The 72,089-nt window shown below is 40.2% G+C and overlaps 1 protein-coding gene and 1 long non-coding RNA gene across 3 annotated transcripts; both read left to right on the top strand.

Moving 5' to 3' along the window:
• The first annotated feature begins 16,565 nt into the window (after positions 1-16,565).
• On the top strand, positions 16,566-52,502 carry SP3 (Sp3 transcription factor). 2 transcript variants are annotated; one of them, XM_057423630.1, is made up of 8 exons: positions 16,566-16,739; positions 17,064-17,188; positions 17,372-17,485; positions 27,593-27,704; positions 27,789-28,955; positions 40,943-41,135; positions 47,959-48,155; positions 50,734-52,502. In XM_057423630.1, exons 1-8 carry the CDS (start codon positions 16,733-16,735, stop codon positions 51,048-51,050), a joined length of 2,232 nt encoding a protein of 743 aa, XP_057279613.1. In that variant the 5' UTR covers positions 16,566-16,732; the 3' UTR covers positions 51,051-52,502. The 2 variants fall into 2 exon arrangements, with proteins under 2 accessions (XP_057279613.1, XP_057279612.1); XM_057423629.1 differs by having other exon boundaries at positions 27,593-28,955.
• Positions 52,503-60,757: 8,255 nt separating this feature from the next.
• Positions 60,758-65,390, top strand: LOC130607051 (uncharacterized). The gene is made up of 3 exons (XR_008974148.1): positions 60,758-60,927; positions 64,393-64,483; positions 65,190-65,390. It is a non-coding gene; the product is annotated as an uncharacterized LOC130607051 (long non-coding RNA).
• The last annotated feature ends 6,699 nt before the right edge of the window (positions 65,391-72,089 follow it).

Here is a 72,089-nt window from a genome sequence, read left to right as displayed (position 1 = left end):
CTCACATGGTTGCGCTGCTTGTTCCAAATGTTCATGTTGATAGGAGAGAACAAGCCGTGTGGCTTCAGGTGGAAATACTGAGAACAAGAATAATACAGACTGAAAAAAAGCTGAAGGTAAATTAAACTTCTATAAATACAAAATGTAGCTAGGGATGAAGGGAAGAGAAAGAAGGTACTAGGTCAGGAAAGTGAAACAGTAACTTTGGGGTGGGCTATAGGAAAGCATAAAACATCACAGTATGATCCACTGTGGGTCCACCTTACCAGGATGGTAATGCACAGCCTTGTTGAGGTGCCCTTCCCTGCAGGACCCGTTGGACAGGGCTCTGGTAGCCCTGCCGTTGCTGCTCGCCTGGGTTCGAACAGAATGGAACGCTTTCCTTTGCAGTCCCTAGTGGCTAATCCAGCATAGCAGTTACAGCAACACCAGAAGACACAATTCACTCAGGAGATACTTGCTCTGCATTGAAAAGGAAAGACCTGTACGGGCTTCTGCTAGAATCCCAAATTTGGTCTGATTGTAATAATGAAACAGATTGATTCTACCTTCAGCTCATCTGTTAGCACTGCATCAGCATTAAATCCTCTTTGACCTTGAGCCAGATACTGGCTTTCTTTCCGCCACTCTAGTTGAGAAGAGTAGTTCATGCTCAGAGACTTCCAACTTAGAGCAGCTAAAACCAGTCATCAGCTAGAAAGAGTTCATTAATAAGAGTCTAGATAGTGTGATATGTCGTTTCATTGCCTTAAATTCTTTGAATCCAAGCTGGGAGAAGCCTGCTGCTGGATGGCCAGCAGGAGCTGTAGTGTCTCTCGTATGGTTGAGACCTGATACTTAAACCTGATGTTTGCTGCTAAATGGTGTATGTGAACAATGAGGAAACCAATGCATTCCTGCTATTCACAGCTGGGGAAATACTGCAAGACCACTTTGTCTGTAAGAGGTCTGGTTACCAGAATCATGTTTTGCATTTTGGCACACCCCTGGGTTAGACAGAAAACTGTAAATATTTTGGGCATTTTAACAGCTTTACTACAAACTGCACAGTATTCTAATAGCTGCTTGCAAAGTTCTCATTTATTTGGGAGCGACTTGCAAGTGTCACATCTGTATAACTTTTAATGTTTAATATTAAAACATCTTGAGAGGATTTTAAAGGGTTGTTTTTTTGTTTTTTTTTTTCCCCCTGTTGCTTTTTGTGATGAGTCAGAAAATAGTTTTGGTGCTCCTTCTGCCTCTGATTTTCTTGACCCCCAGCTGTTGTCCTGCAGCTGTAACAGATGCACACTGCACCTCTTGGGGTCTCACTGGCAGCACGAGGGGAAAATAGCCCTCAGCAAAATTCCATGTGTAGAGCTGGTGGATCAAAGTTGTAAACTAGGAGTATGTGCTGGGTTTTTTTTCCCCCTCAGTTTCTGCAGGGGCTGAGGCTTGCCTTGATGAGATTTGCCTTCTAGAAAAGCAGTGTCAGTGAGGAATGTTGTGTCTTCCCACTTCCTCAATGTCCACAATGCTTGTGTAGCCTTCAGTTCTGGCGAGAATAGTGGCTTATATATGGTTAGTCTTTACATATGAGGGAAAGAAACACTGAGGCAAACGTCTGCGAGTGAGAAAGCTGTTGGATTTAGCTCAGACTGCTGAATATTCAAGCAAATGTGCATCAAAACACAGGGTACTTTAACTCAGCAGTATTTATGAACTTGCTTTTCACACCTTGTGTTGCACAGCAGGGGGCATATGCTCAAGGGTCACTGTTTCCTGGTGAATGTTGTGCCTTAATGTGATTCAGGACAGCACCGAAGGACGGGTGAGAAGCAGCAAAGGAGCCCAGCTGGAACTGCCAGCTCTGAAGGTTTGGGCCCCAACCACAAAGCCTAGATCAGCCCAAAACACCTAGCTCCTCTCCTGGAGGAGACTCTCTCTGCAGGAGACTGGAGGAAGAGCTAGAGAAGGAGAAGCTGTGTCCCTACCTGAAGAGCAGGGAAGGACACTGAGGACACACCTGAAAAGAAAGAAGCCCAAGCAGGGCTGGAAACAAAGGTAAGTGACCACAACTTCAGGCTGGTTTGTGCTACATGACAGAGCTCACTCAGGACTTCAGCATGGAAGTAAATGAGTGTGGAAAATGAACATCTGTCAGATGCACGGGTGGTGGATGGAACAGTAATCTCACAAGATATGTGAGAAGAACATGGAAATGAGATCAGTCACAAGAGAATTAGACCAGAGACTGGGCAAAAGTGAAAAAGAAACAAAGGAAGGGAGAGTTATCCCTCCTCTTCTTTAATCATAGAACCTTTTAGGTTGGACAAGACCTTTAAGATTGAGTCCAGCCATTAACACAGCACTCCAAGTTTACCACTAAATCACGTCTCTAATTGCCACATGTACGTGTCTTGTAAATACTTCCAGGGACAATGACTTGACCCTGGGCAGCCTGTTCCAATACCTGACAACCCTTTCCATGAAGATGTTTTTTGTAATATCAAACCTAAACCTCCTCTGGTGCAAATTGAGGCCACTTCTTCTTGTCCTATTGATTGTTATTTGGGGGAAAAGACCAACACCCACCTTGCTACAACCTCCTTTCAGGTAGTTGTCTCCCTTGAGCCTCCTTTTCTCCAGACTAACTGTTCCCTCAGCTACTCCTCATTGTGCTCAAGGGGGATGATCGCTTCCTTAGTCCTGCTGGACAGTTTTGGGGACTAAACTATTCAGTGTAAGCACTGAATCAGAAATGTTTTTTCTGTGTGAAATAAACTAGAAAGTGTTTAGATCAAGGCCTGCCACTAAAATACAGGCCTGCTTCCTAGAATGGAAAGGGAAATTTAAACAGCAAGAAGGAGGTTAAAAAGTAGCAGGAGGAAGGACTTTACCTTCCCTGATGGAAGGATACAGCATGTAACCCATGCAAATAATTTTCTTAATATCATGATTTCAGACATAAACCCACAGCTCTAGGCTCTTTCTGGGCTTCCTGGGCAAGGGTGTGTGCCTAAGGCATGCACTGGCTTTACCCACCACCATGCGATGCTCAGCATTGCAAGAGCAGCCAGAGAGTGACAAGCACAAAGGCAAAGGGGCTGCGGGGGCACTGGGTGCCTGGAGCCCTGGTGGGAGGGGAGCTGGTAATGTTATTTTCCATGTGGCAGAGGCGAAACACTTGGACAGACCATTTCTGTGACAGCCAGATATGAGGAGGCGAGTGCAGCAACTGTGAGTCCCACGGCACACCTGGAGAAGGGAATATTATGTCTTTGTTTTGGTTACATTGTTAACAACGTTATTGTTGTGTTATTAACAATGATCCTGCTGAATGTTCCTTCCTATGTACAAACAGGCTGCTTGACCACAGACATGCCAGTGTAGTCCCTCACATAGCCGGCGGTGTGCATGGAGCCTGGCCCATGGCCATGTGTGTGAATACCTCCATGCTCCTGAGGAGTCTGGTTGTACCTGATACCTGCCTACCAGGGTGAGTAAAGTGAAGGTCTGGATGGCCACCAGGTCAGGCTGTGGGGGCATTTTGATTTAATCACATCTCTCATATGGCAAGAGGTATCATTGTGCTTTTCAGCTTTGCTTTTTCCAACAGTTTGAGGTACCTCATGTGGGGAAAGTAGTCTCTTTGAAAGAATACATTCTATATTTGGTAGTGATTTGAGGCACAAACGTGTCTGAAGGAGAAAGGCTTTTCAAGTGGCATGCTGCTGGCTCAAAGGTTCCTCAGCAGATTCTGCTGGGCTCTGCCTCTGAGCCATGCTGCCCTCTCACCAGCCTGAGCCTTGAGGGATCAATTCGGGAACTGCTTGAGACTGCATGATATTCTTCAATGGCCCCTTTTTTCTCTGGAAGAAAGATACAGAGAAATGTCAGAGAGAATTAACAACTTAGATGGGCAGGTGGCAGGGCTTGAAAACCGTACAGAGGTGACTGAGAGAGGAGCACTGTCCCACACGGAAACACTCACCAATACTGCACGGGCAGACTTGGGAAAAAAGATTGATTTAAAGTACAGCATAACCTTAAAAAAAGAAGCATAAAACCAGATTTAACAAATCCCTAGCCAGTATCCCAGCAATAGCACTAATTGACAAAATGTTGGGAATGGCTTCCTTTAACATCCAGGCAGAAATGTTCAAGCTGGCTGTAACGCCCAGGGGCTGTAATGATATGCTTCCTATGCACAAGCGTGCGTGAAATGGTCCAAGGCAGAGACGCTGGGCCTGGTTGGGCTTTGCAGGATTCCCTGCTTGGATGCTAAAGCACCCAAGAGGACACGGAGCTGCTGCTGAATTCAGAGCCACTCCCACCATTAACGCCTTGAGCTGGTGCTGCTTGGAAGCAGTCTGTAGCTGGTTTATTGCTTCCCAGGGATGTTAACTGATGCTGTGTGGCTGCAATTTGCAAATTGCGAAGGCATGTGTATGTGGAAAATCCACAACAGAAAGGAAAAAAAGTTTTCCAAAGAACAGAATGGAGTAGTCAAATAATTAGGTTCTTAATTCAAAGCAGAGGACAAGGAAGAATGTTGCTCCGTTTTTCTTCTTCGAGGTGGAAAGACGGTGGAAGGGAGGATGGATTTGGATTAAAAAATTAGGAGTTTATTTCTCAGTTGTGTGATCTCTGGCAAGGCTCTCGATACTCCTGCACATCTCACTTGTGACTGTGAGAAAGGGATAATCTCTTCCACAACCAGAGATTTTATGAAAGCATCCTCAATAGACCGAGTCCTCAGACAGGGAGGTAGAGCAGTATCGGAGGGAGTTCTCCGATTTCCTTCTATAATGGGCACGGCTTAATTAGATAAGCAACAAGCAAGGATTTCAAACAATTTTGGAGTTTAACAGTGTTGGTATCCAACAAAGAGCAAATGTTTTATATTGTGAGATAAGGATATTTTGTTTCTCACACTGTAAACATGAAAATATTTGGCTTTGTAGATTAGCTGCAGCAGTGAAAATAGTTTGCATAGCCACTAGTTGGTAACTTAGTACTCTGTTAATACGTCCCTAACAGTCTTGTACAGACTGGGGAGTTGAATTGAACACCAAATACTGGGCAGGTTGAGGCCTCCTTGCTCTGGGTACAGCAGATTATGTTCTCTGTGAAGTCTCTTCTCTGCCTGTAATCATCATACTGACGTCCTGTGTATCAAATGTGGACAAATGGTAGATGAACTGATGAGGAAATGGGAGAAAGGAGGGTCTCCAAGTGTTGGATGCCACTTGTTTCTGATGTGCCACTTGTTTTTGATGTGGCTGCCTCTCTGCCCCCATGGGAAACCATTAACATACTTTAATCCCCATTGGTTTCTATTTGCAAAAGTAATGTCTGATTCCTGCTTCTATGGAAGCCAAATTGGGGCTCTTTATACTGACTTTGAACAGTAAGTTCCTTCTGCCCATGGAAACAGGCAGTTTACAAAGTTTCACAGATCATTTGGACACCTATTTATTTCCTGCCCCCTGTGGCCTTTAGAAACCTGCTTACCATCCTGCCTCCTTCACTGCCTGAAAACCATGGGAGTAAGGAAACGTTTTCGGACTATAGCACTTCCAACTAGGAGCACGGGCATTACAGTCTGTGAATCACAGATCTGCGAGGGTCTTGGTCCAGAAACTCAGAAATCAAGAGTGTATTGAACTCCACGCAGAGTCCTACTGCCCTGGGGTCTTGACTCCCTAGGAAACTGTAAATAAGAATAAAGCAGCTTTCTCCTTCTGGCCTAGAATTAACTTGCAGATTTAAACCGACCTGTTTTATTGCCGATGTTTATATTGAATTGTCCCACTACAGGAGTTATCACTCATCCAGAACATAAAATGGCTCCAATGACTAACTTGAGTGCCACATAAAAGAAGATAAGAATACTGCCGAATGTGTAAAGTTTATGATACTGTTCCCTTAGACTGTTAAAATAAAAGTCAATTTGTTAAATATTTACTTACTTGACAAACATGCTGTTCTAACTTCCTCTCTATATCCTTAAGTAATGAATGTCAGAGCACAAAAAGGAAGGCTACTTGTCTAATTTATTTCATATTAGTGCAGGAAAATCAGGGACTGACAGGTACAGCGTCCTGAAGAGAATGGCTATTTATTTTCCCATAAAATTGCAAAATGTAGCTAGTTTATAAGACTGTAAATTGATTTTATTGCTCCAAGCCTTGGAGATTCTCATTCCTGTGCCAGGTCATTATTATTCCCTTAGCAACAAAAGATCAGAAAAAAGTTAATTAAAAATATCTCAGGCTAACCTCACACACGTGTAGCAGCAAGAAGAACAATAACAATACCGCCACACACATCCGTTTGTCACCCTGAGACAAGAATGGGCACTTCTGTTTTTCCTGGAGTTAACATTTTGGGGAAGAAGAGGGGAATAGCAGGATTTAGCTGCTGAATTCTGTCATTATCTCTTCTTCCTTTGTGTGGGGTATGAAGGACTGTGAATCAGAGCACTGCTAGATATGGCTACAGGCATCCAAGGCAGCCTAGGTGCACTGATTGCCTCAGCACCTAGGAGCAAGATTGCTGAGCTCGGGAGCCAAGTTCCCTTGCTATGCAACATGAAGAATAAAAATTTCTTGGATTATATTTTTAGATGTGAACGTGCCTGGCAAAGGAGGCTCTGAAGTGCTGAGTGCAGGAGAGAGGTAGAATTGAAGGATGAATTACTGTGACTAGGGACATGAACAGGCAGGCAGTCATCCAGAGGGGACTGTGAATGTTGGAGTACCAGAGTTTGTCCCTGGATGTGTAAAAAGCCTGGGGTAAAGTAAACAAAACTTCAGATGCACCCCAGCTATGAACACGGAGGAAATCTGACCTAGACAAGCACTGGAGTGGGTAAGTATCTTAAAGACGGTGTGTTTACTGGTATATCATGCAGCACCGGTTTGGACCCCCTCTTGATTTCAATTTTCATTTGGCATCAGACTGAGATGCCAAAGACACATGGCACTTGCATGTGTTGTTTTCAACAGACCAGCAGGGCTGGGGACCCTGCGCTGCACCGACAAGGGACAATAGTGTCAAGAAGTTTTGACTTCTTCCTCCAGCTGTCTTCTGCATGGGTACCACACCAGGTACAGAAAATGGGGTGAAAGGTTAGAAAGTGGTGTGAAAGGCTTTTTAACAGCACTGGCTCTTGCTAACTTAAACAAGACCAAAGTCCAGACTATCAGGGCATGAAGTTTTCCTCCAGTCTCCAGGGCCTGAGAGGATGCAGTTTTGTCTTTGTCTAGTGTGCTGCACATGAGGACTGGTGAAAATATCCCATGGGGTCCTTAAGAACAAATTCTGGTCTCTCATCTTGGGTTTCAGTTCTTTGTGATTATGAAAATAGGAGGGGGTGGTGGTGGAGGTAAGACAGAAAAAAAAGAAGCCTTTTTTTCCCCCCAAAGTCAAAGGGCAAAGATTGAGTATGTCATCTTCAGAGCTGGACAGCGAGGGATTAGAAATCCATTACAGAACAATAGTCCCGTGAACTACAGATCTGATAGAGCTTGGTTTCCCTTGGGCAATCTCGTTTGGATCTCCTAGGTCTACATAGCTGGAAACTCCGACTACAGCTTCTCCTGTGGGTGGGTATTCATAACATCTTTTATCTTTGCAGCTTTCCTGGTATTTAATAAGGGTTTAACTCAAGCTGCAGTAGTGGGTCTCTCTTTTTACTTAGCAGCCTGTTTTCATGAAATGTATAGGAATGTGACATTTTTAGCCTTTTATCGCTGTCAGATGTGGTTAAAGTTGGCTACCGTTCATTCTTGTTTCTGCTGTCTTGCACAACGTGCAAGTATGTTCATGCACGTATATGTGTACACATGCACACACACACACAGATTTATTATGCATGTGAAGAGATAATGATCTCAAAACCCTTTTAATTTCTGTAGGAATCCAGGCTAGGAAAAGAAGTTTGTAATGCTGTTTCTTTGGGAGAGAAAAGGAAGGATGAACTGATTCATTTTTTTCCTATGCAGCAGAGAGAGTATTTGGTTACTATTCTGTTTAAACATAACATGTGTTGCTGAAAATCTGGCACTGCTATTGTAAAGTAAAAGATGTAGTGGGATTCTTGTCCCAGGACCGCATACTTGTGCTTATGCACGGCAAGCATGCTTTGCCTCCAGTGCTCAAGTGATCCTGCTGAGACGGGAGGAATGCCTGGGGAAGGTAGGCTTGCCTTGTCTCCATTACATCTCTTGGAGTTTTGCCATGGAAAGGAAGGCATTTTACCCTTCATTTGTAAGTAATTAAGATGACAGTGGAGTTTCTGAGTTTTCCAACTTTGTGAAAACAAACTAATAGCAATGATCCACTTCAATAATTCAGATATTGACACCAGAGAGAGAAACAATACATTAAAAAATAATTAACTTTCGTTAATTGATTTTTAGAAATAGGAAGGACACCTGCAGCCGAGTGCAGACGTTTGCAAGTGTCATTAGATTGGGAAGGCTGTGCTGTAATTCGGAAAGGAAACAGGTCAAAAGGACCAAGACCGATCTGCAGCCTGGTCTGAGAAGCAGCATGAATGGCGATTGATAGCGAACTGCAACAAAGGTGATGAAGATGTGCATTTTTTAAAGAGGTCTGTAAGAGCCGGAGGTTAATCGGCAATTCAAAAAAGTTTATTAGTGGTTTGTCAGCACCATCAGTGTGCTACTGTCATTTTCAAGCCTCAAATATGCCTCTGAAATAGACTGGTGATTCCTTCATGAAGGCATTTCTTTAAAAAAAACCCAAAATGAATTAAAAAGTTCTTTTCTGCCTTCCCTTCCACCTCTTCCCCAAAACCACGTTTGGTTTTTTTTTTTCTATGACCAGAACTGGAACTTCAGACCTCACTCAGCTTTTCTTCCTTGGTATCTGTGATGCACCACTTGTCTGGGGTGTTGTGGGAAAGTGAACACATCTGCTACCATGCTCTTGTCCAAATTTTAAATTTTGGCTTCTCTGCAATGTAGACACAGAAAAACCTGAAACGAACCTAGGACTTTCCACCTCCTCTTTCAAAGTTAATGAGTGGAAAGGTACAAACCCAATTTGTTCTGTTGTTCTCAATGCTTTTGTCTACTTTAATGAAATCATGCTTGTAGGAAAAGCCACAAAAGCTTTCTATGCCAATGTGGACATGCCAGAACTCTATTCAACAACTGGGGTTCCTCACACAGGGCAGTGAGAGTGGACCAGGCACCCTGGGAGCATCCAAGTTAGCCAGTCTAGAGATGGCATGGGCTGCATGCACTCCCGAGTGCCAGCCAAAACAAAATGCTGAGACTTGCTGTGGGGTCGGGTCGTTCCTGCATCAGACACCTCCTGGGGAAAGTTCTCCTGCCTCTTCTCAAAGTCCCTGCCCAGAAATCTTTTAAAGATCCTTTCAAGGATTTATTAAGAATGAAAAAAACCTCCCTCACCTAAATGTATGTACGGATTTAGAGCTATTGTCCACGTTTATGGATCTCCCTCAATGGACATACACTTGATATCTCACTTTTCAGACCACCTTAACCCTGTGGCCTTCCGGCTGCTAGACAGGGACTTGCCAGAGAGCACAGGATGCGGTTTGAACTGTAGCCCCAGACTCCCGTCTCCTAGAGGGAGCCACAGGGTCCTGCTTGCTCTTGCTCTGGGAATTCAGACTGAGATTCCTAAAAATACAGTCACTTCACCCCTCTAAAAATGCTTCCTTTCAGAACAGGTAACTCCTGCTATTAAGTTTTCAATTTTGCAGTAAACACATGCGCATGTGTATAATTTGCCAGTCTCTTTCATTTCCACAGTGGCCCACTTTTATGTTAGTACTATTAAAAGTAAAATGCCAAACTGGGAGAAAGACAGAATTATGCTAGACAAGAAGTACCTAACAAGACACTTGTTTTTTTTTCTTCCAAGTTAATTTATTTATGTATCTATTTATTTATTTCCATTCCAATTTTGTGACAGGCTATGGAGAAAGATTCTTAGATGCTGTATTACTGATTCTACAAGCCATGGTAATGGACACCTTCCTCTGAACAATTTTTCTAACCTTACCTAAAGGATCTATGATTTTTCCAATTATTTCTGTAATTAAATTGCATCTGTTGTGATGACCTTGAAGGGTAGGAATTAAGCATAAACAAACAGGATAATGATGGGGCCCAAAGGCAGTAACTTTGAGGAAGCTTGAAAAAAGAGATTTGTATTTCTCATTTAAGTGAGGTAAAATGAAAGAGCTGTCTACAGTGATCTTCCTGCTAAAGGCTAAGCTTTCAGCTGTGTATGTATCTGCTTTTTCCTGCCACCTCTCTCCAACTGGGACAGAGATTAGATGAATTGTCTTCCTCTGTGTAAAAAACAAATTTTGTTAATGAAAAAAGTTCTTAGTTAGATGGGATAAGCTGCCAATTGAATAAAAACCACTCAGATTTTACAGGGAAGATACACTAATACACTCTTTATTTGCAAACATAACTGAAAACAAGAGAATACAATTAATGGGGACAAAAAACCCTTGTACAAATACGCTGAAATTCTTCCTGTTTTGGTCACACAGTTTAACACAAGAAAGAAAAACCCAGTACAATTAACTTTCTCCAACATGTTATTAAGGACAGAGCCTGTTGACCAGTCACATATTATATGTCCCATGGAATGTGACAATTTGCAAAATATACAAGAACATTATCACCAGAGAGAGTTGCAGCTGTGACAAACAAGGAAGAACTTCTGACTAAAAAGGAACATGACTTATTTTGTTCCAATTGCTAAAAAAAATTCATAAATACAATGACTAGGCTAGAAACAATGTTCCAGAGGACTATCCTCACATACTGGCATGTGTAGAGCTTGGACAGACCTTCTGTTGGCCTCATTCCTTGAAGATCTGTCATCTGTGCTGGTGAAGAGTCACAGCCTTCCGATTTGTGTGCAGACTGGGTTGTTAAGCTACTTACTCACAGGTTCTTCCTCTTACTGTGGCTAGGTTGCGTGTCTCAGGCCACATGCAGAAAGAGTCTGGAGCTACCTTGTTCCTACTGTGCTGTCCATTACTTTTTTAGGGCTTTCTTTATCCCATCAACAGTTTCCACTGGACGTGAGTAGATGAGTGGAATCAAATGTCTCCCCTGCTAACAGCTGGATTCAGGTACCACAGACTTCTCTTTGACCTTTTTTTAATGGAGTTGTTTCAGGCATAAAACTAGTGTTTTCAGAATTGCTTTCCCATTTAAAACAGATAATTACTCTTCTAAAATTCAGTTTCACTTTTAACAAATGTTATTTGTCTTTTGTATGGTTACACTTGGGATACCATCACACTTGTGCAGTGGACCATGCAAATAGATTGATATTTCAGATGCTCTCGAGCACTGTTTGTGCCCCTCTAGAGGCTAGAAATCCTGGCCTACTGACAGGCACTTTACACAAACATAACCAAAACCAAGTTCCTGGGCTGTCTAGCAAGCTTGACACCCTCAATTATCTACTTGCTGCTGCTGAAGGTAGTCTTACCTCTCCTCATCTGCTCCCACCCATGGAGCCCTGTCCCCCACGGGGTCTAGTTTGATTCAGTTTAGCTAGGAATGTGGTGAGCAGTACTTTTGCAGGGTTTGTTTTCTGACAGTTGCGTAAGTTGATTAAATTATGGTGAGGTCAATGAGCTATTAGGTTGGCCCAGCTTCTTCTGGTCAAACCACACCTACTGCTCAAGCCTGCTCCCGCCTTGCAAAATTCGTGCTGTTGTAGCCACTCATCTTGGAACAGGGAGGTGCTTTCTGGGAGATGACAACACGATGACAGCCAACACCTTTCTCTGACCACTGCTGCTTCCTTGCTGACCGTACAGCCAGGCAAAGACTCTTTTCTCTGTTGATGTCTAAAGAGACGACCTCAAGTCGTGCAACTATCTCCAACTACAACGTGCTGACTCAAGAATCCTCACAAGGGAAACTCCTGTCAGCCCTGACCGTGGCTCTGTGTAAAGATCTCCCAATATTCTTAAGCAAACAGTCCCATACGTGACACAGACGTTAACAGTGCAATGTCTAGACTAGTAGTTAGATTCTTTTTCCTGTCTGCTAACACTTATACAAATTGGAAAGGAAGGCCAAAATTCAGAACGAAGTTGAACTCTAGTAAGCTTAATAGGTTTGAATTTACCTTGTAATTATCCTGTTTTTTTGTAGTACAAAGTAAATGTTTGGCACTTAGAAACCAAAACATATGGCCCTCCAGATTCTACTGAAATTTTAAACATATGACTAAAGGAAAAGAGGTATCTCAAATTCAAAATGATACCTCCTCTGAATTGTTGATTTTTGTGTCCTAGTTACTTTTTCAGACATGAGATTTACAGATAATTCTGCTTGTTGTCCCTCTAGTAAAGACTGTGTTTTAAGGTAGCTTGTTGAATCGAATCGCTACTGATTCCTTGATGTCATTTTAAATCCAACCTTTCAAACTATAAAGCAACCCCAGCCTGAGTTTTTCCAGTGGTACACAACACACCATAGGAAAACATGTTCCCGCCCAGCTTGTCCAATTGCATTCAAGAGTTCAGCATGGCAAAATCGCCATTTTACAGAGGAACAGAGTACCACAGATGTGAAAACTGAACTGGACCACATACCAACAACCTTTAAATACTATTTGCCTTTAAATAAATGCAGGGTCGCCAATAGAAGGGACTGTTAAAGACAGAAATATGTCATAACTCAGAAGTTTCAAAGGAGTATACAGTCAGAAAAGACATTTCCTAGTATAGCAGGCACTGTACTGGATGGAAATTGCATTAGGTGGTGCACTTCATTCTGAATTTCCACTGAACTGATATCCCCCCAGACTGAGCTCCAAAACTTAAAACCAATAAGCTGTTAAGTTACAGTGGCCAAATGCAGTGTTGAGCTTACAACCAAACTAAAGGGTAGGTGGTACGCTTTAGTGTTCTTTCCAATTTGCATCTTATGTGATCTTTCAAAGCCTTCCCTGAAGTTTCATCAGAAGCTGGTAGGCATCACTTCCTCTCCTGAAGTGTATTGCTGCTTGCCTCAAAGGCTGCATCTCAGTTCTGAAATAGCTGCATTTTGGTATCTGGTGGAGATATTTTCATTATGTACAGAGCAGTGTTGCTTTCTCTCTATGTACATAGCTGGAATTACAACGCACCATTTTCAACACATGGACTGAGAACTCATCCCACGACCTGCAGTTTACTACAAGCAGCCTAGAAGCAGCAGGCAAAGGCTTAAAGAGGCAAAGCTCTTCAATAAGAAAATGGTCATGGCTAGTTTATTCAGATCACATACTGATACAGTACATCTGGTGGGTAATCTCAAGAAAGAGGAAACAATGGCTCCTCTAATTGGCCATGTAGCTCAATCTGTGTGGGGATATGGGCAGAGTGCTAACTCAGCAGGAAGACCACCACCTACCAGAACTTCCATCCAGTACGGATACAATGATCTCCCTGATGCACTCAGGATTTTTCTAGTGAATGTCTTGATGCTAGTATATTGATAAGCAAAAAGCTAAATATAATGTCTTTTCTCATTTCCTTTTTTCTTGCTTTTCATGTGTTCTTAACCTCCACTGGGAAGCAGTAAATACACTTTATTTTTATTACCCCCCAGTTTTCTATTTAACTTTTCTGTCCCTCTTCTTTACACCTCTTTTTCATAATAGCATACCCTTTTTAAAACTTTCCTGTAATTTATCTCATTTTAATTGTCTGTTAATATTCTGTTACTGTTTTGTTGCTTCTCTATCTGAATTTAGTATTACTATCACAGTGCCCCTCTAATTTGTGTGGAAAAACTTGTTCCTCAACTAGTGCTGTAAAACCTATTTACATCCAAGTTTTACTGCTCTGAAAAACTCTATACATAAACCCCCAAACCCCTTATTATTTATATTTGAAATCCTTCTGTCCTAAAGCATTGCAGTTATACCTGCAATCAGATCCATGCAGGTAAACTACCCTACTGATAACATCTCATTGAAGTCACAGAGCTCTCAGTGTACATCCAATTGTAGAAGAAAGACCAACTTTCATATTTAGTTTCAGTCCCAGACCACATAACCTTCCTAACACAAAACATCATAATGTTCAGCAACACCCTGCTAATAAGGGGCAGCTTTATAATATTATTCCCATCTTTCCAGCATATGAACAGAAATTATGTCCCTTACCAATCAAACTCCAAATGAACTACTTCCTAGGTTATCAGAAATCCAAAGTCATCTCTAGTAGTTCTGGTTCCAGGATGACAGGCTATCATGCATTTCATTAACAACTTCTGATATTGCAAAACTAACTGCGTTTTTTTACACCAGCCATATTTTTAAATACTAGTCTTGTGGATCACGTAATCTCACATTTTAATATTTCCCCTAAAATTTGCTGATGTGTATATACTGACTCATTTTAAAGGTTGTGTATCTTAGCTTTTATTGGCTTAACGTTATTTCTGATTTATATTATTATATTATGCCAAAATAAATGCAGCATCTGTTCCTAGTTACAACTGCTACTTCTCAGAGTGTTCTGTTATTAAAGTAAAAAAAATGAATTGCAAGAAAAAGGTTCTTTTCCTTTATGGCTATGTTATTCAACTTGCCAAAACCTGATTCTAAAGTAGAATCACAAAAACCTATGTAAAGAAACACAGATGTTTGAAAAACAGAAGCTGGGGTTAGCTTTTCTAACTACCCTGGAAAAAATGAACTGTGACAAACAGCTTTTGGATTAATTTACAACTTACTATTACGTCACACTCTAAACATACCAGTAAAAGTAAAGAGGCTTAAAATAAGACTACACATCACACAGTAAGAGCAATCTTCCAGTGACAGGGAAGATTCTGCAGTGTTCCCCTATCGTAACTTCCTGATACTAAATGTACATTTTCTCAGTGTGTTTCTTCCTGTTCTGCAATAGTTTCTAGGCTAAGCCTGGGCAGTTACTGCAAGGTCATAGTGCTGGACTGATTCAAAAGCACTGTTTATTCTCTGCTTGGAGAGGCTGTTGAAAATACGGACCATATTTTTAGGTTTCCTAGTTACCAGCTTCTCTATGGGTTTTTCTGTGTAGCTTGTGACTTCAAATACTCTACACAGCTATGGACAGATGACTGTGTTCACTGTACCTCTTAGGTAATTCCCTGTGATACCTACACTTAGGTTTGAGTTCTTCAGTCCAGTGCTTTTCAGCCTTACTCACACAGTCCCTGGAACACCACATGAAAGGTAACTACGAAAAATTCATTCATTCAGGGAAGTTTACAAGCCAAGGGTCAAACTCACTGCCTAAGTTTACGCACTGCCTAAGTTTACGCACTGTCCTACCACCCTGCATGTGCACCTGGACGTGAGGGAAGGCCAAGGTGAAGTTATTTCCGTTTACAGGAATCCTTCATATGGTGTAACACAGAAACAGGCCCCACCAGTAATCATTTCTGTATCATCATATACTTATACAATGCTTTAAACATATTTCCTGCCTTAGTTCAGCATTCCGAGTGCTCCCAGTTTCCTTTGTGTTACACGTGAGGGACAGCACCCCAAGCTGGCACTGAGGGGCATCTGTTAATTCTCCTTAACGTGACTAAAGCAAAACCTGCTGGTATAAACGCTCACTCTGCGCTTAGGCTTGGCTCCTCAGCTCAGAGAACAGCACCCTGCTACTGCCGACGCTCCTGTCACGTTAAAATCTTAACTCGTGGCCTTATCCTCGATGGGTTTCATTATAAGGAAGAGGCAGAGGACATTTTAGTTCCAGGCTGACCGGGTCAGCCAGGTGCGAGCCCCTCACGGCCACAAAGCTTATGCAACGGCCCGCGGGTCAGCCATTGAGGTGTGGCTGCCGGGCCGCGCCTCCAGGGGCCACAGGCCGGCGCTAACCCGGCACCCCGTCCCACAGCAGCAGGCTGCCGGTCCTGCGGGCTCCGGCACCGGGCACAGCGCGGGGCCGCCGCCAGGGAGGGCCTGCCCGGGCGGGAAGGCTCCCCTGGGACGGCGCCGACATCTTAGCGCCGGCGGGGACAAAGCGTCGCGAGGCACAGCTCAGCCGGCTTCCCGGAGCCGCTGCCGCCGCCAGCCCTCAGTGACAGCCCCGCCAGATTTCAAAGGAGCGCGGCTCCAGCCCGGCGCCTCCCGGACACACGCTCACCGCGCCGCCTGCGCGCCGGGAGAACGGGGCGCGGGGGGAGGGGGGCTGCGGTGGGGGGAGAGCAGCGCCGCCGCCGCGCAGCTGTGCCTCTGCGCTGACCCCTACGGAGCGGGCTGACGGCCAGGCCCCGCGGGCCGCGTTCCCCCGGCGCGGCGCCAGAGTGGAGCGCGGCGCCGGTGGCTGGGCTGCCTCCCCGCAGCGCGGGGCCGGCGCAGGCCCGCGGCCCGAGCAGGCCGCTAACTCTCGGCGGGTCCCGCTCATTGTTCCTCGCACAAGCCCTGGCAAACAGGAAGCCGCCTCGGCATGGGGCTCCCCCCCCCCCGCTCCACCGCCCCTGGCGGGTGACTGGCAGGCCGGGCAGCCATTGCGAGCGGCGACGGCGGCGATGCGCAACCAATGAGCGGAGTAGGCTCGGGCCGCCGCCGCCGCTTCAGCCCGCCGTGAGCACAATAAGCATGTCCCCGGCGGCAGCCGCCTAGCCCCAGCCAGCAGGGCCTGTGTGCGAGCCAGCCAGCCTGCCTTGCCTGCCTCCCGCCCAGCCAAGCCAGCCAGCCGGCCGCTCGCACTCACACCATGACCGGTACGTACGCACCGACCGAGCCGCCCCGCGGGGCTCCCTGCTCCTGCTCCGGCCTTGCGCTTCCCCGCTTCGGCCCCGGAGCGTCCGTGTGCGAGCGAGGCGAGAGCGGCACTGAGAGCAGCAGCAGGAGGAGCAGGGGGAGGAGGGAGAAGAGGGGCAGGGGCAGCAGCACGGGGAGGAGGAGGAGGAGGAGGAGGAGGGCTCCGTGCGGGAGGGCGGGGGGAGCGCTGGGGTTAGGGGGGGGGGAGAGGGAGGGAGAGGGAGGGAGGGGGGTGATCGCTCCCGTCAGTGACTCTCCCCTCCCCCTCCCCGCTGTGCCCGCAGCTCCCGAGAAGCCCGTGAAACAAGAGGAAATGGCTGCCTTAGACGTGGACAGCAGCAGCCACAGCGAGTATCTCCAGCACGGTAACGGCGCCGCCTCGGCCTCCGCCGGGGCGGCAGCCCCCCAGGTAAGCGCAGGCCTGGCCGGGCCCCTTCCCCCCCTCCCCTCCCCCGGGTGACACGTTGTGAGCGGGTGCGGGAGCCGGTGCCGCCGCCGCCGCTTCCTGTGTGCGCGTCTGCGAGGAGCCCGGTCGCTGTCCCGCACTAACCGCCACCCACTTTCTCTCCCTGAACCCGCCCATTGTGGGTAGGACGCTCAGCCGTCACCGCTCGCTCTGCTGGCGGCCACCTGCAGCAAGATCGGCCCGCCGTCGCCGGAGGAGGATGAGGCCGCCGCCGCCGCCGCTTCTCACGCTGCCGGAGCGGTGAGTGCCCGCCCCGCCGCTCTCGCACGGCCTGCCGGGGGGAGAGACAGCACAGCCAGCCCGCCCGCCCGGGGGGAGGGACGGGACACACGGCACTGCCCGCCCGGGGGGAGGGACGATAGCAGGGCCGACCTGCCAGGAGAGGGGTCCCCGGGCTCCCCTGCCTCTCCAGGAGGAGCCGGGCTCCCGGGAGGAGGAGGGAGCCTAGCTCCCCCCTCCCCCGCCATTGAGAGCGGCGTCTTCATTTACTTTCAAACACGGGGGGAGGCGGGAAACCTTCCTCCCCCGGCCCTGGCACCGGAGCGGCTCGCTCGGCATCCGGCGAGGCTGGGAGGCATCTCACCTCCACCTGAGCGCAGCCGGTACCCTCTCCTCGGCTGTCAGCCTGGCGCCGCGCACCCAGGCAGGAACACAAAATGAAGGCTGGCTGTAGGGAAGGATGTAGTTAGAAGTAAAATGGCTGTTTAGAAGCGAACGTGGTGGTGGAAAGCTGCTTCCTGTATCGACGCTGTTTTTTCTAGGCGCAGTTATCATGCAGTCCCTCGTATTGCAAACCGAATTTCTGCCCTTATCTCTCATGCGCTGTCGGCTCTGAAAGGAGCCTTGATGACCTTGAGACCTTGTGTGGTGAGATGGATCTTGCAGACTAGAAACGCGTTCTTGTTGAAGCCAGTTTAGCAGTCTTCAGAACAAAAGCCTAATGGAAACTCACATGTTCCTTAATTGGTCTAGCCAAACTCTCTTGTTGACATAACGCTCTTGAAGTTAAAAGAGATGGTGTGTTTCTGAATAACCGATGCCTAAAAATATCAGCCTATTAAAAGGGAGTTCCAAAATACCTTCTAAAATGACGTGATTAAGCCTTTTTTGGCCTTAGTCCTTGGACAAAAAATTATCTGGTTTTCTTTTGCTTTTAAAACGAGTCTTGTTTTTTATACCTGCTGTGCAACAGCCTTGTGTGTTCTTAGGATTCTGCAAGTAGGAAATAAAACTGCAGAGCATTGTACTGATGGATGAAGTGGCTTTGGCAAGCTTTTAACAAATGTCATAATGTTAAGTTTACTAAATACTCGAGTGCTGAACTTTAAAATACTTTTCATCTGTGTATTTCAGCTTACTTTACATAAAAGGAAGCTGAGCAAAATAGTTGTCTGAGGTCACGCAGCATTTTGTAGACTAATGACAGAGCTTGAAAATATATTAAGATTCTGACCCCGTTTCAAATGTTCTTTCTGCTGAACCTGTTTATTTTCTTAAGCAACATGTTTTAAAAATACTTCTAGACAATGTTAAATGCCTGATACCTCCAAGATCTGTTTCATGATACCAGATGCATACAGTGTTGAAAAATTGAATGTTGGATCTGCCTCTTGCATGAACATACATGTTGAAAAATAAGTGATGCTTAAATGATAGCTTGCTTTTCTATATCTACCTTAAGGTTGTTCTCATTTTCAAGCTAGAATTGTGAGTCTTGAGGATAGGTCGATTGCTTTGATATGAGCTGTGCTGGGTCTGACAGGCTACTAAAGTGCTCGTACAGGACAAATGGTTCCCGATAGTTCAAAATGGGCAAAGCGGTTTTAAAATTTTACTTTATTCCTGTTAAATTCGTCTGTTGTTATGTTTATATATAAGGTACTTTTCAGGACAAGGTGGAAGTAATTCAGGAGAAGCCAAAATCTTAGTTAAAACTAAATATGAATATAAACTCGCTCACTACTTTCCATACATGAAGATAGGCCCCTCCTACATATCTGCTGTGAGGTAGGTTATAGCATTCTGGTAATTTTTACACTCCTACCACATAGCTTTTGAATGATTCAGAATATTTTGGGTGGAAACTAAATATAAATTGGAGGAGATACCTACAGTAGCTGAACTAGACTGGAATTAATTAAGATGACCTTAATAAAGGGAGGGGAGAGACTGAAGTCGCTGAAATATATTCCTTATGAAAAACAGAATGCTGAAAGGGATTTAGTGCAGTGAAGATCCGTGTGCCCCCCCACCTCCCTGAGGGCCCCGAGTCTATCTTGTTGGGAGGTGGAAGAGGGAGGGAGAAGCTGAAAAGGCTTAGACTGTAGGTAACTCAACTCATGCAGAAAATTATATCTGTATGCATGGACACAGACATAATTGTCATCCTGGTGTTTGTGATGCTCATCCCTTTCTCAGGAGTATAGATGAATCGGTTTGATACCTGTATATGAGTGATGGTAACTAATACAGCGATGGGGTGGCAGTCATTTCCTAGTATTTCCTATACCTGGACTGCAGTTCTGACTGCTGAATGTCTGGTAGAACTCTCAATCCGTACAAATGGATAGGAGAAGTTAAACTAGGTGTTTCCTTTTAGAAGCTTTTGAAGAGCTTGCTTGTGTAAGGAGAGCAGTGCTGACTCTTTGGGGGTATTTTGTTAATGCCTTACTGACATTTGCTTGGGTAGGAGCTGGCAGGGCTGGAGCCACTGTACTAGGCTAGCCAGTTACAGCACACCGCTTTCCTGGCTGAAATGGCATGCTGCAGCTGCTCCCCAGGAGCCCAGCAGTATGATTTAAAAGCAACAGCAACAACAAAACTCCCATAGGAATGCAAGGAATATTGCGTGTCTGGGATTTAGGGAAGAGCTGAAGCAAATGTGATTGTATTTGCTGTGATCTGGATGGCCCTGCTTTGAGCACAGAGGTTGGACCAGATGACCTTCAGAGGACCTTTCCAACTGAAATTATTCTATGATTCTGTGTTGATATCTGAATGCAAGCCTGCAGTTTGAGTGGACGCCACTTCTGTGCCACTGAAAGGATTAATGTGGAAATAGAAATACTAATGAGACTGACAACTGCTTGGTATAGAACGTGAGTGAAGAAGACAGTTGACAGAGCTAAACTCAACCGTCTTTGTATTCCATTCTGTCAATGAACTGGGCAGGCTGTCTCTAGTCCACAAGGTTTTCAGCTTGGCCCAGGATTCTGGTTAGACCTCTACTAGCTTTTGGATGACAAAATACTAGCAGGCATTACTGCTAATCTTGTCTTTATACATTGATGGAGATTGCAGCCTTTCAGCTTAGGCTTTGACACCATGATATTTTTTCTGCCTACAATCATCCTACAGCAGTGCTTTGTGTTTTGCCTTCTGGTGTTTGGTTTTAATGTAGATGGCCTTGACCTTGTGGCTTGCTTACCTGAAAATCTTTTCCTCAGTTGCCATACTGCTGCATCCATGGCTGGTTCAAATGCTTGCTGTGGAAACTTCTCCTTGAATACTGATTGCTACCTACAGGTGTATGTGAAAGCCTTGCTGGGATGGTATATGCTACTGCCTGACCTAGAGTGGCAGATTGTATGTTTTGACCTCTATGGATGTCTTTTCCTCTCTTAGGAATTTAATGTCTGAGAAGTTTTAGTTTGGGTCTTGCTGTTTTACTGTTTATTGCTAACTAGTAATTCTACTTTAAACTATCAGTTTCAGATTCTTTTTCATTTAGTTACAAATACTCTAGTTTCATTCCAGTCTAAACCTCTGTGAAGACCTTAGCATTAGGTGAAAAGGAGAAGCAAAGCTGTGGCAGCAGAGCTGTGCATAGGAGAGAAAACAAAAGAGGAAACTGATTCTAAAATTCAGTTCCAACAAAGCCTTGATGGCTAGTTGTGTGGTTGTATGATCAGGTGATTGTTTAAGAAGTTACAGAGTTGAGGTGATAACCAGTTCTTTATGTTCTCTTTGTTGCAACACAAAGCTGAAGGCACCCTCTTGAACTGTCATGCTCTCGAGTGCCGTTTTTCTGGCTGCGCTGGCCATGACTGGGATAGGTTCGGATACAATGCAAGGCTGGCAGTCCTGGGGTAGTGTTTGGACTCAATGATCATGGAACTCTTTTCCTACCTAGTTGATTCTATGATGAGAGTGTGAGGTTGGATAACTGGAAGGTGGGTGAATTGAGGAAAGAGTCAGGCTGGATGAGAAAACTCTTGGCTTTCTCAGTCTCCAAAGAATAAGAGCTGTCAGAGATGGCTGCCCCAGTTACAGTATGTAGCCGCATCTAGTGTGCGGCAGGCTACACTGATTCTTTAGTTAAAAAAAAAAAAAAAGGCAGGGGGAATGATTTATTTGTGTTGTTGCTTACCAACAGTATGTAGAAAACATTTGGAGAGGTTAATGATTAGCAATTATGGGGGCAAGTGGAGAAGATGAGTATCGCTTCTCTGCTGTAGACAAAGCATTTGTTTGTATCTTTTGCAAAGAGTGTTGGAGTGTTGTAAGATTGCTTTGGCATATCTTGAGCTTTAGAATCGAGTATCCGTACTTCACAGAACTTAACAAAAATCTGGAATTCCAGTTTGTTTATGCCTCAGAACATTACTTTAGCCATCTGAGATGCAAACAGCTTAACCTCAGTTTAGGTGGAAATAGTAATAGTGCTGATAGGATAGAGAAATATGAAGGCATTTTAAATTTCATGTTTCCTGCTAGGCAAAGGTATGGATGAATGCCATGTGTCTTAGTTACCCATACTTCTCAGTTCTCTGGCTTATATGATGGTTTTGAGGAAGCTCAAAGTTATTCTGACATCCATTTTCTCCTTTATGGGTGATAATATAGCTTCCTGATGCTAAGTTTCTGGATGTGAACAGATACACCATGTTTTCAGTGTTTTTATATACAATGTTTTCAGCCACCATAGAAAAGTCTTCCTGGGATTGTCTTGCTTCTCTCCATTTTACGCTTTTGCAAAGCAGAAAAGTGTCAGGTAGACTGTAGTGCCTAATAGTATGCTTCTCAAAAGCTCACCTTTTTAAATGTTCTTTGATTTTTGCATTCCAGTTATATCTTCCTAGGGCTGGATCAGAGCCAAGTGTAGAAGTCTGAAAATACGTATTTTAAAACATTTAAACCAAAAAGTTCTCTCTCTAGCATTTGAACATTTATTAAGAAGTGTTAAGGTTTCAGTAGAACAGTTGAGGCTGGTAAGGATCTCTGGAGGTTGTCTGTTCCCAACCCCCTTGTTTAAAGCACAGTCAGGGGGTATTTCTAATAAATAATACCCCCTGCCTAACTCCATCTACTAAGCCAGTTGTCTCATCATAAAAAAGTTGTCAGGTTAGTTAATTAAGCATTGTTTTCCCCTTCCTAAATCTAGGCTACTTCTGATCATCTCCTCCCTCCCCCCAAGGTTATTTGAAGGTAATTCTTTTTTCCAAAGGTTATTTTCAAGGTTATTTGCTTCATTGCCTTCCCAGAGATGAGAATGACTGGCCCCCAGCTCAGCTTTCTTGTCCTTGATTATTTGGTAGAGCCTTCAGCACCCGAGTTGAAGGCATGAAGAAAACGAACCATTTCACACAAACTTCTATGCAAAATTCTATTTTGGCATGGAGTTATGTAGAGAATACTACACATATATAGATTAATAATTGATAAACAAATGAAGTTAAATACAGTCTAGTTAAAAATGCCTCCTTGTTGCTCATTTGTTAATACTGCAGCTGTCATGTGTCTACTGGTGTCAAGGATGTTGTGTTGTTTTAGTTTAGATGGGTCCTGAAGTTCTGCTGATTAAAAACAAGCTATAAAAGATTTGGGTCCAATTGTCCATCTCAAGCAAAAAGATGTGGATGTTCCTTAAATGAGACACAATTAAATGTTAGATACATTTCACCAGATTGGAATTGGCTTTTAAAATAACATTTTAAGCAGCCCCAGATAATATTTTTTTCCCCTGAAACATTCTTCAGTTTTCTAAACTTTTGATTTGGGAAAATGCATTTCTCTGAATTGAGTGGCTTCATTGTAAGATGTCTGAAACATGCAACAGAATTAATTTGCATTAACAAGCAGCTTTGTGTCATCTGAACCACAGTGACTGATGTTGAACATGTGTTTAACCTATGGCAAATACAAGATAGGATGTATTAGCTCATACCTTAATGAAAGAGTTGAAGCAAGTGCATTTTATCTTATATTTGTAATGACCTAAGAATGCACAGATAGTTTACTGTAGCTTGGTAAACACATGGTATTAAGCTCATGCATTAGAGCCCTAGCTCTTTCATAAAACAACAATTTGGATGAGGCAGTGGCCAATCTTCTTCATTAGGTATGTGATTTTTAAATGTTTAGGAGCTCGTGACTCATTATCTGTCCACCTCTGCTCGTTTTGCTGATGCTTTTGCTCCAGGACTAAATGGAGCAAAAGTGACTTTCTGAAAAGTGCAGCAAAAAGCACTCCACAATAGACTGGCACAGATAAAGGTTTTGAAGTTCTGTAGCAGTAAAATACTAATGGGTATTGGCATGTGTCCAGTTGATATCATTTAACATGTGGAAATGCAGGTGCCTACCACATGTACCCTTTCTTACAGGGGTGTTTCTCCCCTTTCCCCTTTTACTTTGGTGAAAGTTTCCCCCCCCCCCCCCCCCCCCCCCAAGTCCCCCTCAGCATGGTTTTGATGGCTTTTTAAACATGTTTGGTTTAGATTGCTTTTTAAAAGTATCTTATCTTTTGTATGTGTTTATTTCCTTCCATATTTGACTTAATGTTGCTTTAATTTTCTCTAAACAACTTGAACAAGATAATTACTAGATTTTTATTTATTATGACCCCTCATTCTTCAGGGATGAGAATTTTGGCTCAGGGAGATCTTTTTATTTTACCCACTGGAAACTATACAAGGCTTGTTAAAGAATCAAAAGACAGGCTGAACAGCAGTTGTTGCTTCCAGTCTTTGGTGGTACTTGACCTTTCTCCAGGTGGACCTATCATTTGATTTTAATTCTTCCCATGCCTTGTGCCAGCCACTCTTTGCTCTGTTCCTGTCTCTTTCTCTCATTTCCTGATACTGCTTCCAGTGAACACCCTGTTGCTTCCTGTTCTGTCCTCCTTGGCAGAGTAGTGCTAATGCTGAACTTCCCTCAGATCTTTGTCCCTTCCTCTTGACACATAGCCTTTGGATTGCAACTGTCTAGCCTTCTCTTAAAGGATCAGTTTTTGTATAACTGCTGTCTGAGTATCAGTTGATAAGAAAGAGGGCTGTTGGTTTATTTCTACCCTAGTAGAATTTTCCAGTATTTTTGATGGATGGATAATAGCAAACAAACTTGGGTCTACTGTGACTGCACTGTAAAGATCAGTGAGGGGGCTGCAGATGTTGCTGCTCATACGTTAGTGGTAGAACTTTGAGTTACTGAAACAATGCTTTATTGCTGAGTATGCAGTGAGAAGTTACTACTCTTTTCAGTAGGAAAAAGGAGCCCAAGAAATATCTTTCTAGCTCAGCAGACTTTGAGAAAGGGTATAAGTCAAGCTTGTTATGACAGGTTGATAACCAGTTGAGGTTAGAGATCATCCTCAAATACTCTTTACCATACAGGTTTTTTTCATGCTTCAAAATTAGTAATTTTGATAGTTGCCAGATAACTTCTTGAAAGCCTCGCCCTCTTTTTGCTCCTCCCTCCTCATGATTCATCTGGTAGTGTCTGATAAAGCCAGCCATAAGAGCAACATGTGAGTAACGGGCATTTCATGCACTGTGTGTAGCAATAGTTTCTTGTCCATGTCCACGGCTACCGTGAACTCCTCAAGGGACTGACAAGTGCATCTACTAAAAGAATGGCTCTGTTGAGCTAAAACCCTTACAGAGTAGGATTTGAAGGACGATTTCACCAGATCATGAAAAAGTGAGGAGAGATGTGTGCCCAACATGAAAAAGGCAAAAGCCATTGGATGGTGATGTGGAAATTAACATATGTTTGGGGAGGAGAAGAATAAGGCGGGTCATTTCCATCTCATGAAGGAAATGGGCTCTCTTTGATCTATTTCTTTGGAGGATACTCCTATGTATTACGTGTGAGTAGAGATAGACATACTATGGCCTATTAGGTCAGTTCACCTATAGCCTAAATATTCAACATTTGCTTGTACATAGTGTAAAACTAGTGATAAATTATATTAGACTTGTAATGGTTCCTATTACTCTTTCTTTCTCTCTTGATCTAACAGATACTATAAGCACATTATATTATACATTTATTTTACAATGAAAAACATTAAACATACAACAGTCTTATTTTTGCTTTTGGTGTTTTCTGACTTACGTTTATCTGTGAATTTTCTGTGTTTTTTGCTACTTTATAAAACATTCAATTAATAATTATTTCTATACTAGTGAACTGAGTAGTTACAACCTTCTTAGCGGCATTTCAGCAGCCGGTACCTATATGTAAATATAAAAGTATAAAGCTAATATGGTAGTAGAGGAAAACGTTTTTTTTTTTTAGATAAAATGGTGTGATATGGAGTATTGTATATTTTTTTCCTAATCTCATAAATTACAAGCGTGAAAAAGTAAAGGATTTAAATATGTTGTTTAACTGAAAGAGTGATCAGTATAAGAGGAAAATAAAATAATAAAATGGAATTACCATTACTTCTTTTTCTGATCCTTCAAGCATTAAGGCCATAAAATTAGTTGATTCTGTATCTATTTACTCATAAACTACCTGAAAGATTATATGCATTTTTGAGGGCAAAAGAAGGCTAGAATTCTTTTTTAATTCACAATTATTATTGGTACAGAGGAATTTGGAACCAAGATGTGTGTTGTTGGAAATGAAGTTTACCAAGCATAATAAAACTATTTAATAGAGTATTTTTCTTGTATGCGTCAACATTTTAGTGTTGCAGCTTGGAACAGGATAAGAAAGTGAAACTAGGAAAGTCCCAGCCTACACTGTGGACTAAATTCACTCGGATGCATGCCACAGGGTTCATTCAGGCTGGCTAAGTCTCAGTGTAATGTTAGAGAAGAATAAGCTGTGTCTTGTAATTTGCATATCCAAGTCCTTTTCTAAAGGAAGTCAGAGTGCAGCATCAGAAGAAAGCTGTGGTACGCTCTCGTAACTTTCCTACCAGGAGTGATCACAGCATCAGTGTAGAAGGCCAGATTAGAGCTTTGTGTCCTGTGGACTCTGCCAAAGAGAGAAATTTTTTTTTCACAGAGCTGAATGAGTTGTAAGACAAGTTGTTTATTTGTTGCTGAATAAAATTTACTCCATTGATTTACTGTAGTGCCATAAAACAGATAAGGAGAAACTTAACTACATCTTTTTTAGATTGGTGGTTACTTACCAAGTTGATTGACTGCACAGATCTGTCCTAAGCATTGCAGGATGTTAAACCTAATTCTTAATACTCTATTCTGAAAAAGCTTGCTTTGGTAAAAAAAGGTAAGTGCAATTTACCTTTACTGAATAAGAAACAAAAGCAGATTTCATCAGTCTTTTGGTTCTTTAGCCATTCGGGGTCTGTTCTGAAACACTGACCTTTCCTATTGTTCCAGCTTAATGAAGATAGATTTTTTTGTGTCTCCTAACAGATACATATAACTAATGCAACTGTGATTTCAGTATAAAAGTCCTTAGTTCAGAGGCCTTCTTCCCTAGTGAAACAGTAACTCATACAAGCTTATAAATACTAGGACTTTGTATTATGTGTAACTTAAACTGAGACTACTCAGTCTTTCCAACTGTGTGACTAAGTCACCTCTTAACACTCTCCGTACTCCTGAGTCACAACATGCACATCTATGCCATATATTACACAGAGTCTGTCAAAAGGCAGTGGAGCTCCAGGAGATACAGGCAACACTGGTTTCATGGCGATTCCTTCACTTCTGTGTGATAGATGCTAGGCTAGGTAAGGAGTGTAGCTGAGTCCCAGGGTAACCTGGTGATGAGAGCTCCAGCAGCTGCTGCCAGCTCCCTTCTTCCCACAGCCAGGGACTTGGATTACCCAGCAGCCCCCATACCAGAATAACCCTGCTGCTGGTCACCAGGCATAGCCATGGCACAGGAGCTGCTTTTGACCTGCTCGCGAGCAACACGCAGCTCACGACCCACAGGTTGGTTACCATGAACTAGGCATTAGCTCACTTACAATATCTGTACTTCATAGTTCTAATCATGTTGCTGTTGTTCATATGGGGTGCGCTGCATGTTTCCCAGTAGTGTATCAATCTCTAGTGTCGAATTGCATGGCTGTGCTAGCATGTAGTCTGTACCTCTCTTGTTTTAATTTTGTGTTTTCTTTTTTTTCTTTTTATTCAGACAGGGGATTTGGCTTCTGTGCAAATAACAGGAGCTCCAAATAGATGGGAGGTCTTGTCTGCAGCTCCTGCCACTATAAAGGATGAAGCTGGTAATATAGTACAGATACCAGGTGCGGCCACAGTAACTTCAAGTGGGCAGTATGTCCTTCCTATTCAGAGTTTGCAAAATCAACAAATCTTTTCTGTTGCACCAGGATCAGATTCGTCGAATGGTACAGTGTCTAACGTGCAATACCAAGTAATACCCCAGATCCAGACAGCGGATGGTCAGCAGGTTCAACTTGGCTTTGCAGCCTCTTCTGATAATGGCAGTATAAATCAAGAAACTGGTCAAATCCAGATCATTCCTGGCTCTAATCAAACCATCATTGCCTCTGGAACACCTTCAGCAAATATTCAGAATATCTTATCACAGTCTGGTCAAGTCCAGGTTCAGGGAGTTGCAATTGGTGGTTCGTCTTTCCCTGGCCAAGCACAAGTAGTTGCTAACGTCCCTCTTGGACTGCCAGGAAATATTACTTTTGTACCCATCAATAGTGTTGATCTAGATTCTCTGGGACTTGGCAGTGGTTCTCAAACCATGACAGCAGGCATTAATGCAGATGGGCACTTGATAAATACTGGACAAGCCATGGATAATTCAGATACTTCTGAAAGGACTGGTGAGCAAGTTTCTCCTGAAATCACAGAAACCGCCACTGATAATGACTTATTTGTGCCAACATCATCTTCATCCCAGTTGCCCGTTACCATAGACAGTTCAAGTATATTGGAACAAAATGCAAACAACTTGACCACAACTAGTGGTCAAGTTCATAGTTCTGATCTTCAGGGAAATTACATCCAGACATCAGTCTCTGATGACACGCAGGCTCAAAATATTCAGGTCTCCACAGCACAGCCAATTGTACAACACATACAGCTTCAAGAATCTCAGCAGCCAACCAGTCAAGCCCAGATTGTACAAGGTATTGCGCAACAGACAATCCACGGTGTGCAAGCAAGTCAAAGTATATCTCAACAGGCTCTTCAAAATCTTCAACTGCAGCTGAATCCTGGAACTTTTTTAATTCAGGCACAAACAGTGACCCCTTCTGGGCAGATAACCTGGCAGACATTTCAAGTGCAAGGAGTTCAGAACTTGCAGAACTTGCAAATTCAGAATGCACCTGGTCAACAAATAACTTTAACCCCTGTGCAGACTCTCACTCTTGGTCAAGTTGCGGCAGGTGGGGCGTTGACGTCAACTCCAGTTAGTCTAAGTACTGCTCAATTGCCAAATCTACAGACAGTTACAGTAAACTCTATAGATTCTGCTGGTATTCAGCTGCATCAAGGAGAAAATGCTGGCAGTCCTGCAGGTATTTATTTTACTCTTTTTGAAGAAGGCTGGTTTTTGTTATTGTGTGTGGTTGGTTTACATACTTATAATGGGAATGACATTATTGTCTTGCTGCAGAAGCTTACTAAATACAGTGGGTTAAACGTAGTGATGACAGATTTTATTTGAAATTAATGTTCCTTTGGAAACTCCTGTAATGGTAGAATATGGCCCCACCTTGCTGCTTTTAGTATAAGCCCCTGTAACTCCCAGCTGGTCATATTGGTTAACAGCACTTCTAATACAATGTTTATTGGTGCTTAAAAGTCTTACCATGGAGAAGACCTGTGTGCTAAATTGGGAAAGGGGATATCTGACTATCTGACTATCAAGCAGTATCATTAGCATACCCTGTTCTCCCAGTCCTGAATAGATGAAATTTTCATGGAAAATCCCAACATTTCCCTTTATAGAATTTTTTTTCCCCCTGAAAATTTTCAGACCCCCTGAGGTGCTGTTATACATCTGCTGTTTTGTTAAATTTGTTTCCTACTGGTTTAATATTGGTGTAACTACGGTGTACAAAACTCATGTAAGCAGAAGTAAAAAAGCATGTAATAATCAAAATGGAAGCTGTTCTTAAGAACGTATGTGAATTTCCAGTACTATTTATTTACCTTATGTTTCAGAATGTGCGATTGTTAACGATAAACTTCATAATGTGTTTTATCTCTGTAAGCAGAGAAAGGATGTTTTCTTAAAATAGGTGTTTCTTAATGTGAGAAAAAATAAACATGCCTGTTTATTTTTGTTAAATTTGATACGGTGCATTCCAAATTTCAAGGTGTAGCTACCTAAAAGAAAGGATAAGATATGATTGAGGTTCAAGACATTTTGCTGTACCAGAAGCCATTTAATCTCATCATTGCAGGGTTGTGCCCAGGCTAGTTATGAGGGGAAGAGTGAGCAGTAGAGGTAAGTTGGGAGGGAACACTGTTGCACAAAGTAGCTTGGGAATAACTGCTTTACTATAATCATGTGATCCAAGACTGATTCATTAAGATACTGAAACATAAATGTTTAAGTAAAACATAAATATTTTGCATTGTATCCCTATTTAAGCATGTGAGAAGAATGCAGTATTACATGAAGAATGCCTAGAGGAGCTGCTGAAGCTGCTTTGTTTCAAAACCCTACTGATTGTAATACTTACGTAATTATTGATGTTGGTCTATTCTACATCAGGAAGTTCGCTTTTCCTTTGTAATCTGAAATTTGAATTTAAATTAATAAGCTGGGATGGGCTTTTTTGTTCATTTTGTTTTGAAAGCGAGTTATGTGTTAGCAAGACAAAATTACCTACACTTAGGTAAGCCTACTCTTCACTGGCTTGTAGGGAGCAGCACCAAACTGTTGATGAGTGTACTGCTCACAGCCTTTGTTCGGGCGGGGATGATGCACAGTCTTTATTCTTAAATTTTCCATTTTCAGTGACCACAGAAAGTCTTGGCCTTGTCTCCATCACACCTTGTTACCTACATGGGGTATAGACATCAGTAACAAAAAGCATGTATGGTGCATGATAATACAGCTAAACTCAGATGCCAAAATCTAACTTGTGCAATAAGGGCTCTTTGGCTTAATGTAAGATACAGGGAGGATGAGAACCTTTTTATTTCTGATACTTATATTTGGTATGGGATCATGCAGCTAATGTGGAGTGGCACAGCAGAAACTTTACAGGGAAGGGAGGGAGGAACCAAATGAAGAGACACATGAAAAAAAGTTGAGCTTGCTGTGTGCATTAGTTTGTCTGTTGCCAGCCCTTGAGAGTGTTTTAGTGGTGGTTCGTAATAAAATGCAAGCATTCCTTAATGGTATTTTCCTGTGAGAAATTTCACATGGGAAGGGAAAAGAGTAATTGTGATTAAATGTGATTAAATAGGCAGAAGGAGTAGATGAATAGAAACTATTGCCTGAAGTGAATAGCTATAAACACCTGGCTGTATGAAAAATAAGGTGGAGATTTATAGTGACATTTTTCCTACTTGTCTAGGAATAGTAAATGGACTGGAAGGTGTTAAATGGACATCCCCTAAATTTGGGGAGAATTTAATTGATCCATCCTTTATGTTACAAGAAACTTTTGTAACTTTTTGTCACTTTTCCAAAAGAACGATCAATGTGAAACTGCTTCTAACTAACAGAATCAGACTGAATTATCTTGATTGACCTTCAGTGTCTTTTCCTTATGCATCTGATATTTTGTCTACATGGAAGTTATCTGAGAGAATCTTTTTCGGTGATGTTCCTCATTTATAACCCTTCACAATAAGTGTGGCACCCTTTTTTTCAGGCTGAAGAACAAAGAATGCAATTAGAAGCAGGTAATGAAATTATAAAATTTTTTTGCAGGTCAGAAATACATTGTTGTTCTGATCTGCAAATGAGGAAAACCAGTTTAGTTTTAAACTGAAAGAGGAAAATACATGGAAGGGACAGCAGAATGAGAGAAACTAAAGCTAAAAGGGTGAGAGGCTTCTTGATTCCTCTTTTCTGCAGACTACTGACAAGCTTTGAAGCAAGTTAAGAAGGGTTTCCCTGTATTTTCTCCCTCCAGCCCAGATAATGTGCTTCCTTCCATAACAAATACAATCAGGCTGTATTTTCTCTTTTTGCTTAAGAAAACTTTTCTACCTGAGGCAGAAATAAAAAGAACATATTTCTGGTCTCAGGTCACAGATGGGTGGTAGTTGTCTGAAGTCCAGATAACATAGATTGCTCTGTTAGCCATGTAGCTGTGAGAACCATGGGTTAGGTTTTGGAAATTGGTAGCTACAGCCCATTGCGTGAGAGCTGTTCTTCCAAGCCTTCCTTCCCAGGTAAGCAACAGTGTGTGAGGCAAAACAATGTCTTTAACTAGGTCCTACGGTTTGTTTATGTAATGGAAAGGCACCACAAACCTAATGCAAAGCTAATAGCTTTGTCCAGTAAATGTACAATTTTCTTTGAAAAATGACCAGTAATTACTCTTCTACCAAAAGCATCTGCTTTGCTGGGTGTCCATAGCCAGAAACTTCCATGCACTGAAAAGTCTTGCCTGAGCATGTTAGAATATTCCTTCTCATTGTGTTTGCTGGTGCCTTGCAGTGGAGAAGGGAAGGATATTGGTTACATCACTTTTCAGAAGAAAAAGCTGTATCAAATAGTACCTACATGTTAAACTCTGGCAAAGGGCTATCTTTCTCACCTGTGTCCTCGCTTTAGTCTTCTAGGCTTGAGACGGAGTTACATCTGAGATAGCTCTCTAGCAGTCTACTTTCATTAGCAGTTTGTAACAAAATACTGCATTGTGTGTAACAAAAAGAGCTATTGCACTCACAGTTCCCGTTGCTCTTTAGCACCTTATGTGTTCAAGAAAGGTGTTTATTTCTGTTAACATGTTTATAGATTTCTTCTTCGAACATTTCATATAGAGTAGCCTTCCTTTTGGAAAAAAAGAGGATACAGAAATGTACCAGCTTGGTGTTCGTGTTTCTGAACCTGTAAGTTTTGTCAATTTGATAGAATTTTTAAGTTACTGGATTCCCCCCAAGCCATTGTCCAAACTTAACAGTGCTAATGAAAATTTAGTTGTAATATTGTCTCAGCTAATTTATAATGTGTTGAATCACAGTATTGGATTTGTTATTTCCTGAAAAGAAAGCTGATTTACCAGGTCTTATCTGGGTTGCTTAACTTTTTATAAAAATGCCTTTTTTTCTTTTTAAATTTTTTTTAATACTTCTTTTGACAATTCCGGTAGCATCAGAAGAAACTAGCAAGTGACCTGAAAGAAAGTAGCATTGGCTTGAGAAGGGATTTTGCTGCATATCAACCCAGCCACACTCAGCTGGAAGATTTATGTATTTAAAAATAAAAAATCCTACAAACAGTTTTCCATGTTGTTCTACAGCTGGAACCAAGTCAAAAGGAATCCTTTCAAGAGTTGGCTTAAAGTGCCAGTGCAAAACTGAGCTCTGCATTTCTTCCCAGTTCCTCCTCTGCAGGGGTATACCCAGTTACCGAATGGACTCATCCGCTTGCTGCCATTGAAGCTTACAGTCATGCCTGCTGATCAGCTTACACCAGTTGATAGCGAGCGGGAATGGTTGGCTGTTTGTGGTGGGGACTTCATTCCAGTCCTGCCAGAACCTGAAGTCTTTGTCATGCTGCAGTAATTTAGCTATTCAAAATTTGGCCAAAAAGCTGGCTGACAATTTTCAAGGTAAATAGTTGCCCAGGTGACAACTTGTCTTTCATCTGCTGGTGTCTTGTGAGGCTTTGGTTTGACTCCTGTTAGGTGAAGCAGTCTAAACCCCAAACAAACAAATTTAAAAGCGGAGTATTTACAGTTTTACTTGCAGGGATGGTTGTTTCAGTGTTTTAATGTTTCTGGTGAAGTAGTACTACTTAGAGCAGAGCTTTCTTCTGGCATCTAGAACTTTATTAGAAGCTCTGGCTGGTTTTCAGTATTAAACAACTTAGGTTTTTCTCTTTCTTTTTAAGTTCCAGTTTTTAACCATATTTATTTTTACTTTCAGTTATGCAGTTTTTCCTTCTGAGGCATTCTTTATACCAAGGTTTCAAGAGAAGGGGATGGTATTATTATGAAATTGAATCTGATTATTAAAAAAAAGGCTTTTGAAATGCATGAGGTAAACTGAAGCAGTGATGCTAAGTAAATATTTTCATCTAACAACATCTGGTTTGGGCTATCCCATTTAAATTTGAGGCATATAGTTTGCATGTCATAAAATTAAAATAGTTTAAAAACAATTCCCCCACTGTTTTATTTTTTATATGAAAGATTAAATTGGAAACCGGCAAACTTAAGTTAGTGCAGGAATTAGAGCTATTTATGTACCAGTCTTGTGTAAATAGTTTGATTTCAGCATGCTTAAATTACATTCCTTATTTTCTCATAATTTTCAAAGCAAATTAATAAATTGTGGAAGAATTAGATCATTATGCTTGTATGTGTTTCACAGTCTTGCTTGTAACAGCATATAGTAAATTATCTGACTTAAAGTGGAAGAAAGTTTGCATAGCTTTAGTCTGATGATGTGTTTTTAATGCAGTATCCACTGCTGTGGAATAGAATTGGCTTTTTAAATTCTTGAAAAAATGGAATTGTCAGATCCTTCCTCTGTGTCTGTACTTCATGTGCTTTCTGCTCTGTGTTCTAAAGCACCTCAGAGTCTAATTCATTTTCTTACAGCCCATGGTGGTGAGGTGTAATTCTGTTGTGTGTGTTACTCTTAAGTGAGTATTCGGTCATGTATGCTGAGTGTCTGGTTGCAACTTGGGACTGTCGATGTTAAAGAGGGTAGCCTGTCTTATCTTGGGCTCAGATACCCTCAGGATGTTCATGAAAGAATATATTGCCCAGTTTCAGGTAATTCTTCCTTTTTCATTTTTCAAATACCCTGTTTTGCAAGATACTCCTGAACCAAAAGGAAGACTCTCTTACATCTGTGGGGGTGTATGGCAAGTATCTGCGAAGTGAAAGAGGCAAGGGATTTTATTTCCAGTACTGCTTCAACTTAAAAAAAGAAGTGTGGAAGAAGCTCATCTTCTGTCTTTTGCAGTCTCAGCACTTTAGGTCCATTGTTTCAGGTTCTGTGCAGTTTTCTTGCCTTTTGAACCTCCTGGCAGGATCCCATCCTTTGGTTCTGATCTCTCAAGCTAAATTCTCAGTGCATCTGGCTCATAAAAAGTATCTGAAATTTCTACCAAGGATAATGGCAGTCTTTTCATAATGCCAGGAATGTTCACTAGGATCCTAGTTGTGATTGCCGTCTTGAAGATGAAGCTGAAATGTCTTTCACTGCTTGTAGAAAGCACATTTTTTCAAGTGGTAGTAACTTCTAAGGACATTGTCAGTGACATGTCATCATTATTTATCATACAGAAATGATAGTTCTCAATCTGCATTTAAACTTCATGTCAGTTTTTAATCCATGTGTTCCACATACATTTTGTACTTCATTTTTCTTAGTCTGAATGTTTTACTGTAACCCAGTAAGTCACTTCCTTGCAGAATTCTCAAGTATATTATAGCAACAATGATGTCATTCTTGTTTTTAGAAAGAAACCTAAACAACTTCTGAATCAAATTGTTCCTGTAATCCCATTTTGAGTGTCATTAATTCTTTCCTTCTTTGAGTCTTTGTTTACCCTTTTTTCAGTATTATCACAGTGCTAGCTTTTTTCTAACCTACTGGAGCATTCAAAGGGCCAAAGGCTTGCAACCTTAAAACTGCAGAGAGCTCTTCAGCCTTCTCTTAAAATTACTGAATGAAAATTATCCTAATCTGCTGATTTATTAAGTGTTTATTTCAGTAGCTGTTTTTACATCTTCCTGTTTTCTGTCAGTGGGAATCTTTTCATTCTCATCTAGTGATAGGACCATTATTTGGCTTCTACCTAAATACAGAACAGAAATGTTTATTGAACAGTCCTGCCTTCTTGAATTACTGCTGACAATTCTGTTGTTTGACCTTAGCAGCAATCTAACACTCCTTTATGTAGGAATAGTTAACCATGCTGGTCACAGACTTCTCTGTGTCATCTTGCTTTTCTTACCTATTTCAGCAGTTCCTGGCTGCTTCTATATCAAGCATGATAACTCTTCTTCCCTGTTTTTAGTTATCCCCTCTTGCATTATCAGTTATGGAAAAAAAAGGAAAAAATAAGGGCATCACTGTCCATAAGAATCTTAAGATGTTGTGAATCTGTAGGTAACACATCTCAAAGAACTACAGTTACTGTAGGGTTAAGTAACTGTTCTTTGATGCGTTGTATGTGTTGTAGCATTGGCTTAAATACTTTTGTGATTCAAATTTTAAATAATTAGCTTACACTAATGCATAGGATCACTTGGAAGTATGGTATGTGGCGTTACTTGTGAGGAAAAAAAAATCTGTAGCCCTATTTTTAATCTCTTTGATGCTACTGCTTAAATATTCAACACTGTGAGATCATGCGCTTAGACTCGTACACAGCAGTTGTTTTCTTCAGAAACTTAAAATCTGATTTAGAACTGTTGAAATTAGATGATAGTCTTCTGAACTGAGGTTCACAGGTATTTCAAGATGACATTCTGTAGTGTATCTTCTGTTGCCGTGTAATTTATAATAAAAATGCCTAAATCTAAATTTAAAACTTTTAGGCCGCAAATCAGTGTAGAAATTGTTAACTCTGAGTTTCATGTCTAAAAGACTTGCACAGCTGGCCAACTAATAGGGAGGGTTTAATTACATAGTTTAGTTTAAGAAGTTTAATTTGGTTGGGAATGAACAAGGACAGTGTCCAAGAAATTTGAACATCTTTATTATAGTGTCCTGACATACAGAGATTAAGGCAAGGTAAGTCAAGATACTGAGGGAATGTGAGTTGCACTGTAGGTAAAACTGAGAATAAAATTATCAAGAAAAGATGGAAAGGGGATGGGAATTCGCATCAGTTTTCTTGGATGGGAAGGGAAGCATCTGTTTGGGAAAAGAAATGAATAAGCGTGACTGATTACAAGACACTGGAACTGTAGTCAGTTTGTGATTCTGTGAGGAAATTGGTGTGAAGGTATGTGGAGTGCTGCTGTGGATCTGTTCAGTTGAAAGACTATATTTCTGCTTTGCAGATCAGGAACCTGTAAAGCTTAGCTGAGTAAAAAGGCAGGATGGCTTTCAGCATCTAGGAAAAACAGCTAAACTAGAAGCCTGCAGTTTGGAGAAGTTACAGGTAATGCTGAGAGTGCCTTTATGTGATATTCTGCAGAGGCAGATATAAAAAACCCAAAGTGGTGGCATAGTCCTCAAAGGAAGTGTTTTTGCATGGCATCCTCCTCCATTCTCAGTTTACCCCTATTTTTGTGGCTGTTGGATAAGCTAATAACTTTTCTCATAGATGAAGAAAACAGTATTTTTTTTTTTTTTTTAAAGTCCTAGTTGAAACAGACCCAAGATAGAACGTGAAACCGTACTGATGCATTTGTCGATCAAGAAGGTAAATGACCTGGGTGTGTTAGTGGGCAGCAGTAATTCTGTCTACACTAGATTATAGTTGAAATGTACTCAAGAATAGTTTAAACTCCATTTACATCTGCATAGTTTCATCTTGTCAGTTTAGTTACTTTTCTCTGAAGCATTTTAAACAAATCTCTTAGTTATTGTTTTTATTTGCCATATACACTTAAATTTGCTCCATATTGTAGCCAGCTCTGGGCTTTCTGTGCCTATGAAATACTACCTTTGGAACAAAGTTGTACACAAAAATCCCAATTTCCATCCTTTAGAGGAAAGCAAAACTTATAACAAATCTAGCTCACTAGATACCAAAACCAGCTTGAACAGACCATGATTTTCATCCTGTAGTCAGTTTGAAACAGTATTTTTGTCAAAATTTCCCCTTCATACTTAACTAGTACTAAGTTTTGAACTTAATTAAGAATGGGCATAAAGAAATTTGAAAGCATGAAAATAAAATAGTAACGAAAATGTAACCTTTATCTAGCCTCTGTTTAGTTGGTAGGAAAAAAGTTGCCTGTAATTTGCTGGTGTTTGTATCAGCTTGTCATGGCTTTAGTGATTATAGAATTTTTTTTTCCTTTTTTATGCCAAATTTTTTTCAGAGTGTGAGTAAAACCTAGTGTTCTGTCAGCTGAGACTGAATTAGAATGGAGCGTGTCCAGAGGACCACCGAGGGAGAAATGCAGAGTTGGTGCCATCTATATGATTTTGCATAATCTTCAGTTCCATTACACTGGAGATGACTCTTACCTTTTGCTTTTCTCCATGGTTTGTCCCTTCTACTCCTTCATTTTCATACTGTTCTCTAAATTACAGTGGCACCCCCCCAAAATAGGCAATCACATTCAATACGGGATTTGATACAGTCCATTCTTTGCTATACTACATCCTAGGGAGGCTAGATAAACACTTCATCTCTTGATATTTCTTTTAATTTTGTTCTATTTAAAATATAATGTACATAATTATTAAAAAGTCTTGTCTGTAAATTGCCAGTTTACATTTGTACTTTTCTGTGTGTCTGGAGTAGAAGATGGTCCAAATGAGCAATACCTAAAGAAATAGCTACACTTTCTGCCTTACCAAGATAACCAGGAAACAGCATAAAATTACAGACAGTAATTTCATTTCAGTTTTGCATTTTTTTATATAGTATTATAAACTATTATATGTCTGTGAAAATTGTTATTTTCTCCAGTATCTTCAACTCTTAGGGGTTTTACATGCCCCTCTTTTTTTTCTTGTTCCAATTTTCTCATTCCTCCACCATTATAAAGCTATTATGAGCCTTTGTGCTGCTGTAATAGTGGTGATGTTTGGAGGTGACTGGGAATAGAGAGATACTGATGAAAAAAGTGTAAGGAAGTCATGATGAAAGTTTGCAAAGTGGAACAAATGTTGCATGAGTTGAAGGGAGAAGTTCCCAAGTAGTGTGCAGTAGCAGACATTCTGGACATGTTTCTATTGTTAGGTGTATCTCTGTTATTAGAGTGTGACTTGGGTGTGTCAGTGTAACAGGAGAAATCACATGTGACATGGAATACTTGACTTCAGTAGCAGAGCTGATGCTTGGGAACGCAGATCCATACTCTAATTTGATCCATTCATCTTTGCTAGGACGTGTTGATATCTTGTAGTATGTGTGTGCAGTGCTAACTGGATGCAGCTACGGACATTACAAACTCATTATATGCCTGTGTCTAATGTTAGTAAGGTCATAATGAAATTAACTTCTTACTACAGTGTTTCATTAACATTAATTCTTATTTTAAATAAACCCAAAATTTATGCAGTGTATGTTTTGTGGAACAGTTGATTGGTAAAAGAACTGAAGAGTATGGTGCATATGTATCCCAGTCCTTAAGAACTACTTGGAGGCTAGAGTTGGCCTGTGCTGGCAGCCTCGCCACTTTGCTGTATTTGAATTCCTGTTTATGTGCCCTGTTGTATAAGAGTAAATCAGGATTTTGCCTTTTTCTGAAGTTGCTGTATGTGAATGTATTAGTATGCTTAATAGTATCAAATTTGAAAGGTTAATTCTATAAGTCATTGTATGTTGTATAGTGTTTTAGTCTTGGCTTATATAGAATAAATTTAATAGATGACATGTATATACAGATTGTTACAGATAATAAAATGGTTTTGTAGGCGAGTCTCAGAAGGTGACTTAATTTGATAGGAAAGACAGTTTGGTGTCTAGAGGTCACCACAGGTTTTCTAGGTCTTCACATGGAAGATACTTGTTAAGTTGCTGTGTGAAATTGTGAACTTCTTATGGTAACAGTGGAGCTCAGTGTGCAGGTGACTTTGGCCAGGCTTACCACTGTAATTCTGCTGGATGTTGCCACATGTGCAAAGAGTCAGCAAAAGTGAGTGTGCTAGCTCCTGGATTCCCACAGCTCAGAGCCTGTCATACTAATGCAAATAATTTCCTAGTGTTGACTTTTGTAGCCAAACCACATAAATATTCTAGACTTCCCTGTTTCTAACCCGGAATTCTCTTCCCAACGCAGTGGCTTCCTAGAGAATTATTTTAACTTCAGTCACATCCATAATGTAGTTTACAGCACAGTCCTGCAAATGGTTATACATGTGCAAGTAAAAGGCGGGCAGGCTGTGGTGTTAAGAGACTGGACTGAGACTTTATTAACAAGCAAACTTGTGTGTAGCTACACCCGTTGTCTGATGAATGCTGCTTAGGAAGGTAGACCAGGTAGCTACTACTCTTTACATGTTTTATCACAAATTTCTTCCCTGACCTCTAATGGGACAGGATGCTGTTTATGATCTGACACAACAGCTTTTCTTAAGTTTTCTTCATGCAGTTTGTCTTCATTATACAGATAATGGCTTATACACAGACTCCCAGAAAGAATTTAGAGTGGCCACAGTGCTCAGTTAAGGTTTCGGTGTTACAGTGAGATTTGAGTCAAGGATAAAAATATACGTGGTAACTAAGCCTCTTCTGCAGAGAAAGCAGCCTCTTAAATATATCCAGAAAGACACACAGCTACTCTGCTGAATCAAAGAAGGATATGGGGCTCAGGTTTCTGAAATGACACATAGAAACTGTCTTTTAAAATCCTCTTAATATGTACGTTTGTTAAAATAGTTGTTGTTTCGCAACGTGCTATGATGCTGTAATTAGTTCTTGGATTAGCTTGAATGAATACTCTGTGGGGAGAGGGTATACATACTTGCAAATGTCCATCCTACAAGGATAACTTAAGAGGGTTCTTTGCATCCATGAAATGGCAAAGACATATTTTAACTACTAGCTCATCAAAATGAAGTACACTGTGTGCTGCTCACCTCTCTCTAATGCTGAATAACGTTATTCCCTAGATGTTTTCTTCTCTATGTGTGGTGGAAAAGGCATAGATTTGAGGTGAGAAGGGGAAAATGGAACAAAAGAATGATTTTTTTTTTGGGGGGGCTTCTTTAGGTATCTTGGTCTTTCGTGGGTCAAAACCTTTTATATAATTGATTGCTCCTATCACTGTGCATACTGAAAACTTCTGAAAAAGAAAAGCTTTTTCTACTACAATACACTAATTGAGAAATCCTGAGGAAATATAAATGGATTATTTCAAACTCAGGATTATTTGAAACATGTATTTACATTTTTTTTTCTCAACCTTTGTCCAACTTCTTCAGGTTTTTCCCAAGTTTCAAGCAAGCTATATCCTCCTGGTGACAGCTTCCTTACCAAGAACAGTTCAAACTTAAACTTTAATAATTCATTATAGCTTGTCTTCAACTTTGAAATGTATAGTAAGATAAACTTTTTAAATACGTTACAGGTTACAAGGGCACAGGAGCAATGTCAGTAGGCACTGAAGGATGTTGACTTTTGACTGCCATAGCGCTCTCAACATTAAAACAGATTTGATCGTTATGGTTTCCTTCTCTCTATTTAATGGGCTACTGATGGATCTGTGTTTGTTCTTTTCCTCAGATATTAGGATTAAAGAAGAGGAGCCAGATCCAGAAGAGTGGCAGCTCAGTGGTGATTCTACACTGAATACCAATGATCTAACACATTTGAGAGTACAGGTGGTAGATGAGGAAGGGGACCAACCACATCAAGAGGCAAAAAGACTGCGACGGGTAGCTTGCACATGTCCCAACTGCAAAGAAGGTGGTGGAAGGTATGTAATGTTCAGTGTCATGTAATGATGAAAACAAAAACTGAGTGAGGAAAAACGGAGCCATAGTTAACAGTAATTATCTGCAGTGAAAGAAAACTAGAGGGTTATGTAAAAGAGCGTATACAATAAAGGACTGACACTTTTATTTCTGAGTTTGCAAATGAATGAGCAGATTATTCCATCCTCTCTGAGTTACTCCATTGAGATTAATTAGAAAAAAAAAATGGAGTTAGATGCCACCTAGTACAAGTGAGGGGGAATAGAACATTGCCCTAAATAATATGAAAATGAAATATTTTGGAATATGCACATCCGTGATTGGCTTCCTATTGCATGTCAAGGACTTGATTAAATCCTGTATTCCTGCATTTCCTCACTGATTGAGCATTTTTTCCACAGTTTGATTGCTTTGAGAGTGTTATAAAAATACAGCTATCCTGGTTTTCTTATTCACTGGTTTCCAAAGAAAAACAAGGTTTGTGTAATAACTAAATACCAAATTTTGCATTGGTTTTCAGTCGGTGGAGTTAGTGGAGGGTCAGCGGCTAACAAAGAGGTACTAAGTTCCAATTCGTATAAAACTTCAGGGCCGCATAGGAAGCCATATTTTCTTATTCTTTATCTCATGAAAGTATTCTTCATCTTTTTGTTGGTATTATAAAGCTTTTATTCTGTTCCAAACCCCTTTGTTTTAAACATGTCTATTATGTATACAAGGGAGGAAGTAGGGATAATAGGCGGTGTTTTACAAGTGCAAATATTTAGGAGTGTATATGCTTGATGTAATAGTGTAGGGGCTTCTTTCCAGTACACTAAAATTTGTCATTTTGAGAATAGTTTCTTCTCTAAAATAGAAATCTTTATTTATGTGAGAACTATAGTGCAAATTACGGAGTTCTTTTTGAAGAACCTGTGGATGTCCTATGGCTTTAAGAGTTCTAATAGTACTGAATATGTCTTTGTGTCAAAACTCTGTGGGTTTCTGCTGTATATCCTAGATACCTGTTTTGCAAGTATGGAGAGGTAATATCTTTAGGTGGTCATGCAGAGTAAATATTAAGTGTTTGAGACAAAACACTTCTCTAAACATCTACATCACAGATGAAGCTGGTGATAGTATCTGCAGTCAAGGTTATATAGTATCTTTGTCTATCAGTTTCCTCTTCCTAAATCCCTATGTATAGCTCACTGAAACCTAGCACAGACATTCCTAAGTTCTTGGTGAACCTCAGCTCTGCTTTGAAGATCTGCCCAAAGGATACCCTGGGTTGAGATTTACTTCAGTCTAGGAGAACTCTGAAAATGTTATTTGAACTCTGGAAATGTTATTTGCGCTGGCCGTGCTCTTAGAAAACATAGAGATTTCACATGTTCCATCTTCCTCATGCTCTCTTTCAAACTACAGTGTCTTTAACCTAGAGGTATCTTTACTTTAAAGTCCTCTTCCTCCTAATTGATGTTGTTATAACACCAAATTTTAAAGTCAAAGCCCAAGAGAGAATCTTTTTGAGATGATAAAGTCTGAAGAAGGGTTTAGTCTGACTGAAATTCAGATGTGGGAATTTGGGGAAGAATTGAGATAAGAGCTGGAACGGAGTTTAGATAGGTGAGAAACTGAAATCCACTGTAAAGGAAGGACTGAACACATCAAGTGTACAAAGTAAGTAGAAAAAGTAGGACAGGAAGTCAGGATGTGAGAAGAATTAAACTACAATAGAAACAGGATAATGAAGGAGACAGTGGTGGGAAACAGAAAGAGTGAAAGTGTCTACAGTTGCTAGAGCAACTTTCCCACCAGAATGTATAATTCCATCAGAGTCTAGCAAAAAAAAGCCCACTTGGAGAAGTATTTTCTTTCTCATTCTGATATATGTTGATCACATTCCATAGCTGCTGCAGTTACTTGTATCTCTAGTGCTGTAGTTCTGAGGTTTTTTTGTCTTTCAAATCTGCTAATGACTCACAGAGTTTTGAATAATAGGACATTTGCTTTTATAAATTTCTTCAGATAGCATTCACAATTCTTAAAATGATGCAAAGGTAGCAAAGTCAAAAACTTGGAAGTTGGCAAATGCCAAAATTAAGGTATTGTGGGCAGTTTTAATTCTGTGTGCATATATATTATAATTTGGTTTCTAATTACATGACCACAGACTGTTTTTTTCAGATGACCTCACTGACATTTAGTGGATGGGTTAGGTGATGCACAGGTAGTGAATCAGGGCTGCGTAGCAATTGGCACCTGCTTCACTAATTGCAGAAACTGGAAGACATTTATGAAGTGACATATGGGACTGCAGCAGCAGGGCTCTGGCTCTGAAGTTTCTGAGATGTTTGTCTATCCATCCCACCTTTTGCAGAACTGCAGAAGTACCGAGTTCATTTCTGTAAATAAGTGGATTGAGTTGAATTGTGAACATCTGCAGTACTCTTAAGAAAATGTGCTTTTGCTATATTGAACTTGATGCCTCAAACTTGTAGCTGCTTGACAGTCTTGGCCTTAATCTCTTTCTACCTCAGATTTGGATGTACAAAATGATTGTACTAGTTCAAGCTCACTATGTAGGAGTGGTCCAAGATGATAAATTCGTTAGTGTTTGTGAATTGCTTAGGCACTGAGTGTTGTGAGTGCGTGTGATGAGATAAAAACAACCCAGGGGAACTTGAATAATTCTGTATTTAAGATAGTACTTAAATAATATGTAGCTAGTAAGACAAAAAAAAAATCACATTAAATCGGTACAGAAAAGATACATAGCATTTCACTCAGCGAATACTGTCCCTCCTGTGCACTGAATGTGGTAGAAAAAGGTAGTGCATGGCTTTGTGAATGTGGAGACTTCTTCATAACTTCATCTTTTGTGTAATCTTACTTTTGGTATTTCTTGCCTTTTTTTTTGTTTTCTGGATGGAAAGGGGAGTTGAGAACAGTTCCTTCTAGTTTCTGATGTTGGCTTTTCTTGGTGTTTTTTGATTTTTCGATATGGAATTAGACTGCATTAAAGTCTTCAAAGAATTTCTATTTGTACCAGTCCTGTGAAGTAGGAAGCCACTGTTATCTTTACCTTACTTGGCAGGGGGGAAGATAGGAAGGGAAGAGGATGATGTATTAGATATGTAAATTAAAACATTATAGCCTCAAGCTTATATTGTAAATGGGGGATAAGCAAGAGGAGAGAGATATATGTACCTCAAACAATGACTCTCATCCTAAACATCTGTGTTAAGCTTCTAGTTAGGGTGTCTAAAGTTAGGTGGAAAGTTCACCCTTCCCTCAATTACATCTAGAGTTACATTGAGATGTTAACTACTACTTGTCTGGATCTATAGAGGAACAGTACTTCTCAATACCATTTCAGGTATGTAACTCTAAAATACACGTTCTTAAAATAACTGATAGGGCTGTGTTTTACTCCTGAAATACTTCATGTTCTTTCTGGAAGTACTGCTGGACTGAAAGTCTAGTTTCTCAGTGCATGAAGCTGTCTCCTGCTGAAACCATTGCATTCTGAATGGTTACTGAGAAACATCGTTTCTGAACTTTATAAAGCTAAAATGTACTATGAAAATACGTAAATATTAATTGATTTCAAGATTCTGGTCAAGGAGTAGGCCTGAGTTGTATCGTTTTACTCAGTGATGATGGTTATTGGCCAGTGAAGCAGGAAAGGCCTCTTAGCATGATGTGTTGGGGCATAGTGCCAGACTCACAGCTGCAAAGCATCCAGATAGAATTTGGCTCATATCCAGTCAGTTTAGAGCGCACATGAAACAAACATGCAGATGCCTATATGAAGCTATGTAGAATAAATACACTTAGTTACTCATTCACAGTAGTCTTGTGGATTTCATTCTGTGGATCTTTAACTTTCCCTTTTCTTTGAACTTAGAAGTCCACTAAGGAATTCTGGTCACCACTCAGGTGAGGTGCTTAGAACTACATATGCTACACCATCTAAGCTGACTGTGAGTTGAACCTTGGTTTCCTTCAGTCTAGACTAAAGGTGCAATTAAACAAGTACAAGTGATGGACATAAGAACCATAAAATTATTTTAGGGGAATTTTGATGTGATTTTATGTCATTAGTGTCACACTTATGTACTGTATCATGCAAGGTTACAAAATACTTGTACTGATTATTGTGGAGGGGAAGACTTAATATGTTTGGAGACGGTGTGAGGATGAAATGCCAAATACAAAAAAATTCTATATACAGAAATAGGTTCTCAAATACAGAAATACATTTTGTTGTAAGGCCGAGCACTCCTTAGGGTCACATGGAGTTGAACAGGCAATTAAAGACACAGAACAGAAGGATCCTCTGGAGAATTCTCTCTGTTACCAAGACTGTATAATGGAGAAAGACCATGGGTGTTCTTTTGCCTTGCACTGCAATTGCTGAATGCCTTGAGCCACCAAACAAGGGGACCTGAACTGAATCATTATGTGAGGGTGAACACAGAGCTTGAGAACTGTGGAAACAGTTGTAATAGGACAAAAGGGAGAATACAACTTCCTTGGAGTCCCAGGAGCTGGGAGTTTTGGGCTTGTAGATGAATGCCACAGGAACTGTTATAGATACAGTGTGTTTTGTGTGGTGGCCTAGCCATCTGCAGAGGCTGAGAAACAAGAAAAGAAAGGAGGCAAGCTAAAGACACTTTTTTGAGTGCCTGAGTTCATCTGAATGTTCGAAACTTATGAATATTGAGCTTTTGTGTAGGTGGCATATTACAAAGTTAAATGCGTGACATTACAGTTAATTTTGCTTTCTAACCTTGGCTTGAATGAAGGCCATGGAAAAGCATGAATCTGACAGTTTAGATGTAACAAAGGTTAACCAATAATGGGTGTTTCAGCTCAGGTAGGTGATGTAAAAAAGGCAGTGTTTGTGCTGTTCCAAAGAAGTGATCTTCTTTTGGGACATTTAAAAAGGGAAAATTAAGTCCCAAGTATTCTTGCCAAGACTAATAATGATGGAATAGCTTAACAGGTCATATCAGGTCAGATGTCAAAGAACTGTTTGCATGAAATTTACAAACAAGCTAGGTAAAACAGGCCCAGGTGAAATGTCTGTAAGGCTAAGGATTGAGGGGTGGCAATAAAATAAAATAAATAAAAACCCCAAACCAAAACAGATAAGCAGAATCTCTTCTGTCACCATACCCATAGGCTCATATGAGTCTAATGCTACCACAGCAGGGTCGAAAGCCTTCTGGACTTGTTACTTCTACTGCCATTGAACCTGTTCTGAAGTCAAAATCTACACTGTCATGCCAAATAATTACTATGTAGAAGTAATAGTTTTTTCTTCTAAGACAAAATGGCTAAAGAAGTACTGTGAAGATCACTCTATATTAAGACTTCTTAGAAACACTTTCTAGGACTTAATTGGATTTTACCTTCTTTTCACGACTGTCTGTAATGTTTTCAGTTTGCATGTGCTTAGGTTGGAATTCCCTTTAGATGCTGTGACTTGTTAGAGTGAATTAATTTCTGTGCCTATTCAGAAATGCTTGTTCCGAGCACTAGCTCCTTAAAAGTGTATGTGCATTTTACACTGAACCCTCATTATGTGTAAACCAGAACTGATCTGAATACAGGGATGCGGATCTAGGTCTAATAGTTGCTTGGCAAATCTTTCATCACTGGACGGTTAAGAAGTTGAACATTCAATTTAAGGAAAAAAAATACCCTGGGGAGGCAACTGAAAATTGTATAATCAGCCATGGAGAATGGAGTTCCCAAGACTGTGATTTCAGAATCCACTTAAGCTGTTTTAAGTTAACATTGTTGATGAATAAGATAGCCTAATCCTTGGCTGCATTTTCCAATCTCCTCCCTTGTACCAGCATTCACCATTCGTATAGCTGCACTGTCAGACAATTCTATTCCCTGGGGTGCTTCTTTCAGCAGCAGCAAACACTTAAATAGGCTAAAATCCTTCACGATGTCCTGCACTGTCCTGACTGAGCTCTTTCTCTGGGTCTTCAGAGGCTCTTATCTGTGTTTTTATTTAAAAAAATAAAATCCTCAACCAACCAATCAACCAAAACCAACCAACCAAGAAAAACCCCAAAACAAAACAAAAAGGCTTTTGTGTTAGGTGCTTTCCCTGAACCAATCACCTGCCATTTCAGTGAGACAGCACCTGAAAATAAGCATCAAGCTTAGTGGTCTGGATTATATTGTGAATGACCTGTTCATTTTGATGGATTTTTATTTTTCTGAAATACCAAAGAATTCATTTAAGTTTCAGCAAGATGAGCTGCTTCACTGCCTCTCCTTTAGTGGCAATACTCAGGTTAGTATGCTTGTCCACCAGCCCCAAACTGCTTCTCAGGTTTCCCCAAGATGCCAAAAATCCCATCTGTTCTCTTCTCAGTTGCCAAAATCTCCAGTTTCCGTTTTGGCAATTACAGTCATTCGTGTTTTTCTTTGCCAAAACCGTCTTTGGTGTATGGTAAAAACAAACTGGGAGAAATTTAAAACATGGGCACTTCAGCATCAAAGTGGTGCAAACTGCTGTAACGACTGTATTTCCAACTTCATGTATGCTTGCTAAAGATTACACTTCTATCATTTACATTTCATATGATGATAATTTATAGTTTGCTGCAGAATTGGGATGGCATTATAGAATTTAGTTCCAGCTTCTTATGGAGTGTACTGGACTCTGTATTTGAAATAAAAATGGGAAGCTGCTCAGGTTTGTTTGCAGATCTCTTGGGATATATTACCTCACTTACATGTGTGACCATTATTTAGGAGGAATTTATCTATTTATTTATTTATTTATTTATTTATTTATTTATTTATTTGCAGAGGCTCCAATTTGGGAAAAAAGAAGCAACATATTTGTCACATACCAGGGTGTGGTAAAGTATATGGGAAAACCTCACATTTGAGAGCTCATCTCCGCTGGCATTCTGGAGAGCGTCCATTTGTTTGTACTTGGATGTTCTGTGGCAAAAGGTTCACTCGCAGCGATGAGCTCCAGCGGCACCGAAGAACGCACACAGGTTTTCAGTCTTTCTTTCTGGTGCATTTAACTAAAGATGTGTCATTGAGGGGGCCTGGATAAATAACTTTTAAGGGGAGAACAGATCTTTGTATTGGATTGATTTTAACGTGTGACTATTCTAAAATCAGGTAATATTTAGGGCTGTGCACACACTTTGATGTCATTGGTAGGTCTGAGGAGGAAAACGGTCTACCTTTATTTGATTCGGAACTGACTTTTAAGTTAATATTTAATATAGCTTAATCAGAATACTTTGATTCAGATTCAGCAGTGCATTTAGTTTGTTTGAACCAGATTGACCTGTTGTACCAGCTTAAAACTTCAATAGTTTCCTCTCTTTTTAAAAAAGAAAAATAAAAAAAAGTGGACTTGATGTCTAAGAGATTAGTTATCATTAACAAAATTAAGGAAGAGCATGTGGTGGTGCATCATTCCGCATCTTCTAGTTTCATGGTTAGACCCCCCCATTAGGGACTCCAGGTTCACATTTCTTCTTTTGTCTAATACAAAGAAAAGAAATCAGTCTAGATTTACCATCTTTTCAAGGAGCAGTTTGTTGTCTGTGTTGCCTATTTTCCTACAAACTGAACCCATAATTACAGTCTACAGGATGCTTACTTTTTAAAATTGGACAATTTGAAAAACCCAGTGACAACAGATAAATAATTTAAGTGCTTATCAGCATTTACGTTGCTTAGAAAAATGTCTTTGCAATGTCCATGAAAAATATTTCATATTTTGTACTTATTACATATTTTGTAGTGACATGCTTTTGCTAGACATGTTGGATGCTTGAAATCATTGTTCAGGATGTTATGTTCCGTCTGTATGGGCAGCCAGATGGGTTAAAAAAAAAAAAGAGGCGGGTTGAATGATTCAGCTTTGAGGTATGATTAGTGGTTCCTAGTGTACCTGCATATCAGTAAAAAGTAGAGAACTGCAGGGATCTATCCTTTGACCTGTTTTAACATCTTTATCACTGACCTGGTGAAGGCAACAGAGTGCACTTTCCTTAGGTTTGCAAATGACACCGAACTGGGGCAACTGGTCCATGCAGTTGAGGGCAAGGCTGCTATTCGGAGGACTGAGGCTGAATGAATGGGCTGAGAGGAACCTTATGAAATTCAGCAAGGATAAACACCAAGTACTGTTCCTGGGAGGGAATTAACTTTTGCAGCAGCACAGGCTAAACGCTGAGTTGGGAATCAGGTTTGCTGAAAAGTACCTGGAAGTCTCAATGGACAGCCAGAACATGAGCAGGAGCAAGTAGCAAAGATGGCTGGGGCTTTTATCAGCAAAAGCAGGGACACTAGTTCCAGGGAAGTGATTATCTCCTTCTTGTCAGCACTGGTTAGATGACATCTAGAGTATTTCATCTAGTTTTCAGCCCCAACAGAAGAAAGACATTGATCAACTCCGTCAAGGATTGAGTTCACTAAAGGGTGACCAAGATGATTAGGAAGCTGGAGCATTTGCATTATGAGGAGAGGCTGTAGGAACTGGGTTTATTCTGCTGTAAAAAGAGAACAATAAGGGCAGGGGCAAACTTAATAGCAACCTTTTAATACCTGCAAGGCTCCCATTAAGAAGATGTCAGACTTTCCATGGTGGTGCATGGTGAAGGATGAGAGGCAACAGATGTAAGTTGAAATGCGAGAGGTTCAAACCAGAGGATAGTCAGGCACTAGAATGGGAGCCTCAGAGAGGTTATGTGGTCTCCATCCCTAAAGATTTTCAAGATGAAGCTGGATAAATTCCTGAGCAACTAGGTCTGACCTCATAGCTGACCCTGCTTAGTGGGAGATCAGACTAGAGACCCACAGATGATCCTTCAACCTTGAATTACCAATGTTCAGAGGGCTGGAGCACCTCTCCTGTGAAGACAGCCTGAGAGAGTTGGAGCTGATAGTCTTGGAGAAGACTCCCAGATGTCTTACAGCAGCCTACAAGAAAGATGGAGAGGGACTTTTTACAAGGGCATGTAGTGGTATGGTCTGTGATGGTGGTGAAACACTGAAACAGGTTGCCCAAAGAAGTTGTGGATGCCCCATCCTGGAAGTGGATGCCCCATCCTTTGAGCAGCTTGGTGTAGTGGAAGGTGTCCCTCCCTGTGCAGGGGGGTTTGAACTAGGTGATCTTAAAAGTCCCTTCCAACTAGATAGTCTTAAAGGTCCCTTCCAACCCAAACAATTATGTAATCTTGTCCATCAGTCTCAAGTGTGATTCTGCAGGAACTCCTATAGTCTTCCCTGTTTTGTTCTCCTCTTAAAAGTTATTTATTGGTAATAATTGCAGTGAAACTTGGTAGCCTGAGGGTGTGACATGGCAGTAGTCTTTAGCTTGTCTGAAAGATCTCTCCAAGCTTGGTGAGACAGAAAAATAAATCAATTCTTTTAAAGTATGGATGTCTAGAAATTTAACATGCAAGTTTGTTATATTGGATTGTTTTTTTCTTCAGTATAAATGTTGTTAGAATTCTGACTCTTAAAAGGTGCAGTAAGTTACCCCACCTTTTGGTGCACATGTGATATTTTTAATGTTCTTGAAAACATTTTTCTTCTTATCTTCTGTGACAGGTGAGAAGAAATTTGTCTGTCCAGAATGTTCAAAACGCTTTATGAGAAGTGACCACCTTGCCAAACACATTAAAACACATCAGAATAAAAAAGGTATTCACTCTAGCAGTACAGTGCTGGCATCAGTAGAAGCAACACCTGATGATACTTTGATTACTGCAGGAGGAACAACACTTATCCTTGCAAATATTCAACAAGGTTCTGTTTCAGGAATAGGAACTGTTAATACATCTGGCACCAGCAATCAGGATATTCTTACCAACACTGAAATACCTTTACAGCTTGTCACAGTTTCGGGAAATGAGACAATGGAGTAAATATTACACAAGATACCTATTAATTGTGGTTATTTTTATACAGTAGTGAGAAGAATATTGTTCCTAAGTTCTTAGATATCTTTTTATTGATGTGCAAAAATTTTTTGGATTGACAGTAACTTGGTTATACATGACACTGAAATGCCTTACTTTGTATGATATTCCATAGTATATTAAAATGGTAAAATTGCATGGGTTTTGTAGGTACTTTTGGAATCTAGAAGAGATGAAATTTTACCAAGTTATATTAAAAAAAAAAAAAAAAAGGAATTTAAGGATGGAAATGGTAGTCTAACCAAATGCATCAATCCTGTGTGGTTTAGTGTAAAAAATGAGAACATGTTGGTATTTATCTATTGTAAGATAAAAGAAGTTGATGGGTGAAAAGAAATCATGTTATGATAAAAGAAATTTTGTAATTTTCTTGATGACTGGAATTTTTATTATGCATAACTGACAAATCAAGTTTCCAAGCAAATGTTACATAGTGTAGGCTTTACTTAGCTCATCAACTTGTCATTTTGAAGCTAATTATTTTAATTAGGTTAACTATGTACAATATTTTAAGCATTACTCTTGTAAGATTTTGAAAACTACATTTTAACATGGAACTCTAGGGATAGTCACCTTTTAAATCCTATTGAAAAGCCATGTTTAAGATTTAATTTGCCAAAATGATGTCTTGTTAATATTCTTTCAATAACCAAGGTGGGCAATATAACCAATGTTTGAAAAGCTTAAAATGTTAAAGAAATAAATATGTATAGGTTGAGGCATTTGGGTGGTAAGGCAAATGTTATAGTGAAGTATATCCCTTCTTTTGAACATTGGAGGACCAAAAATAAGGTGTATTGTGTCTCAGCAGTGATTTTTATCAAATCTTTTTTCCAAAAAACATCTGTCTGCCAGGGCCTTAAAAGCCATTATGTAAATTACCAGTAAAATATAACATATGCAAATACAACAGAAAAATCACTTCCATATTGACAGTACTCCCAAACATATGGATATAGTCATAGTGAACTAGGGGGTTTATGAGGTTTTTATTTGTTTGTTGTTTAGTTTTTGGTTAGTCAATCTGCATTTAAATATCAGCCATCTTTCGTTTTTTGCTTCTTCCCTTAAAAATTGTATGTATCCAGTACATTTAACTGATAAACATATATGTTTTTTATTATGCTGAATTTTCTTTTTATTTTTTAATTACTGTTTATATTTTCAATTATAGAAAAATGTACAAAATGAAGTTATATAGCCAGTCTGTAAGTGCTATACCATTTTCAGAAAATGTACAATGATACTTACTGCAGTTCACCTATTTACAAACATTTGGAATTCTGTTCATTTGTTATTCTTAAAACCACCTCAAATTTAAAGGCTACCTTATTGTACGTTTAAAGTGTATTATAACAGTGTGGTAGTTAATAAAACACTATTTTTTTTTTCTTTTGACTTATGTTTACTGTATTTCTTGTTAACTAATAAGGTGTAATTTCATAATACCTCTTGATAGCCTGAGATGTTTTATTATTTTGCATTAGCTAGGGGGAAGTAGAAATGGTGTTTCCTTTGCTTTTGTGGGTGAGGAAATGGTAATACACCACCTCCTCGCTATCAAAAAAACCACATCTGTATGTGCACAGACACACATTGCTGTATATTACATTGGTATATAAAGTGGTAACTTTTCTGACCTTACGCTGAGCAGCGCCAGGAGGCATAGTCCATATCCTATAGAATATCAAAATAAAGTTGCATTTAAGTCCTCTGTTACTTAAATGCCACAATACAGACAGTCTCGATAGGGAACTGTGGCTGAAAGGGATGTACGTACATGGAGTAAGAAAGACCAGTGAGAACTGAGATTGAAGAGGGCGATGGTTGTATATTATGCTGTAATGAAAGTGAAAAGCTTTTATTTGTGAAGTCTGAAGTCTTGAAGTATCAAATGGCCAGAGGAAAGACCTGAATAATTTAAGATAAACATGGTAGCGTTCAGCCTAGAAAGGAGAGAACTGGAAAAAAGGGAAGATTTTCTGCATTTGTAGTTTAATGGAAAATGAAAAAAAGTGATGACAATCTTTTGAGACTCAGAGCAACAGGAATTGACAGGTCCAGAGCAAAGGGAGTTAATTCACTCTTAGCTTAATTTTCTATTCAATAAAATAAGAGAATTAAATTGGTTGGGAAGTCACAAAAGCAGCAGCTTGGGAGGGAAGATAGTTCTACTTAGTCTTGCAACGTTCCATGGATATTGTCAATGTTTTAATATACTCTGAATCCACTTCCTTCACACAGATGAGTAGGCTTGGTTTCTGAAAGTTTAGTTCACAGAGTGTTAGTATAAATTACTTCAATTGCTGATACTTAGGTTCTGTTCCTCATATCTCTAGCCATTTATAGCTATATTTGTGCTTTATTTTAAGAGGGAGGGAATAGGGCTACTTTCTTAATGAAGCTGCTTTTCAAAAGTTTTATGAAGGACACTTTTCAGTCATGCTAATCTGTGGATGAAGGTGTTTTGGTGCCAAGGGTTCTGAAGACAAGATTCAAGTTCTGAGTTTCTCAGAACTTTAAGTCTCAGTGCATCAAGTAGTAACTTTAATTAATGTTTAGGTGGCACCTTTTTTTGGGAAGATATTTTGTTGTTAAGAAGCTTCAGAAGGTAGAAGTTTTGGAAGAAAGTAGCTCTGGAAATATGTAGGAAAAAGTCTGATGGAAAGCTTGTGGTCTAAGGGCCATTGTCTAATGGCTCATAGCCATAGTGTTTGTGTTATTTGAGAACACCGCTGCATATGTTTGTGTGTTCTGGGATTGTAAATTTTGAAAGATCTCTGTTTACCTCCAGGGCAAAGGTCTCCACCCAAAGTATAAGAACTTTGGTGTATCTGTGTTGTTGCTACTTCATGGCTTTCTTCATTGTCACTCTAGCAACTTGTATGATACCAAGACAAAATTGTGTGTTCTCTAGAAGGCTTTCTGAGCTTATCTGTGGATCAGTTCTTCATGTGTTCCTGATGATGGTTGCTTGGTATTAGTAGGTTCTATTGCACTTTACATGTTTATCTTTGTGTCAGACTTCCTTGCGTGCATGGTTTCTTGGTACAGTAGTCTTTAGATTCTTGGGTGGTTTGTATCTCTTGCAGTCTGACATAATTGCTAATTAAGAAGACATTAAAAATAGTTCTGCAAGGGAGTGTGAGCTTGAGAGCAGTCCATGTTACCAATTTCAACAGTTTGGAGTACTTACTTTCAGAATTCAAGGCCTTTATGTAACTTGCTATAATCTAAGCATTCTTGGCCTCATTCCTGAATGAAGTGATGGTTTGATCCTTGCAAGTTACAAACTACTACTGATTCTTGTAGAAGATGAGGTTTATTTACTAGCCCAAGGGGCACTATGACTAAGGAGAATGATATAATCATTGAAACACTGATGAGTAGCAGAATTTCTGGTTTGAAGATTCAGATTTTCCCCTGGAAGGGACTCCACAAAGCTCTTCTTTCAGCTTGTCTGGACAAGAAATACCAGGTTTTGGTTTGAGGCATTTTGAGATGTTGGAATCTGTAAGACAAGCCTTCCCAATGGCTTCAGGGAAGCTTTGATATGTGCATTTAACTAGTTGTGGGTGCTGGGGAATGAAGCTAATAGTCACCTCTTAAGTGGTTCTTAGTTCCTTTAAGTAAAGAAGTAACGAGCAGGTGGCTGTCTTTCCTCCAGCTTTTTACCACCACTATTATGACCAGAAGTGTGGATCATGCACTGTAGAACAGGGCAGAAGCAGCTGATGTGGCTGGCTCAAATCTTATCTAGCAGATGATATTTTCTATTAAAAGACCACCTCCTTTTGATGCTCCAGAATTGTTCATTACTACTTCAATGTATTCTGGTACATCTTTCATATAATCTGTAATCTGTAGGACGTCTGCTAGGATCTTAGTCAGATGTGTAGGTGCTTTTAGCAGTATTGCTCTGAATGGGATCAGTAGTTTATCACAAGAACCTGTGATCACTTCCTGGTAGTGAAGCAGTGGTGTGTGGGAGCCTTCACCTCTTCCAGATTCATCTGTCCTTTCCAGTTCCTGAGACCAGCAAGAGTCCACAAGCAAAGGAAAAACAGGGTAAGAGTAAAAAAGCTCTTCAGTGTGATGTTGGGGTTTTGCAGCAGTTGAAAGATTCAAGTTGGCCCCTAGCTTAGAATTGGGCTGCATGCCTTTTTGCAGTACCTCAGACTCTGTACCTGGAAAATAACTATGTATAAAATGTGAACATAACTCGATTTTTAGGTTCACCATACAGGATGTATTGTGTTGGATACAAGATTTTCTATGTTTTGTGTTATGTGTAGGGGGGTAGTATGTTATTTGAAGATTCTTCACCCGAAAGTCAGAAATGTGCCTGACAGTGTTTCCTCACTTCAGTGGTAAGTCTTCACTCTCTCTAACAGTTATAGTTAGCTTCAAACTTTGTATGGTAAATCCCATAGTTTGATGCTTATTAGGACCTAAAATTGCCCATACAAAGAAGGTTTAAGGTTTGCTTATTTTGAAATGAAGGAACATGTAAAACAATGTCTGCTGCTTTTCTCTGGTAACACAGTAGAGAGAAACCCTGTGCTACTCTTAGTGTCTCTACTAGACAGGAATCACACCCATTTTCCACACCAGGGGGGCATTGGTGGTTTGTGTCAGGTTATTCTGTGCTCTAGTTTCTGAAAGATTGTATCAAAAGGAAATATTTTATAAAAGGGGTTCTACATAGGTTTACATAATGATGAAACAAACGAAAAGGCATTTCTGACTCAAACCAGAGACTCTCTGTAACTCCTGAACTGACTTTCGCATCTTGAGGCTGGCCAAGCCCCTGTCCACACAAGTTGGTACACATTCTCAAGCCCTATCATTGCTGAGTTGGCAGAAGAATGCTCTGAAAATTATCTGCAAGGAAATAACTTTCCTTCCCCTGCTATGCTTTCTCAAACAGACCAATTGCGCAGAGTTTGAACTCAACATGAGAGGGACACCAGCAGGAAAAAGTTCCAAAGCAAGACTTGTGACTCTTTATTGTTTGCGCACAGCTTTTCAGCTCCCTTTGAAAGCTCAAATCTCATGCTAGTGGCATGCCTAACACATAGAACAAGATTTACTTCTCTGTATATCTTAAAACACATGCATTTTTCACAAAACTACTTGAAGAACAATACCAAGGATTACAGGCTGCTAGATCACTGTAGCAAGTAATTTTCAAGCAGTAATGATTAGTTGATTAGTAGTATCATATTCCAACACACCTTTCTCCAGAAAGGTCTTTCAAATAAGGACTCTGACAGGAAAAGAGCCCTCAGAGAGATCATTGAGCTGGGTGCCAGGCATGGATAAAATATCTCTGAAACGTTATGTTATCCAAAGGAGTCCCTGACTTTCACATATGTTGGGCCACCCACATTTTTAAGTTCTTCCTTCTGTTTCTTTAGAACTTACTCCCCTATGCAAGATACTCACAGAACTTTATTTGTAATTTATGCACAAAGCCCACAAATGGCTACTTCATCACAGATACTTCCTAACTGTTTTGTTGTTTTTTTTTTCCCTCCATCAGACTGTGTTTTGATTTGGCAGTCAAACACTTGGGAGAATAACAGTCTACTCCATCATGTTGCAAGCACCATGGCTGCTGCGTTAAGAAATGACACCCTAGTATAGGTTTGCAGGAAAAATCATTTGGATTCTGTGCATCTGGTCACCCTATGGTGGAGACATCATGGTGAAGTTTCTGATGAGAGTGATCTACGTTTACTGGCTAAATTGGATCCTGCTTTCTATCCTCTCCTAGGCCACTGCATGAGTCATTGTCAGTATGTAGGGAAGGTGGCTGAATGCAACAAAATCCTATTGCTTCTACTTTCTGTGGGTTTTGGAGACTTTTTCTCTGTGTGTGTGCATTCTGCAAGCCTTTCTTTCCCATGGTACTGTAGTCTGGTTCCAGTACTGCAGATGGTACTACTGGAAGTTTTAGTGGTGAAAATGATGGCTCTGGAAAGGGAAGAAGAGATGTCTTGTGTTGTTAGGTTGGCTGCAGCCTGCACTGGGACCTTCTACCAGCCCTGAGCTCCTACTGTTTCAGGTCACACTCTGCCTGTTTTGGAGTGTTGAGCACAAGCTAATCTGTCATGGCTGTATCCCTTGCTGTGTAAGCCTTGGACCCTGGCTGGGACCCCTGCTACAGCAGATACAGGTCTGTGTGGCAGCACCACCATGTTGTCAAGAGCAGAACTGGGGAGTGGGTAAGAGCTGAGGTAAGTGGGCTGGTAACAAGCAGCTTGTTAGTTACAGTGTTAGTTAGCCACTGAACAAGAAGTTAATAAAGTAGTGCTCCTGGGGCACAGCCTATGGGCTGCTAGGAAGACGTGTGAAATGTTAGAACCAAGTAAGGATGGCAGCAAAGAGCTATGAACAGATGTGTTGGACAAGGGATTTGGAGCAGGACCGCAGAAGGCTGTGGAGACGCACAACAGTGAGAGTTTGTATAGTTTATGGGTCCTAATCTCTGAACCCTCCACTGAAACCTTCTGGGGTCCAGGTTCCAGACAAGTATGAATGCTGTAGACGGATCAGATGAGATGCGATAAAGCGAGGAAAGGGGCCAGAAGGCAAACTTTGAGTGCTACGTAGAGCTTTCTGGCATTTGTGATGTTTCCATAGCAGTCTTTACTGCTTTTTTTCTTTACTGCTGTTGTGCACCTCCCTTTCCTGTCATAGTTCTCCTGACAGGTCACCATATGCCATAAACCCAGCAAGAGCACATGCTAGATGAAGGTTTGCCACAGATATGTGTTGTTGCTTGAGGGCTAATAAAGCTTGTATCTGGTAATATACACAATTGAAGGCGATTTATGATGGAGAACAGCTGTGTGCTGAAGACTGAACTGTGAGCTGTTGCTTGGGTGGTGTCTGGCTGAATCATAGACTCGTAGAATAGTTATGGTTAGAAAGGACCTTAAGATCATCTAGTTCCAGCCCCCTGCCACGGGCAGGGACACCTCACACTAAACCATGTCATCCAAGGCTCTGTCCAACCCAGCCTTGAACACTGACAGGGATGGAGCATTCACAACTTCCCTGGGCAACCCATTCCAGTGCCTCACCACCCTAACAGGAAAGAACTTCCTCCTTATATCAAATCTAAACTTCCCCTGTTTAAATTTTAACCCGTTACCCCTTGTCCTATCGCTACAGTCCCTAATGAAGAGCCCGTCCCCAGCATCCCTATAGCCCCCCTTCAAATACTAGAAGGCTGCTATGAGGTAATTCTGTTCTTTCATTTTAAATGCAGGGATAGCAGCATTTAGGAATTGGATTGGAAACTAAATACGAGAGTGGGGCTTGGTCCTGTGGCAAAATCAATGTTTGCCTCTTGTCTTTTATGTCTCTTTTGCATGTTGGCTTTATTTGTTGTCTGAGAAGGCTGTTTCTCAGTTCCCTCCACCACAAAAGCTTTGATTGCCTGCTGTGGCTAGAGCTGGTCTCTGCATCTCCCCTGCCACGTAAGGCCATAGACATAGCTGGCCAGCGACAGCAGCATAGGCCTAGACACCACAGGGACGCTTGTGCCAGACAAAAGGACCCACAGACCTCCTCACACTGCCACAGCTGTGCTGCATCCATCTCCACAGACGTACACACGCACAGGCAGCACAAATTGAGTAACATTATTTATTTTGGAGACCGGTCCAAAGGGCTGGCCCGGGTCCTGCCTGCAGCAGGGGATCCACAGCCTAGCCGTGGGGCCTCAAGCTCCCCCTGCTCCCCCATTGCCCTCATCAGGTGGCATGTGGGGCTGAGGGTGGGATGCGTCTGGTGGGGGTGCGGGCCAAGGGTGTGAGCATGTGGTGTTGGGTTTTGTTTTTAAGTGACTTTTGGTCAGTGTTGGGCTTTGTTTTTAAGTGGTGTTTTGTCAGAGTGCTGCCATGGCGGTTAAGAGGGTCACTGCAGCTGTGAGGGGGTGTCATGTGCAGGCCAGTGCCTCGTGTTTTTGGCTTAAATGTGTAATTCCATCTAGGATTATTTGTGGCAAAGCTGCTGTCTGAGATAATGGGATTTATTCATAATTTTTCCATGTGTGTCTGTAGCTGTTTTTACTAAATGTAATTTGCCCTAAATATATAATTGTTTGACAGCTTGAAATGCTTCCAAAGCAGCCATTCAAGTCTTTCCTGTAAATAGCACACCTTTTAAAATTATATCAATACTTAATGCATTTTGTGACTCAGAGGAAGGAATAGCAATGGGAGATTTCAAATGTGGGAGATTTGAGGGACCTGGCATATTTTACAGTTTTCCCTCTCGGTATGTGTATGATGTCAAATAGGAATACAGAGCAATTGTGGATGAGGTCCGACATCAGGAGCAGAGTGAGGGAGGTGAACCGCCACTTCCAGCATTAAACCTCCTACTGCATTCATTTTCAGCCTCACTTAACACATGCCTCTTCTGCAGCTCTCCAAAGAAGCCCCTTTGCTCCTCCTGCCTCTTACGAGCAAGAGCAACAGATGTTTCCGTGTCTATTTGTGGGAGGCAGAAAGCTCTGGGGTAGAAATATTCATAACTTTTTTTTTGTCCTGCTTATGGGAGGAGCAGTATGAAGAAAATGAGGACCCTGCTCTTGAATGTTGAACACATAAAAGGGGCAAAAGAGTTAATTGTGGCCTGATGTCACTTTGAGGGATCTTTACGTCTGCCAATGATAAGTAAGCTAAAAGGGCTATTTGTGGATGTCTCTTGTCCAGTCATCATATAGGGTATCACAGTCCATATAATTTCATGCAATAAAGCCTATACAATTAGAGACCCCCCCTTTATAAAAAATACAATTAAGTGTGCAAATTCATAAATAATTTATTGCTTACAAACAAGTTTTATGCTTTTGTTATGGTAAGGCTTACATCTACTTTTATGACATGTGTGGGTGATCACCACAGTAAAGCTGAGTTCAGTGTAATGCAACAAAAAATCAGGTGAAACACTTATTGAGTAAGTAGTTTGAATGAATTTCTCCCAGTGTTCATGACTTTTTTAATACTTTAAAATCAGGCTAGTTTTGAAATTCATCTCCAGATACTGTGAGAAAATTGCAGATTTTGGGACCAGAGCGTGTGAACAGCTGTAAAAGATTACAACAGAATCGTTTAAAAAAAATGGATAAAGTTATGTAAGTTAAAAAACCCAAACCAACAACACCAAAACCACCACACATTTGACATGTCGAATAGAAACAGTTTGCAACCTGAATGTTAAAAGACTGGTGTGTGCACGTAAAATGTGATTTGTTTTTCAAATGCACTGTTCAGTACATCTTAGGGATTCTTGCAATTTCAAGTGACATTTCTCTTTGAGCATATTTTAACCTGCGCTTTATCTAAGGAAATGCTTGAAGTAGCAATAACTGGAAAAGACCACAGAGGCCAAAAGTTTTCTGCTTTTTTCTTGTTTAGTTTCTCGTCTGGCAACACAATTTGTGATCTGTCAGTTTAGTGTGTGCAGAAGATCTGTGCATAGCAGACAAGTGAAGTGTTGTGGTCCTGCAACCCCAAGACTTTCCAGACAGGCTGAGATACAGGTACAGCATTTGATGCCATCGCGTAATGTGAGGCTTCACTGTTTATAAAAGAGATCTTGTATCCTTCGTTATATATCCTTTGTATATGCAACCATTTGAAGGCAATGAAATATTATTGCTTGTTATCTTAGATTCTTTTTTCTTGGAGCACGAAAATTTTGCATGTTTTGGGGAAGACAAAGGTAGTAATAAGGGTCCAAGGCTATTTACAAGCAAGCATCTGAGTTAGGAGAACATGCTTTCCTGCTTCTCTTTAGCCAGGTAAACATAAGTACTTGCGTGAAACTGTTCATTTACTTCTGTGTTCGTCTCTCTCATTCTTTTCATTTCAAGAAAGACTACAGAAAACATTTCTAACAGCAGTCTTAAACATCTATTCAGTTATTTGGTTTTATCTCAAAGACTGTGATGGAATCATGTCCTCCTTGATGTTCAGTGGATGGAGAATTTAATTCAAGGTATTAATTTGAGATGACTGCTTTAATGGGAAGCATCTGCTTAATTCGGGTCAGAAGCAGAGGGCTTGTGTCTTTCCTCTGTCTTAATGTTTGATTTCTCTATCCCCTCCTTATTATTTCTCTCCCATTCCCTTTATCTCTCCAGAGTCTTTCCTCTGCCCTCTCTCCCTGATACAGAAAGTACTTAGTATACATTTTTAGCTTTTCTGTGCAATTTTTAGTTCTTAGACATAAAAAATACTGTACAGTAAATTACTGACTTTAACTAGACTCCTCTTGTTACAATTTCTCTGTCAGTATTCAGAACTTCACCAAATTCTGGAATAGTTGTCTTTTCCGTTTTTAAAGGCTCTTGAACACAATGAAAATGATGCAGACATGAGAGCGTATTTGAGAATATCATGGTTAAAAATTTGTAGTTTACATTACTGAAAACCCAAGTATCTATAGCGAGAGATCAGAATCCATCTCAGGCTAAGCTTGACTCTCTGAGTATTTAGCCATATGTAAAGAGAGATGGCTTTGGCTGTCACAAACTTTATGGTTGGAAATTTGTTAAATAAAGCAAGCTGCGTAGAGGAACTGAGGAGTACTGGCTGCAAAGACAGCCCGAGAAAGCAAATTGTGAGCTGCGAGCTTAGAAATCTGCTACTTAAGTTGCAGATTGGGACTATTTCTGAAACTGTGAAAGCCAAATTAGAGGTACAGCAAGCAAATAATAGATCCAGTACTGCTCATGGAAATAATATACTGCTGAAATAGAGACTTCCGTATCCATACAGAAGAGAATGAAAAGTGAGGAAAACACACAATGATAGCAAACCTCTTAATTCAGTTTAAAGGAAATTGTGTAAGAAACCTAGTCATCCCTGTTAAAAAGAAGGGAAAAAAGCTCCAGGAATTCTATGTGATTATTAAGAAAGAGAAAGCAAGCTGAAAAGAAAGCGCTTTTCTGTGTATTATTTTTCAATTCTTTATGTATGAGGGGGTTTTTGGTTTTCCATATTTTTCATACTGCCTCTGTCTTAGATTCAATTATGTTCTGACTTCCTTACAGTTGGTTTGGCCTTGCTGGAAAGAGGTTAAATAGCATGATCAACTCACACATCTATTATGGAGATTCAGTTAGACTGGAGTAGAGACAGATAGCAAAATTTTCCTGACTAAACCTTTTTTAGGATGTATCATAATAGACTCTGAAATAAAAGGTAGAGCTACCTGAAAAACAGCATTTCTTCTGAGAACACTGGTGGGGGAGAAAACTTACAAAGTATAACGACAGAAGAAAAATGTAGCAGCTTTGTCTGTGGCAGGGAAAATGGAGAAAAGACCTGATAGAAACAAATTGCTGGATGAAATTAAAAAAAAAAAAAAAGATGATTTGGCAAAGCAGCAGAGGAACACAGATTCTGAAAGAACCCTCAAGCAGCTTACTATCCTTAGAGGCCAATTAAACCTGAATCAGTCAGGAAAGACAGAAAGAGCCCTCCTCAGGCTTAATGAAAATTTATATCAAGCAAAATAAAGCCCTGAGATTATTGGCATATAAGGCGTAGAATGTGAAGAGAAACAAGCTAGCTTGGCTATTAATGATACCAGGGTCATATTTACATTTTAAACAAAATATATTTGTAAAGTCTTTGAAGGTTTTCTGTGTCCATCTGTATATTAACAAAAAATCGGCTCCAGCTGACAAAATAATGTATGTAATGAAGCAAATATGCCCCCAGGTTCCAGCTGCCCAAATCACCATTTGAAGCCATCTGAGTAAGAAAAATATTAGAAAATATCTTCAGAAAATGTCAGCTAGCCCAGAGAGCAGGACTTTTAAATGCTTTTAAACACCTTACTTGTCAACTTGTAATAGCAATTTGTGCCCTTACATACTGGTCAGTTTCTGCTTTTAGAAGCTGATACATTGTTTTGCAAGAGCTTGCTAAAGCATCTCTGTTAAACTTCATTGTTGTATGGTATATTAGAAGGATGTAATCATCACTATATATCAACCTTGCTTATAGTAAGGGCACCATTTACTAAAAATGGTGAAGAAAACAGGCGAAGTTAGGCCTCTTGCCCTGTGTCCCCATACCTTGGTCTTCCTGCAGTCATTTTAAGAGCGTGGCAATTGAAGGCTATTTTGCTAAGATACCAATTTCCATTAAAAAAAGTTTCAGTAAAAAATTCATGTTTTCAGTTTCCCTATAAATCTTCCTAAAGAGTCAAATAGAAAAATAAATCAGAGAAATGGGTAACTCTGGGTTAAAATCAGTACTTCTCCTCAAATTCCCACTTTTTAGACATAAGGTTTTAGCATCTTCAAACGAAGCACGTACCAAAACCCATGTGACTGCTATTTTAACTGTCTTGAAAGTCAGTTTTTGTTTAGGTTGATAGACACTACTGTCATCCTTCTTTCAAAAGATACTCATAGTGAAAACTTTCAAATGGACTCTTGAGTTTTGAGAGCTTAAGAAGCAGGACCTAAAGCTCCCAAATGACAAAAAGTGAAAGGAACCAAGGAATAATTTATATTTAATCAGGAAATAAATATCCAAAATAGATTCCATATCTCACTGATTGTCTTCCTTAGGGGCAGGGAAAAGCCTCTGGATATGAGCTCTGCAGAGAAGATGAGTCCTCATCCACAGAATTGTTTATGTGGTTTGCATAGGATTTCCCATATTTGCTCATTGTTTCTTTCAGAATTCAATTGCAAAATTTTGAGACATCTCTGAAACAATTCCTGCATGCTTTATGGTAATCCATTTTATCCCTGTTTTTCTATATCTGTTAAAGTACTTCCTATGGATATTCAATGCTCTAATTACTTTCCATGCTGTACAGTTCCTGATGCCTTTAGAAGTAATATATAATTTAAAAAGTATTTTTAAAGATTGAGGATGTGCAAGTCAATGTTACCAGTCGTGGATATTTTATTTACAGCCCTAAGTGCTTCCGTTTGTAGGAATTTGACAGAATACAATAGTTCTGCAATAAGGTATATCAGCTAATGACTTTGTAATATGAACTGTGTATGTCCTGCCACAGAACAGGCAGAACATAAATTAATTCTTTGTATGTGAACAGCTGGAATGTGAGAGGGTATATTTATACATATAAATGTATGTTACCATGTTATCTTGGTCTCTGTGCACTACCTCTTATTCCTGAGAGGCTTCTTTCAGAAGTGTATGTATTCTCTCCCCACCATCTCCCAGATTCACATTTTAGAACCCCAGTTATTTTCCTGTGTTTGACTTATTGACAGATTCTTCATGTTCCTTTCAACTGAAACAGTTATGATGGCTGGCCACACACAGTGCCTGAAGATGTGAAAATGTATTTTGAAAAGCAGCAAAGTAAGGCAATCTTCTTGAAGAATTAATGGCACCAAGGACTTACTTACCCTTCCCCTAGTAGGTGGGAACCACAGATGGAGCTGAAGAATAACTACTCATTCTGTGTGCTGTATCTGATTATCAGTATAAACCATAGTGTTTGGGAACAGAAGTGGATGACAAGAAGACACATATAAAATTCTTGTCATACTTTTTTGGTTAGTTTAGTAGAAGCAAAATAAGACTTTTTTTTCTAATTTTTTATTTTCATAAAGAAACTGTAGGGTTTTTTTCTTTGACTTTTTTTGTCATGATGTCCAGTAACACACGGCAACAGCGCTAAGGCTATATCTGCTTTAATATCATATTATAAATATACCAAAGCAGCAATTTTCCTATAGAACTAGAACAAGGAAGTATATATTCATACATATATGAAAAGTATATATAGAGTATATATATAAGCTTGGGTGTCAAGGACTAATTTTATTTCCCAAAATATTAATTTGAAAGGGCAGTGCTAAAGACCTGTTTATAATTTATTTTTATGTTCCCATTAGAATACCAAATTGTTGCAAAATATTCAGATTCAGAACAGGGCTAGGTTTTTTTTGTGTCTTATTTACCCCTACAGAATTGCTTGAATTCAAAGCAAGAAGTTCCCAATTTGGGTCTCATTTGCTTGTTTGTTTTACTTTGTAATATAAATGGCTCCCCTTTTTCTTAGGCCTCATCACAGAGTTGAATAAAGAGCGAGACTTGAAGTTGCTTAGGAAAAGGGAAGATGCAAAAGAAGACAGTAAATACTTAGTAAGAGGAGGCAAGGGTTAAGGCCTGGGACCACAGAACAGCTGGAATATGTTAGTTTTACAGGAAGGCAGCCCAGAGAGACAATGTGAATTGCCAGCAGGTGGCTGGGAATCGCTGGATAACTTGGGACTGGAAGTGGTGGGACTCTGCTTCTTACTGTGATGACTCGACTAATTTCACCCAAAGCCTGTTTTTCTATATAACAGCAGACCTTTGTCAAAGCCCATTGAAGTAAATTTAGCATTTTCTTTAAACATAATAGGTTCTGGATCTGGCCCCTGATTGTTTTGACACTTTTTGCTTGCTGTATCCTTTAAAGATTTACGTTATTCCTTCTCTGAAGAGGGAAAAAGGACTGGTTGACTGCAAGACAGGCTTCAAAGTGTGAGACACTGATGTGTCCCTTGGAGAAACTGCCTCAGAGTCAAGCAGACACTGTTTTGTTAAGAGAAGATGCAAGCAGACAAGTGTGGGAAGAAAGGTCTGCTGGGGTTTCTCTCCCTTCTGCGGTAAGGAAAGCTATGTTGACAGAGACAGCTGCTCTCACCACAGTGACACTTTGCTGTAATTTGCAATACTGGTCTGTGTTCTGCAGAATTCTTAATCATAAAGTGGGCTTTGCTCTGGGTGGCACTATACAAACACAAGAGGCTGTCCCTGGCCCAAAGACCTTGCAGTGTAGGTGTAAAATGAGATGACAGCAAGTGGACACGGAGACAGGCAAACAGAAGGACCCAATGACAGTGCAATTCTGGTAGCATAGCATGGCAGTTTTCTCAACATTTATTTAATTGACACTGTGCTAAAAGAGAGTTTGAAGAAAATGATTTGAAGATAGAATCCTGCACACGTATTTCTGGAAAGCTCCTCCCAGGTGTAGGATAAAGTGCATGTGTTCTCATTTGACAATCTAAAAAGGTGGCATTTGGCAGGATTGGAAGAAACAATACTGGACTAGCCAAGATGGGAGATGATGGGAACTTTGAGAAGACTTTTATCTATATGGACGAGTGGGAAAAATATCTCAAGCACTAACCAGCAAGGCTGTATAGACCTATAGAGAAGTCTAAATTGAAGATGATGTCTGGATTATGTGTTTGAGCAATGGGCAGGATGGAAGTATTACTGTGGCTATGACAGAAGATGTGCAAGGTTAACTCGGAGAGAGAAGGATGGGGAGAGTGACAGCTCTATGTCAGCCACAGTGATCATCCGCTAGTAATTCAGAGGGAGTTTTCAGAGAGTAGATGAAAACGTATTTTCAGAAAGATGCAGGTGCTGGGAAACTGAGGTAATTTGTGTCGTGAGTGTCCACTAGAGGAGTTTCTATTTGAAGTCAAAGGAGGTAATGTTTGGAGTTTTCAGGGGGAATACTAACCAAGGACGGAGGCCCAAAGAAGCTGCACCATAGGTGTAAGGTTAGAGATTTCGAGCATGAATGGGGGAGTACAAAGAAACAAAATGCCTGATAGAGGGCTGGCAAGACGGAGGGCAGTCACAGGGATTTCTCCATACAGACCCTACAAAAGCAAACAGATATTAGAAGTAAAAGAAAATGTTAAACCTCAAGTCAAGAAAGAATAGGGCATCAAAAAAAGTCTTGCTGACAGTTGAGGCCAACTGAGTCAGGGGCTGCTGTACCTCAGAAAAATTTCAGGCAGAAGAAATGAAAACAACTTTAGAGAGTACATGGCATCATCATATGAAGGTGAACATACTGAGGGTTGCTGGTGATTAGGAAATGTTCAACAGAGATTATAGGAGTTTTTTTTTAAAGACGGGAGGAATTCAAAGGAACAAGCTGCAGCCAGAAATCCAATTCCCTCATAACTGGACACTGGTCACTAATGTAGTCCTCTGTATTTCTTTACATGGCTATATCTTGTAGTTATATTTTGCTATGTCTTTGCAGATTTTCCAGAGTAGTATGTAAAATGTTCAGATTTGTGCTGAGACTCAGCATTTATGAATCTTCCTGTTTTGCTAATAATAAACCTGTTTTTTTTCCAGCTTTATATTCTTCTAAGTGAACAAAACGCATGACATCTAAGAATTGATTAAAGAATTTAATGGAAAATATGGTTAAGATTTGATACTTATTTTCATTACAGCTAGCCAAAATTTTTGTCCCAAGATACATTCCATTGAAACTATGGCACTGTACTCCAATGAAACTATAGTAATCTAGTAGATGCATTGGCTATCTGATGTTTTAAGAAAAGATTCAGTATAGGCTGCTTTCTAAGAAAAAAGAAACAGTGGCCTATTACAAAATAATTTTGGCAAATGCAAAACGAGAACTTGCTTGGCATTTCTGATCAGGCAAAATACTGCTTTAAACTCATGTATAGATAATGCACTGGCAGTCTGTAGAGAAGCTTTCATGACAGTAAGATAATAAACACTGACATGGATAAATTGTCATGAGTTGAACAAAAAAAACCCTGTCAAATTATCATTTTGATGAGGATGGTACATTTGGTAATAATGAAAACAAATGTGCTGGTGGCTCCTTGCAGCAGTAATTTTGTTGTCCAAGATGACAGAGTTAGTTCTGAGAAACTTTTTAATTGTTTTATCCACATAATGGCATACTGATCACTTTTATGTCACTGGGCAAGGAACTAATCTTAACAACAAAAGCTAGATTTCGTACCAGAGGTACCACTTTTATCTTTAATTCTTTATTTGTGGCAGCACAAATGAAAATAATTGTATAGCATGATGGCTGTCACAGTGGGTTCCATATTGCCCATGTGTTTGAGCTGGATAGGAGCCAATACAAAAAGTATGTACACATACATGACTTGGGTTTAATATAAAAATGTTTGCAGGAGACCTGATAATGTGATTATCTAAATTATTTCCTGAATGGTTCAGAGAGTCTGTAAAAGAAAACTGATTTCACTGTAGTTCGCCAGGATTCCCCCAATGTCTGAGCAGATGCTTCTTGCATTATTAGCTGCCACCTATCTCCCTGAGCACTATGGGTGGAGTTGTAGGAGTCAAGAGTTTCACTCCCAAGTTTATTCATCTCCCAGAGTCACTCAGGTGGGAGTCAAATTGACTGGATTATAGAGCCACATCAACAGTTTTTTGGTTGTTGGCAACAGAAACGGGTCTGCTTGAATCATTGTTTAATACCTTGATTAGATCTGGTTAAATCTTTAGGGTTTCACTGGGTATCTATAAACTCAGTGCACGAAACATGAAAACAGACAGTATCTGCTCGTTTATCTCGATTTTGGTGAGCAGCACTACGTCAGATAAACAGCAGTGGTCTGAAGTGAATAGCCTGCTGATCGCACACCTGAACTGTATCTGTCTCGTTCTTATCATAGTTAAAAAGTTTTAAGTTACAGATGGTCATACAGATCATGAAAATAGTAATCAGATTGCCCTAATTTCAAATTTATCTTTAAAATCAAGGAAGCTAAGAGGCGAAGTTTTCTTGATACAGTGTATAGTCATTTAGAAAACACAAGAAAATATTTTCTGTTATATATGAACTATATATTATACAAAACATATACATTTTGAAACCTTGGTTTGAGAAATATTTCACATCTTTTTCTCAAAACCACAGGTGATTATATTTATTTGGTTTAATCTAGAAAAACATGTTTCGTTTATGCCATACCTTTCTTTGTTTTTAGTAATATCAGAAGCCAAAGAGACCGACCAATTTCTTTGTCCTTTAAAATGTTACACTGCTACTGAAACTTTCCAAGCGCTGAACATTTCACATCCTTTTCTCCGCCATCTGTCTGACTTGGCCTCTTTCCAAATAATACTGCTTTCCCAATGGATATGGTTGCCCTGAGTTTTCAGTCAGGGTAAGGAAAACTGACATTATGATCAGTTACTTCTTTGAGAGTGCATCCATATATTGAATGGCCATGTACACTTACAGTTTGTAGATTCCAGAATGCACACCAAAAAACCTCTGTTTGTCAGAAACTGTGATTTGTGCTCCGCTTTGTTTAGAACCTGGTGTTCACAGTTGAAAATATTTGTGTTTTCTGTCATTATGTTCTGTGTTAGTTTGTTTATTTTGACAATTACGTTGTTACAGTATCTGTATAATCTCCAAGAAGGGATGCTTTGAAATCTGGTTGGCTGGTTAAAAAAAAAAAAAGTAAAGTTCCAGATTCTACACAGCATTGCAGAAATATTAATTCAGCCTTTTGGAAAGTTGTCTGATCTTAGAAGTTCAACATGAAATATCTTGGGAAAGATGGCTTATTTTAGAAGCTGAGCACTTAGCAGTGTGCCATTTAATGGACTGTCAAGTGGGGTGCAAAATCACTAATCTCTTCTTGACCAATATCTTAAGAATTTTAGATTTATTTAAATTATCCATTGTAATCATATATTGCTTATTATTGCATCATATCTAAAGACATCAACAGAGAAATTACATTCCATAGATGTAAAAAAGTGCAATGCATCATTAAAAATAAGTATGAAAAAGCATTGTATTTTTATGTGCACAAGTGCATTAACTGTTGAAAAGGTGTAGAGGTCTCATTTCCCCTTCTTCCTTTATGCTAGAATCACTTTCATGCTAGTAATTAAATAGTGCGTTTTATAGTGAGCAATTGTAATAAAAACCCATCAGACACTGACAACTTCCTTTAAGAGGAGCATATTACATTATACTCTGAACTATGTAGATCATCTCTGAACACTGATAGAATTTCTTGTCGAGCAATTAACTCTGTGTATTCCAGAATCTCTCACATGCAAACTTTCTCCCCACCCCCCTCTTTTTTTTTCTTTGCTATCGTATGCACCGTCACATTTAAAGGAGAACACTATTTTTTTTTGAGAGAGAGAGATGAATATTTTAGCTTATCTGTAGTTCTGGTTTCAAGAAATGATTTTCATTCATTCAACTGAAAGAGTGAATCTGGATCTATCACTGTGTCAGAGTCACTTCCAAACTAGAAGATTGAAACGACTGTCTTCTCAGGCAGCCAGCTCTGAATCCTGTGCATGCTGGGACAAGACTTTGGGAGTTCAGTCAACAGTTTGAGGATACCCGTGGAGGCTACCTCAGAGGTGTCAGCTGCTATTTAGGTCTTCCCTAGGCCATTAACGTGAAGACTTGAATTTTATTTCCACAAAGGCCCCCTTCCAGTGCCCTGGCATTGTTGCATTTGCTTAGCCTGTTCTGAAACAGAATTGTGGGAGCAGTGCATGTAAACCTGTGTTCATCTTTTGACCTGTGCTGATACACTGAAAGAATGGTTGAGAAGTGGCAAAAGGAGAGGCAAGAGTGGCTGAAATCAAGGCAGCTGAGGCCAAAATTTCACTCCAAAGGCAGATAGGATCAATAAAACTCGTATGTTAAATAGCTTCCTACTGAGTCCCTACCTTGATAATTTAAAGATGTCTCCCAGGAGAAATAGAAAATATCACTCATTTTCTGCCTTTCAGTTGGAATTCCAGAAGGTACATTTCCTACAGCAATGTAAGTTTCTATAAAAAGAAAGTTCTTCCTCCTGTTTTGGTGGTGAATGTGTTCAATACAAAAAGCAATTTACAGTTTATTATTTTTTCCAATGTTACTGTGAGTTATTGATACACTATCAGAAAGATTTTGTTTTTTCTCTCCTTAGTGATTGGCATTTAATGTAACCTACTGGTATTGTATCTGGATTAAATTTTATTCAATTATGATATTGGTTTACTACATTTTCTCGACTAAACAGGCACTCAGCAGCTAACTCATAGTGCAGGGTGTAACTTTAAAACCATATGATATTTATTACTCTGGAAAGCTATTTGGAAAAAAAGTAACCCTAGACTTTAACTTGCATGAAAATGAACATATTCTCATGTAAATTCCTCATGAGGAAGTTGGCAGAATTAACAAGTATGAAAACAGGGAGTCTGCTTACTTCACCAAAGTTTGCCCAAAGGCTGGGAAGCAGCTGAATTACTGGGTAATATTAATAAATTGTTTTTACTGTGAAACAGATGTATGATGCCAGAGCTTTTCCTGTGGGAAAAAAAAACCAAACAAAAACCAAATGAACAAAAACTTAGCATGTTATATATGTTCGATATAAATAGTGTGATCAGTTCCAATCTTCAGCTAGGAACTTTGCCATCAATTCCTGTGGGATGAGAATCTGGCCTTGTATTTAATAAGAAATTCATTGTTATTTAATTACAGGAGTGTGGTCAGAAAACATAATGCAGGAATAGAATAGGATTGTGATATTAAGTATAGGGTTTTGTTGTAATCAGTGTTTTTTGGATTCGTACTGTTGACCCTAAGTCTTGTTTTTGTAGATGTATCACGTGGCTGCTAAAAATAGGTTAATGCATGGAATTTATTTAAAAATTTTTTGGTCTTTTTTTGGGGGAGGTTTGAATAGAATTATTTGGAGAGGGGGAAGTCTGGTTCACAGTACTTGTAACAAATGCAAAATGTTTACCAATGCTAGCTGCTTCTGTAGACTTTTAGTTTCCAAGTTAATTTGAGATGTGATTAGTCTGCAGCATTGGACTAATCTCATTGTTCTGGTGTTTCTGGCAGTGCTTAGACCATCACTGTGCCAAATCCCAAGGGGAAGTGGTGGCTGGAGGACAATTACTGCCAGTGATTTCAGTACTCTAGCTCTGCAAACCTGGGTGAATATGCTTGCTCCATTAAGAGTCTATGTGCGAGGAACTACTTTTTGCAGTAGGGTGTTCTAGTAGAAGATATGCTGCATGGCAGCTATAATAATGACCTCAAAACTGTAGTCTGAATGGTCTTGTTTCCCTGTTCTTTTTCTTCCTTTGCTAGCATCAATGGTGTGAA

The sequence above is a fragment of the Pezoporus wallicus genome, unplaced genomic scaffold (assembly GCF_028554395.1).
Source record: "Pezoporus wallicus isolate ANWC-B61680 ecotype Strahan unplaced genomic scaffold, APGP_CSIRO_Pwel_v1 contig_1181, whole genome shotgun sequence".
Lineage (NCBI taxonomy): Eukaryota > Metazoa > Chordata > Aves > Psittaciformes > Psittacidae > Pezoporus > Pezoporus wallicus.
The sequence above is the reverse complement of the archived record's forward strand: the minus strand, read 5'-3'. Positions and strand labels throughout refer to the sequence as shown.

What these genes read in the sequence shown, in the direction of transcription:
- SP3 (XM_057423629.1), top strand. An exon ending in CTTCTCACGCTGCCGGAGCG is followed by an intron (nt 17,486 to 27,592) that starts GTGAGTGCCCGC and finishes CTTTTTATTCAG; the next exon opens with ACAGGGGATTTGGCTTCTGT. An exon ending in AAATGCTGGCAGTCCTGCAG is followed by an intron (nt 28,956 to 40,942) that starts GTATTTATTTTA and finishes TCTTTTCCTCAG; the next exon opens with ATATTAGGATTAAAGAAGAG.